The sequence below is a fragment of the Phyllobates terribilis genome, unplaced genomic scaffold, assembly GCF_046119375.1.
Source record: "Phyllobates terribilis strain yellow unplaced genomic scaffold, ASM4611937v1 Scaffold_46__1_contigs__length_10046794, whole genome shotgun sequence".
Lineage (NCBI taxonomy): Eukaryota > Metazoa > Chordata > Amphibia > Anura > Dendrobatidae > Phyllobates > Phyllobates terribilis.
Window position 1 is genome coordinate 9,303,427 of NW_027362806.1, and position 72,089 is coordinate 9,375,515.

At 46.3% G+C, this 72,089-nt stretch overlaps 1 protein-coding gene across 1 annotated transcript; it reads right to left on the bottom strand.

The window, feature by feature from the left end:
* Positions 1 to 3,121: 3,121 nt before the first annotated feature.
* Positions 3,122 to 49,161, bottom strand: LOC141191510 (microtubule-associated serine/threonine-protein kinase 3-like). The gene is made up of 14 exons (XM_073661403.1): positions 48,583 to 49,161; positions 10,651 to 10,752; positions 10,430 to 10,499; positions 9,788 to 9,855; positions 9,510 to 9,595; positions 8,473 to 8,681; positions 6,401 to 6,539; positions 6,179 to 6,311; positions 4,713 to 4,878; positions 4,508 to 4,606; positions 4,143 to 4,265; positions 3,889 to 3,998; positions 3,696 to 3,787; positions 3,122 to 3,299 (listed from the first exon to the last, which is right to left on the bottom strand). The coding sequence occupies exons 6-14, from the start codon at positions 8,624 to 8,626 to the stop codon at positions 3,122 to 3,124; spliced, it is 1,194 nt and encodes a 397-aa protein (XP_073517504.1). The 5' UTR covers positions 8,627 to 8,681; positions 9,510 to 9,595; positions 9,788 to 9,855; positions 10,430 to 10,499; positions 10,651 to 10,752; positions 48,583 to 49,161.
* Positions 49,162 to 72,089: the final 22,928 nt, after the last annotated feature.

A 72,089-nucleotide genomic window follows, 5' to 3' on the forward strand; every position in this document is an offset into this window, starting at 1 on the left:
GCACAGTACCACTTCTCCTGCCCTGTATACTGGGTGTAATTCTCAGTATCTGTATTATTCTGTATATATACACTGCACAGTACCACTTCTCCTGCCCTGTATACTGGGTGTCATTCTCAGTATCTGTATTATTCTGTATATATACACTGCACAGTACCACTTCTCCTGTCCTGTATACTGGGTGTCATCCTCAGTATCTGTATTATTCTGTATATATACACTGCACAGTACCACTTCTCTTGTCCTGTATACTGGGTGTAATTCTCACTATCTGTATTATTCTGTATATATACACTGCACAGTACCACTTCTCCTGTTCTGCTGAAGAAGAGGTGGCATTGGCTTTGGGGAGGGTCAGTACTGATGGGTTTATTATTTTCTATGTCTACAATCCTATGGTTAAATAAAAATTAATCCTGAACAACTTGTTTAAAGGGGTTATCTGAAGTTTGGAAATTGTCCTCTATCATTGGGATATGGAATAATTTTCTGATTGCTGGGGGTCCAACAGCCGGGACCCCCACTGTTTCCGAGAACCAGGGATCTGAAGAGCTCTGGGTGAATGGAGCGGTAGTCGATCATTCGCATTGCAGCTCCATTCACACGTGGCTTAATAAACATTCTCTCTCTCTCTCTTTCTCTCTCTCTCTTTCTTTCTTTCTTTCTTTCTCTTTCTCTTTCTCTTTCTCTTTCTCTCTCGTTTGATAGATATAAGAAAATCTCAATAAATATAGAAGTTGTTTTTTTTTTTTTTATTAGGGATAGGGTAGAAGGATAAGGGATGAACAAAATCAGGGACAGAATCAGTAGACAAAATCATAGTCAGGAAGAAATCCGGATCAGATACCAGGTGATCAGTAAAAAAGCCAAGTCAGGCGAGCAGTATGGATAGAGCGGAGCCTGGTGACAGAGGCATTACCGAAACAAGTCCGGGTAGAGGTGTTACAGTTAGAAGGCCACAGGTAGATGGTGAGGGTCCTTCTTTACAGGTCCAGCAGTGATGGTGGATCAGCTGTACTCCGCTAGATGCGGAGCTTTTCCGTCTTTTAGATGACACTTGGGCAACAGCGACAGCATGCAAATGCACGAGCTGCCCTAGATAATCCACGCCGGCAGGATGATAAGATCCGGCGGAAGATGGAACCTAAGAGAAGAGAAATACATACAATGTAAGTGATGGGACTCCATATTACATGATGCTACTGTGCGGTCAGTGTGGCCGGCCGGACAGCAGAGGAATCTTATTCACACAGATGTCCGGGGTCATTGTCAGCCATCATACATGTGACAATCCCATCACTGACAGATGACATCTGCTCCCCATGACTTATTCTCATCACTAACATCACACAACATGGAGATGATTCTCACACTTACCTCGTCTCTTTTTCCCCTTTTTCCCATTTTCTGAGTTTTGTTGGTCTATACTCAGATTCATTTCAGATTTTCTTTCCTCTTCAGTTGTAAATTCTGATGAGAAAGTAAAAAAACTCATTAAAGAAATATTCTTATAGGATCTGCTTTGTGTACTGTATATAGAAGAATTGTTCTAGTCCTGTCCCCTATAGTCCTGATAATCTGGCATTGCATTATTATAGGGCAGAATAAGTCCTATATACCGTTCATGACCTAATCTGAGGGGCATTAGATGTATCACTGATATGGAGCAGTAAGCGCCCTGTGTGCCGCCACGTGGTGCATCACTAATGAGCGATATTCTACTATAGGAGACGATGTCTTCTTATATTGAAGTGAGTTCCTGGATGCTAAAACGTATTTTACAGAATCCATGAAAACAATTCCTGGATAAAATTAAGGAACTAGAAATACAGTATGGGCCCATGGAAAATATAATTGGGATCCATGTAACCTGGACAACATAGGAGACCTAATACAGAAAAAACAAATATTTGAGCCTTGAAGTCAACATTCACCTTTTGATGCTGTACATATGTAGCACCCTGAGGATTCGGCTGCTACAGGGGTATTGCACCTCAACCCAGAGGTGTGATATTCCACTCCCGGGTAAGGATGGAGTGTGGAACTGAGCTCAGATAGACTGCATGCACTACATACATCCCATTCCAGAGGAGCAGGCCGACGGTACTCCCACTTAGAAATGTGCAGGTACAACCGAGCCTGTTCCTGGCTGGAGTGGGAGGGGGGTGGTACATCCCATGTAGTGTAGGGGCAGATAGGGGGAGCAGTCTGGGTAGTGATAGGAGCTCATTGGGTGCTGGTCACCTGAGCTCACACATAGAGGGATATATAAGGAGGGCACCAACTTAGATCAGGGTCAGACGCTGAGAACAAGTCAGTTGGAGAGGAGAGAGAAGGAAACAGCAGCCCTGGAGAGAGAGAGAGGAGAAAGAAAGAGAAAGACCCAGAGGGGGAAGACTGAAGGGACCCAAGAACCCAAATTAGAGCACCGGGTGAGGAGTCAGCACAAGGGTACCGGAACCCAAGCTGGTGGGGGCAAAAACATCCCTAGCCAGAGACCGGAGGCTGTGGGCAGCATCTGCCACGGCCACCCACTACATCCACCCTGAAGGCATACCACATGGAGGGTCAGGGAACCTAAGGCCAAGGGTTGCCCAACAGAAGGCCCGAGGGAGCTGGACCTAGGTGGATCACTGGTGGGGACGGCTGAAGAAAGGACAGAGGGAGAGCTCAGGGCCACGCTCCGGACTTGTTTGGGGGTTGGCCGGATCCAGGACCTGGTGGACGCAGCACGGCTCGGGTGGTCACTAACAGCTGGAGTGACCGAAACATCAGCAGTAAGTAAACTCCCTTAACTGCACAACCCGAGTCTGTCTTCATTGCCGGCTGCACCGCACCACCACAACCCCCATCCTCTGCGCCTGTCCCCTCTGAGGCTATACCCCTCCCGTTGGGGGTTATCCCACCAAGCTGCACATCCACCATCAGCCTCAGCGGACCCTGCTGCAGCGGCGGCCACAGTGACCGCATTACAACGGGTGGCGTAGTCGACACAAAAGAACTCTTATAACATCAGTAAGGACTGCCACATAACACATAGCTTGACGCCCTGGGCACGGGACCGGGTCTCAGCCGCTCGGAGACTACAACCCCCCATCTGATCCGGTGCCGGGTATTCCCCTCAAAAAGGAATATGTCCCAGGGGGCGCGTCACATACATACCTGATGATGGGGACGAGGAGGGCAAGCTGTTTATAGCATTGTCGCTATCAGATTCAGAAAGCGATTCTTTCTGCCTGTCAGGAAGAATCAGGGGGTCGGACCAGAAGACCCAGGAGGTAACTTCCAACTCTCCCATTCTATGATTTAAGAAAAACATGTAAATCACAAGTCAATGCAGAATAAAAGGGGTGGTCTCACTAGAAGAACACCGACTAGAGGGCCTAATAGGACATATGACTGTCATAGTGAGGAAGGTTTTATGCTCCAATCTACCTTCTATGGATCAGAGCGAAAAACAACTAGCAATAATGGCTGGCATGTAATACTACATCTCTCCTACAGTATGGGCAGCTCTAATACGCATGAATGGCTGCAATTATGGGCTATTATCACCAACGGTTTCTGAAGCCAAAAGCACAATGACCGCTAATCATTGAGGCTGAATTTGATATTATGGTATTTATGTCCTATATTATGTGTTGTGCATATATATCAGCCTGGAACTCCCATTAATGACCCCATAATCTACTCACATTTCTGAGATATTTGTATTGGTTGCTGGCGTACACTCTGGAGGAGACTTCTGGTCCTCATCATTCATCGTTCTGGTAGTGATGGTACAGAGCTAAACATGGACAAAAACAAGATATGAAATACTTTTTTTTACTTTTAGAGGTCTTTTTTGTTTCACATATTTTGGATTTATTGATCACATACGGTACTTACTTTAGAAAGCCTTTCAGAAGATGATGTAAAATTTTGGAAGTCAAGGTTCTCATTGTTCTCACTTGTACCCTCCTCATCCTCTGAGACCGAATGGTCTATTTCAGAGTGATCTACAAAAGTAATGAAGTATTATTAGAGGTTGTTAGTATAAAACAGGCGTCATTTATCACAATATTAGTGGGTACTGATTATTACATTTTATGGAAGACAAGACAAACAGCCGCTTAGTCTAGATGATGTCTTCTTCTACTTACCGATAAATAAGCTGTTGTCCACATCTGAGGCAAGCTGAGGAATGTACTCTGGCTTCTGACTTAGAAGGTTGTTAAAATCTAAGTCACTCAGGAATGGATGACTCTTGATCTCAAGTGATCCTCCTGGAAAAAGAACAAAACAAAAGTGATGTGGACATTGTCAGAGATTGCTTCACATCTGAACAGTTTAACTTAATCTGAATTAATGACATAACTGAGTCAACATGAAGGAAGAAGACTGAAAGTCATAGTGTGGAGAACTAGAAATGGACAATCTGATAGAGAAGTGTTGATCCTCAAGGACATGAGTGATAAGTGTGATAGGTGAATATTAATACTAATATGAATAGTATTATATCTCTTACCTGTCCCAAGTCTATCTGCAGGATTTGTTCTGAGCAGCTCAGTAATCAGGTTCTGTGCATTGGGAGTAGGAGCGGAATTACAATCCCAAATTATGTCACCTGTTATACAGAAAATAAAATCTCTTTACTGGACTGTAAGCTAAAGCAAAGTAAACACCTAAACCAATGTAACTGATCAAAGCAATGGTCGGATCATTCCACTTACCAATGACAATCCTGTCATAAAGCTCAGCTACAGAATCTCCATCAAATGGTACAGATCCCGTGAGAAATTTATGTAGGATTATCCCCATTGACCACCAGTCAACAGGTCTTCCATAGCCTTCTTTGAGGATGACCTCTGGGGCGATGTAATATGGGGTGCCACATAACTGGAAAACAACAGAAGATAAAGATGAAAATGATAAAATGGTTATTATAACACGTTCTCGCCATAAAAACACAATGACAAAAGATAAAATATCAATGGAAACGTTCTCTAGAAATGAAGAATGTAGAGAAGACACAATAGTGTGAAGAGATTTGTAAAGAAAAAAAAACATATGCCAAAGGCAAGGTGAACAGATGGGGTATATTAGTTAACCAAATACCAAAGCAAAACAAAGAAAACCCCTTAAAATAGAATCTTTAATAGCTACATTTAAAAGCACCCATATCAATATATGAAGACAAAATGCATAAAATGTACAATATATGGGTAGTGGGATAAACGTAGGATAATTGACATGCAGGCTTGCCCTAGAGATCCCAAATGGGCTGATATCCCGCCTGCCAGTGGAGGTTGACACCCTAGCTAATCGGTTTGGCGCCCCCCCTCCACATCGGCACTCCCTCCGTGACGCTATCCACCCCTAGACAGACATACACATATACAGATAATGATGAAAGGCAGACAGTCATGTCGCTGCTAACATGCTGAATGAAAAAAAGGCAATATTCAATGTATCAATTATATGGAAACAGGGAAGCTGATATAATGTAGTTCCACTAGTACAGATAGGATATCAAATGCACCAATCTATACACAATTCAGTATGATATATAAACCATCATTCAGAAGCCTATTATAGATACATAAAGTACATTAGTGCTGGCAATTACGGGCAACAAGAACAATATTATAAAAGCACGTGTGCTCAATTAACGGTAAACATAGGAACATAAATATGTCCAAAGTAGTAACAAGTCACCTATATAATGACATTGAGCATGAAGATAATAGTCTAGGACAGACGGTACATATAGACAACCTCAAAACCACCCTGGCTAATCTATAATCAGGACTGATCTACACAGGACACGTCCAAATGTTGGGACAGAGCATTATCCAGTGTGCGAATTACAAAAAAAGTTGCCAAAAAAGCATTTTAGTCAGCAGTAACCAGAGGACTTATCTGTAAATTGTCCCAACACGTTTCTCCCCCTCCTAATTTGGGGTTCATCAGGGGATCATATTAGGAGATAGCCACAATGAGTCAGTGGACAGACGCGGGAGATAAATACACCCCGATCGGAGAATACTGCTGCCGCCACATTTTATGGATTTTGTCTTTATATATTGATATGGGTGCTTTTAAATGTATCTATTAAAAGTTATATTTAAGATCTTTCTTTGCTTTGGTCCTTGGAGATTTGTAAAGAACAAGCTAAATTCCTGTAAGTGTTACCCACCTCACGGTCCAGGAACTCCCTGGTGATGTCCTCCGCTAATTCCTTGTAGGTGTTGGTTTTTGGTATCATGACACCAACTTTTGAAATCCCAAAATCGGTAACTTTTATGTGTCCAGCAGATGTAATCAGGAGGCTGTGGAAGAGAAGATGGTTTTAGCCTCACAGACCGTATGATAATAAATGATAACTTCCCCCCTTTATTATACTACGAGGGGCACTTACTTATCCGGCTTCAGGTCTCTGTGCACCACACCGTAGCTATGGAGGTATTCCACAGCAAGAACCGCTTCTCCAAAGTATAAGCGGGCCAAGGGGACAGATAGAGGACCCCTGGTGCTTAGGAGGGTCTCACAGTCACCACCTATAGAAGAAAGGAAATATGACCGGTGTGTGGTTTATACAGCAGATCACCATGATGTATAATGGGAAGTGAGCAGAGACATTGGGATAGGAGAGAATATAAACAGATATAATGTATAGTGCGCATAATATTAGTCTGAATCGATGGAGAAATGTCGTCCATGTAACTAATAACATAAAGTGATGTCACATCTCGTCTACAGCTGGAGATACTGACATGCTCAGTGCGGACTTACAGGGAGATCACACAGTGGCGGACAGAGAAATCTCAGGGCCCCATAGCAAAAGTTCTAACTGCACGCCCCTTCAAAAAAAACCCTTACTGAAGCCAATCGATGTTCTCAACAGCAATACACCTTTTATAGCCATTTTAGCATATGATGCTCCCAAAAATGCCCCCACCCACAGACTGAGTTAGATATCCCCACAGTGAAATCTTAATCCAGTTTCACCTTACAGATATAATGTAGCACCTGTCTATAATGTCCCCACTCAGTATGAGGCCAGTCACAGCCCCCTACTCAGTATAATGGCGCCCACAGCCCCCCCTACTTAATATAATGGCCCCCATAGCCCCTCAGACAATATAATGGTCTCCACCACTGCCCACTCAGTATGATGGCCCCCAAAGCCAATCAAACAGAATTAGGATCCCCACACAGAATAAGGACCCCCACTGCACACCATTCAATATGAGGACCCCCAGGGGGTGTAGGGGCATGTACAGTCACCAACTCAATATAGCGGCATTCACAGTCCCCTATAGCCCCTCACACGGCACACCATTCAGTATTATGGTACCCACAACCCTCAATTCTCAGTATTATGGCTTCCACCAATCTCGCAACTCAGTATTATGCCCCCACCAGCCCAACAACTAAGTATAATTGCTCTCACCAGCCCCACCACTCAGTATTATGGCCCTCAGCAGCCCCACCACTCAGTGTTATTGCCCCCAACAGTCCCTCCACTTAGTAGTAAGGCACACAATAGCCCCACTACTCAGTATTATGGCCCCCACCAGCCTCAACACTCAGTATTATGGCCCTCACCAGCCCCACCACTCATTGTTACGGCCCCTACCAGCCCCACCACTTAGTAGTAAGGCACCCACCACTCAGTACTACCACCTCCACCAGCCCCACCTTTCAGTATTATGGCCCCCACCAGTATCAACACTCAGTATTATCGCTCTCACCAACCCCACTACTCAGAATTATGGCCCTTATTAGCCCCACCACTCAGTGTTATGGCCCCCACCAGCCCCACCACTTAGTAGTAAGGCACCCACCAGCCCCACCATTCAGTACTATAGCCCCCACCAGCCCTACCTCTCAGTATTATGGCCCCCACCACTACTTAGTGTTATGGCCCCCACCAGCCTCACCATTTAGAATTATCGCCCTCACCAGCCTCACCACTCAGTATTATGGCCCCAACCAGCCCTACTACTCAGCATATGGTCTCCACCTGCCCCATCACTCAGTGTTATGGCCCCCACCAGCCCCACCTGTGCAGTGTAAGTACTGAGACTCCACACTACAGATGCAATATTGTGGCGTCATCGAAGAACCTGCAGTACACGGAGTCTCAGACCCATCTGCGGAGGCTGAATGGTGGATTTAGGAACCTTTGGCTCCCTGATCCACCATTGTTTTCATCGGTATTCATATTCTGACAATGTGAATACCACTGAAATTGTGATGACAGGTGGTGGAATGGGGCCCAGTGCCGAGTGGTGCCAGGCCCGATCTGACTCACTGGCACCATAGCACTGCTGTACACAGATCAATGAATTTCCAGGCATCTTGGTAATAGAAAACCTACAGTAAACGCACTGTGAGGATGTAACTGTCCTAATTATCCTAATTATAAGAGCAGTGATAAGATGTAAGCAGACATGGGCTGAATATACTACAATATACATGTCCTACCTCCTACATACTCCATGACCACACACAGGTGAGATTTTGTTGGAAAGGAGCAGAGCATGGAGACCACGAAGGGACAATCTGCGAATGTTAGGATGTCCCTCTCCAGAAAGGCCAATGCCACTCTTTTTGGAGTGTTCAGGTTTCGCTTGAACATTTTCTTCAAAGCAAAGATCTGGTGTGAGTCTTTATGGTGCGCTAAGTAGACGGCACTGGAGAGAAAGAGAATCAATGGTTAGAATGAATCTTTACTACAAGAACATCTATAGAAGTCATTATATAATGTTTTGTACTAATGTTTAATGCTAGAAGTCTGTCCGTCACTGGAAATCCATGTCTAGAATTTGATAAAAGATCACTACATAGATCACCTATGGGAGGTGTCCACAATGCCACGTCCGCCGGAGCCCTCACCCAGGTCACATTACAGATGAGAGAATCTACTGAAATTATTCTTGGGCAGATTCACTACATTAGACCAGTAGATACGATTCAGTGCAAATAAAAGTTGGTCCAAATTAAAAGTGCTCCAATTGCCATAACATGACGTTAATTATGCTCCCGCATACCCCAAGACATAACAACATAATAAATGGAGGGGAGCGAAGGAGTTACAAAAAATGAAACCCATTATAGCCACTTGTCCTCTGTGCCAGTCTTTATTGCTGAGACCAGGGAGTAGACTCACATGGTCATGGTGGAGGTTGGGGGGTGCAGATGTCATTGATGAAATTTCGTGTCACCCCCTCACTTGACCATGTGTTGCCAATTACTCTTATCAGTTCGCTAATGGATTCCGAAAAGAACAGACCGGTGCGGAGGAGGGGGAAGCTCTGATGGGGGTGGCAGTGTAAGAACAGATGAGGGTCTAGGACAGGCAGGTGTAATATATTATTCTATTTTAATCCCTTTCCTTAATAGTTTGTTTTCCTACAGATCATATAATTTCCCTATGATAACACTGAAGGGAAGAGCACAGAGTCTGGAGCATTGTCATTGGGAACCTTGAGAAATGTGGATTATGCCAACAGAAAACTCACCCAAAACTTCCACTGCTGATCAGTTTGGATGTCCCATAGTCGCTCTTATGCGGCTGTCTTGACGGGGTCAATGATTTGATCACGCTCTATAAAAGAATAAGAAATTATATAAAGATATAGAAGCTGCTGGAAAAAAGCTCCAGATGCAAAAACGTCTCCCTTCTGTCATCTCCTCTTAGAATAGAGACATCCCATGGTTATATGGGGGACAATACTGGAGGTGTCATTCCCACCCCATAATCTGGTGATACACCGACATCTCTCTCCATGATACTTACACCGTCAGATTCTTGGATCTCCGGGATCTCACAGATTCTACTGTCAGCATCCGCCAACACAGTTGTTTCTAAAAGAGTGAAAAAATGATGAAGAAATAAAATGTATTAGACGATATTAATCCTACATATATATTACAACAATATAACTCAGACATGACAAGATGTCTGTAAATGGGAATAATACTTATTATATAGGGATTCTAAATATGAGAACGTACGGAGCATCCATGAATAAACGTAATGGAAATGATGAAGGACTCCCCCAATCATCACATGAATGAGGACCCCCCCACCCTCGCTGTACATGTGAGTGATGGTAAGAGAGCTGAAGCGTAGGAGCCATATGCAGATTATCCTGGAAGTGCACTGGGGGCGTGTCACAGTATGGATTTCTTCTTCCACGCCCCCAGTGCACTTCCATGCTGATTTGTATACGGCTTCTACATTAGATTTCCCTTGACTGAGACATTGGATTTCTGCAAAAAATTATTACAGAGAAATGGCCAGTACAGTCATTCCACAATATGCAAAAATGTGCTGACAGGTTCCCATTACACAGAATATACAGAGTAAATGTAAGATTATTCCCTGTTCTCTATAATATCTGGATATTTCTTGTAGGAGGTCGGGTGATCGGCTTACCTGTAGTCAGATCGCTGTTCAGTCCCGGGATTAGATTTTGCTCGTCTTTGGTGTCGCCTTCTGCTGTTTCCTGGTAGATATAATATATATAATTAACATGTGGAACCTTACACTAAATCATCACATAGATAAATCAGGAAGGACTAAACCTGCATTTACAGATGCAGCCAATTGTAACTGTACAAATCAGACGTGTGCTAGAGAAGATGACGGCTCCTTACCAGGCGTTCCGAGGAGCGAGCCGGACGCTCCAGTACACACAGGACTTTTTCGGCCAGGTCTTTAATAAAAGCCAAATCTCCATATTGAGATCTTTCTTCAGCCTAAAAAGGGGAAAAGAAACAAAAAGGAAAATTTTGAGATGAGAAAGGTCACAATGGAGGAGGCCGCCATTGTATGTGACATTTGCTCCTCTCTGCAGATACAATAACTCTGCGGACTCATCGTGTTTTATATTGGAGGAAAGAAACTTCTATCCCACCATTATCTATAATATAACCAGGGATGGGTCCTTCTTTCCGAAGCCTCTATAGACTGCGCAAGCGCACTGTACCTGCACAATGTGGCCGCAGACAGAAGAACACATCCAGACCGGGAGGCGGACGGGGATGGAGGAGGAGTGTGGTGCCAGAAATAGAGGTATGCATCATTTCATCATGGCTATGGGGGGTCTCCTGCTAAAAGTGGGGAGGCTATGGAGGCAGTGGCGTACCGCAGGCCACGCCACTGCTATGGGGCCCGTGAGCCGGGGAGGGGGGCCCATAGCAGTCGCCTGCACCATGTATGCCCCACATCGGGGCCCTTGCAACAGGCTCCGCTCCCAGGCCCGGCGTTAGCACCCGGGCAAGTGCCAGGTCCCTGAGCAGGCAGGGGGCCCCACTCCGCTCAGGGCCCCGGCACAATACTTACCTCTCCCCGTGCCTCCGCAGCTCCGGTGTCTTCCGCGTCCTGTGCTGTGACGTCTCAGGTTAGAGGGTGGGATGACGTCTTTCCACCACACCCTCTGCTGAGCAGTCACAGTGCAGAGCGGGAAGACAGCGACGCTGAGGAGTCCGGAGCAGAGCAGCGGCAGCAGGTGAGGTGAGTATGTCATTTTTTTTTTTTTTTAATGTATGGAGGCCTGGGGCCCATACACTATATAAGGGCTCGTACACTGTATGGAGGACTATATGGGGGCCAGTATTCTGTATGGAGGACTATATGGGGGCCCATACACTGTGTGGAGGACTATATGAGGGGCAGTATTCTGTAGGGAGGACTATATGGGGGCCCATACACTGCGTGGAGGACTATATGAGGGCCAGTATACTGTATTGAGGACTATATGGGACTATATGGGGGCCAGTACACTGTATGGAGGACTATATGGGGGCCAGTATTCTCTATGGGGGCCAGTATTCTGTATGGAGGACTATATGGGGGCCAGTATACTGTATGGAGGACTATATGGGGGCCAATACACTGTATGGAGGGCTATATTGGGACCCATACACTGTGTGGAGGACTATATGAGGCCAGTATTCTCTATAGAGGACTATAAGGAGGCCGGTATACTGTATGGAGGACTATATGGGGGCCAGTACACTGTATGGAGGACTATATGCAGGCCAGTATACTGTATGGAGAGGACTATATGGGGGCCAGTATTCTGTATGAAGAATGTCTTATACTGTGTGGAGGACCATAGGGAGTGCATTATACTGTGTGGAGGACCATGGCGAGTGCATTATACTGTGTGGAGAGGTGTGGGGCCATTATACTACATGGAGGGCTGTGTGGGGGTCACAGTTGAGGGATCATACTGTGTTGGAGTCACCATACTTTGCCTTGAGAGTTGAGGTGGGGTACGGTAGAGTCATTATACTGTGCATGTGGAGGAATTCACCATGGGGGTAACATACTGTGTTTAGGGGGGGCACTGTTGTTGGCATCATACCTTATGGGGAAATAAAAGAGGAATCTAGGACTTCAGCAGGAGAAAAATTACTGTGTAAAGGCTGGAAAGTTATGAGATGTGCTCTTCCTTGACCCCCGACAATTTTCACTTTTTTGGAGGGGCTCCATTTAGCGCTTCTGCTATGGGGCCCCATGATTCCTATGTACGCCCCTGTATGGAGGTCTCCTGCTGGACATGGGGAGGCAATGGGGGTCTCCTGCTGGATGTGGGGAGGCTATGGGGTCTCCTGCTGGATATACGGAGGCTATGGGGGTCTCCTGCTGGACATGCAGAGGCTATGGGGGTCTCCTGCTGGACATGCAGAGGCTATAGGGGTCTCCTGCTGGACGTGAGGAGGCTATGGCGGTCTCATGCTGGACATGCGGAGGCTATGAGGGTCTCCTGCTGGACATGCGGAGGCTATGGGGGTCTCCTGCTGGACATGCGGAGGCTATGGGGGTCTCCTGCTGGACATGCGGAGGCTATGGGGGTCTCCTGCAGGACGTGCGGAGGCTATGGGGGTCTCCTGCAGGACATAGGGAGGCCATGGGGGATCTCCTGCTCGATGCGTTGAGGCTATGAGGGTCCCCTGCTGGATGTGGGGTGGTTATGGGGGTCTCTTGCTGGACATGGGGAGTCTATGGGAGTCTCCTGCTGGACGTGCAGAGGCTATGGGGGTTTCCTGCTGGACGTGGGGAGGCTATGGGGGTCTCCTGCTGGACGTGGGGAGGCTTTGAGGGTCTCCTGCTGGACCGGGGAAGGCTATGGGGGTCTCCTGCTAGACGTGCAAATGCTATGGGGGTCTTCTGCTGGACGTGGGGAGGCTATCGGGGTCTCTTGCTGGATGTGCGGAGGCTATGGGAGTCTCCTGCTGGACATGCGGATGCTAAGGGGGTCTCCTGCTGGAGGGGTGGAGGCTATGGAGGTCTCCTGCTGGACGGGTGGAGGCTATGGGGGTCTGCTGCTCGACGTGCAGAGGCTATGGGGTCTCCTGCTGGACGTGGGGAGGCTATAGGAGTCTCCTACTGGATGTGGGGAGGCTATGGGGGTCTCCTGCTGGACATGAGGAGTTTATGGGGTTCTACTGCTGTACATGGGGAGGTTATGCGGTATCTTGCTCAATGCATTGAGGCTATGGGGGTCTCCTGCTGGACGTGTGGAGGCTATGAGGGTCTCCTGCTGGACGTGAGAAGTCTATGGGAGTCTCCTGCTGGACGTGCAGAGGCTATGGGAGTCTCCTGCTGGACATGCAGAGGCTATGGGGGTCTCCTGCTGGATGTGAGGAGGCTATGGGGGTCTCCTGCTGGATGTGCGGAGGCTATGGGGGTCTCCTGCTGGACGTGTGGAGGCTATGGGGTCTCCTGCTGGATGTATGGAGGCTATGGGGTCTCCTGCTGGATGTATGGAGGCTATGGGGGTCTCCTGCTGGACATGCGGAGGCTATGGGGGTCTCCTGCTGGACATGCGGAGGCTATGGGGGTGTCCTGCTGGATGTATGGAGGCTATGGGGGTCTCCTGCTGGATGTATGGAGGCTATGGGGGTCTCCTGCTGGATGTGCGGAGGTTATGGGGGTCTCCTGCTGGATGTGTGGAGGCTATGGGGGTCTCCTGCTGGACGTGGGAAGGCTATGGGGGTCTCCTTCTGGATGTGGGGAGGCTATGAGGGTCTCCTGCTGGACCAGGGGAGGCTATGGGGGTCTCCTGCTGGATGTGCGGAGGCTATGAGGTTCTCCTGCTGGACATGGGGAGGCTATGGGGTCTCCTGCTGGATGTGTGGAGGCTAAAGGGGTCTCCTGCTGGATGTGGGGAGGCTATGGGGTTCTCCTGCTGGACATGGGGAGGCTATGGGGGTCTCCTGCTCTATGCATTGAGGCTATGAGGGTCTCCTGCTGGATGTGGGGAGGTTATGAGGGTCTCCTGCTGGACCACGGGAGGCTATGGGGTCTCCTGCTAGACCTGCGGAGGCTATGGGGGTTTCCTGCTGGACGTGGGGAGGCTATAGGGGTCTCCTGCTCGATGCATTGAGGCTATGGGGGTCTCCTGCTGGATGTATGGAGGCTATGGGGGTCTCCTGCTGGATGTGCGGAGGTTATGGGGGTCTCCTGCTGGATGTGTGGAGGCTATGGGGGTCTCCTTCTGGACGTGGGAAGGCTATGGGGGTCTCCTTCTGGATGTGGGGAGGCTATGAGGGTCTCCTGCTGGACCAGGGGAGGCTATGGGGGTCTCCTGCTGGATGTGCGGAGGCTATGAGGTTCTCCTGCTGGACATGGGGAGGCTATGGGGTCTCCTGCTGGATGTGTGGAGGCTAAAGGGGTCTCCTTCTGGATGTGGGGAGGCTATGGGGTTCTCCTGCTGGACATGGGGAGGCTATGGGGGTCTCCTGCTCTATGCATTGAGGCTATGAGGGTCTCCTGCTGGATGTGGGGAGGTTATGAGGGTCTCCTGCTGGACCACGGGAGGCTATGGGGTCTCCTGCTAGACCTGCGGAGGCTATGGGGGTTTCCTGCTGGACGTGGGGAGGCTATAGGGGTCTCCTGCTCGATGCATTGAGGCTATGGGGGTCTCCTGCTGGATGTGTGGAGGCTCTGGGGGTCTCCTGATGGACGTGGGGAGGCTATGGGGGTCTCCTGCTGGATGTGGGGAGGCTATGAGGGTCTCCTGCTGGACCGGGGGAGACTATGGGGGTCTCCTGCTAGACGTGTGGAGGCTATAGGGGTCTCCTGCTGGACGTGGGTAGGTTATAGGGGTCTCCTGCTTTATGCATTGAGGCTATGGGGGTCTCCTGCTGGATGCAGGGAGGCTATGGGGGTCTTCTGCTGGAGGTGGGGAGGCTATGGGGGTCTCCTGTTGGAGGTGGGGGGCTATGGGGGTCTCCTGCTGGAGGTGGGGAGGTTATGGGGTTCTCCTGCTGGACATGGGGAGGGTATGGGGGTCTTCTGCTGGACGTGGGGAGGCTATGGGGGTCTCCTGTTGGAGGTGGGGAGGCTATGGGGGTCTCCTGCTGGACGTGTTTAGGCTATGGGGGTCTCCTGATGGACATGGGGAGGCTATGGGGGTCTCCTGCTGGACGTGGGGAGGCTATGAGGGTCTCCTGCTGGACCGGGGGAGACTATGGGGGTCTCCTGTTAGACGTGCGGAGGCTATAGGGGTCTCCTGCTGGACGTGGGGAGGTTATAGGGGTCTCCTGCTTGATGCATTGAGGCTATGGGGGTCTCCTGCTGGACGTAGGGAGGCTATGAGGGTCTCCTGCTGGATGTGGGGTGGCTATGGGGGTCTCTTGCTGGACGTGGGGAGTTTATGAGAGTCTCCTGCTGGACGTGGGGAGGCTATGGGGGTCTCCTGTTGGAGGTGGGGGGGTTATGGGGTTCTCCTGCTGGACGTGGGGAGGTTATGGGGGTCTCCTGCTGGACGTGAGGAGGCTATGGGGGTTTACGTGTGCGCATACTACGCTATCCGGCTGCATTTTATTGAAGAAACTCTATGTGTGAATTCGCAGACACAGTCTTTAAAAAAATGGTGCCGAAATTGTACCAATAAAAATGCTTGTCACCAGGGTGTAGAACGGGTTCAATAGCTAGTTATCTATATGGAGAAGTTTTGTGCGGAGCGTCCGCTATTTACCTGCTGCAGTAATGTCCTGATGTTATGAAGTAAATCCGTCACATACTCTGAGGTGAGATGACCTTGTTGGTGTTTGGTCAGGCAGTTCCTTACTAGCTGCACCACCAGCCGGTGAGTGAAGCTGAGAACGCCATCGGGTGGTAGAAGCACAATGTTAGGGCGATTGTTGATAAGAATACCCCATAGTGCTTGTACCTGAAAATTATCCAGAAAAAATCCGGCCATAGTGAGAAACTGTAAGTGCGCTCAGTAACTAGCTATGGAGCCAAAATGGCACCCGCTACCCTGTGTACATTGTAGAAGTAGTGACTGTGAGCTGTGATGTCATAATGGGCGAGCATCACCAGTGATGTCATGATAGAATCTTGTGATAGAATCTTCAAGAGGCGACTCTGCACAAACAGATGCTGCCGAGCAATGTGTACAGTGGAAACTCCATAGAATAAAATCCATCTCCATGTTATCATGACCGTTCTCTTTTATTTCCAGTTAGAACACAACCAGTATAAGGGTATGTTCACACGCTGCATTTTTGCAGCATTTTTTGTTCAACAAAAACCAAACTGGTGGCAGGAAAAACACTGAGTAAAATACGCACGTTTTTGCTGTGTTTTTAATTGTTTTTTTTCTCATTCATTTGAATTGGTGAAAAACGCTGCAACGGCCCTAAAAGGATTGACAAGCTGCAGAATACAAAAAACACTAGAAAAGAAACGCAGCATGTGAATGAGACTTCAGAAATCTCATTCACTAAGCTCGTACTTTAAAGTGCAGTGTTATTGCCGCAGAAAAACAGCCAATTGTGAACACACCCAAAAGATATACTCAGTCATATGGGAAATAATGTGTAGGTTTATTCCTCATTTGTCTTTTTTTTCTCCATAGAACATTTTAGTTTACTATTAACAACTGTGACAAATATTGAAGGTATTGAAGAATTAATAAAAAGTGATAAATCATTTACATCATTGTCATTGATCGTTGTGTCTTTATAAAGTTCAATCCTTTACCTTGTTGTGTTTAGGTCGCGAGATCGTGCAGCTGCAGGAGCGGTGAGCCGCTGTCAGAGTCGGCCAGACTCCCTATAAAGCCGGTTTCACACGTCCATTTATTTCCAGTACCGGAAAGGAAAAAACGGTACCAGAGATATGTCACACGTGTGGCAACAGTGTGCCGCATCAGGATGACACGTACCGGCACCTGGGAATTAATAATAATAATAATAATAATAATAATAATAATAATAATAGTTTATTTTTATAGCGCCAACATATTCCGCAGCACTTTACAAATTTTAGGGGGGACTTATACAGACAATACAGAATAAGCATATCTCATATCGAACGGAGTGAGGGCCCTGCTCGCGAGCTTACAGTCTATGAGGAAGTGGGGGAGACACAAAAGGTAAAAAGTACATATATTGTATAATGCAGCCTTGATATACTGAATAGGATAAATAATAATACATGGACTGGTCGCCAGCCAGTATGTGTGCAGTCCTGACAGAGGCTTTTATGTGCATGGTTGGTTTGAACCCGAAGTTGAAGAAGATTTTAATATGGGGGAAAGCTGGGATGGACAGAGTGTGTTTAGGTGATACGCCAGTCTAAAGAAATGTGTTTTTAGGGTTCGCTTGAAACTGTGGGTATTGGGAATTAATCGAACTGTCCTGGGTAGTGCATTCCAGAGAATTGGCGCAGCACGCGAGAAATCTTGGAGACGGGAGTGGGAAGTTCGGATTATGGAGGATTTTAGTTTCAAGTCATTTGCAGAACGGAGGGCACGTGTAGGGTGGTAGACTGAGACAAGGGAGGAGATGTAGGGGGGTACTGAAGCATGGAGCGCTTTGTGGGTAAGCGTGATAAGTTTAAAACGAACTCTATATTGGATGGGCAACCAATGCAATGACTGGCACAGGGAAGAGGCATCTGAGTAGCAGTTGGCGAGGAATATGATCCTGGCTGCTGCGTTCAGGACGGATTGGAGAGGGGAGAGTTTAGTAAGAGGGAGACCGATTAGTAGAGCGTTGCAATAGTCAAGACGAGAATGAATAAGAGCGACAGTAAGAGTTTTTGCCGAGTCAAAGGTGAGAAAAGTCCTGATTCTTGAGATGTTTTTGAGGTGTAGATGACATGAACGAGCGAGTGATTTGATGTGAGGAGTGAAAGAAAGATCTGAATCAAAAATGACCCCAAGACAGCGGGCTTGTAGCTGGGGAGTAATGGTTGAGCCACAAACGGAGATGGCAATATCGGGCACAGGTAGATTAATGGAGGGAGGAAAGACGAGTAGTTCAGTTTTTGACAGATTCAGTTTTAGGTAGAGGGAGGACATAATGTTAGACACAGCAGAAAGACAATCACTGGTCTTTTGTAGTAATGCAGGGGTGATGTCCAGAGCAGAGGTGTATAATTGGGTGTCATCAGCATAGAGATGGTACTGAAAACCGAATCTACTGATTGTTTGTCCAATAGGAGCGGTGTATAAGGAGAAAAGAAGGGGGCCAAGGACTGATCCTTGAGGAACCCCGACAGTAAGAGGAAGTAGGGAGGAGGAGGAGCCGGCGAAAGACACAGAGAAGGAGCGGTCAGAGAGATAGGAGGAGAACCAGGAGAGAGCAGTGTCCTTGAGGCCAATAGTGCGGAGCATAGTGAGGAGGAGCTGGTGATCCACAGTGTCAAATGCTGCAGAGAGATCCAGGAGAATCAGCAGGGAGCAGTGACCATTAGATTTAGCTGTTAGTAGATCATTAGAGACTTTAGTGAGGGCAGTTTCAGTAGAATGTAAAGAGCGGAAACCAGATTGTAAAGGGTCAAGAAGAGAGTTGTCTGAGAGATAGCGGATTAGACAGGAGTGGACCAGGCGTTCCAGGAGTTTAGAGATAAAGGGAAGATTGGAAACAGGTCTGTAGTTGGCCGTGCAGTTCTGGTCGAGGGATGGTTTTTTAAGTAATGGTTGTATGCTGGCGTGTTTAAAAGAAGAGGGAAAGATACCAGATGAGAGGGAAAGGTTGAAAATTTTAGTTAGGTGAGAGGTGACAGCTGGAGCAAGGGACTGAAGGAGATGTGAGGGAATAGGGTCACTGGTGCAGGTGGTAGGGCGAGAAGATGCAAGGAGCCTGATCACTTCATCTTCCGTGACTGGTTCGAAGTCAGAAAATGAGCAAGATACAATGTGGCGGGGGGGAGCATGCATAACATTTGGGGATTGGGAGAAAATTTCCTGTCGGATATGGTCAATTTTTTCTTTGAAATAGTTAGCCAGATCGTCAGCGCTGAGGTCGGTGGTCGGGGCCTGTGCTGTTTGATTGAGGAGAGAATGAAACGTGTCAAAGAGTCGTTTAGGATTATTGGAAAGTGAGATGATGAGGTTGTTAAAGTAGGTTTGCTTGGAGAGGTGAAGGGCAGAGTTATATGTTTTCAGCATAAATTTATAGTGGAGGAAATCTTCGGGCAGATTGGATTTTCTCCACAGCCGTTCAGCGCACCTGGAGTACCTCTGGAGAAGACGTGTTTGAGGCGTGTGCCAGGGTTGTCGCCGTCTATGCCGAATTGTTCTTTGTGTAGGAGGTGCGGCTTCATCCAGGGCGCATAGCATTATTTTGTTATAATGCTTCAATGCAGATTCGGGACATGAGAGGGAGGAGATTGGGGCCAATGATGATTGCAACCTTTTTATAAATTTCTGGGTGTTAATGGCGCGTAAATTTCTATAAGTGTGGACGGTGGGAGTGTCTTGAGTAGAGTCACAGTTCTTGACAGAGAATGAAAGAAGATTATGGTCAGAGAGTGGAAGGGGAGAGTTAGTAAAGTCATGTACTGAGCAAAGCCGGGAGAAAATCAGGTCCAATGTGTTCCCGTCCTCATGTGTAGGAGAATTAGCAAGCTGTGAAAGGCCGAAGGAGGAGGTTAATGATAAAAGATGCGTGGCAGATGGGGAAAGAGGATCGCCAATTGGGATGTTAAAGTCTCCCATGATTATCGTGGGGATGTCGCAGGATAGAAAATTTGTAAGCCAGGCAGCAAAGTGATCCAGGAATTGACGGGGGGGACCTGGGGGGCGATAGACAACCGCCACTCGCAGGGAGAAGGGCCGGTAGAGTCTGACTGTGTGGGCCTCAAAGGACGGGAAGATAAGGGAGGGTACAGGGGGGATAACCTGAAAAGTACATTTTGTTGAAAGAAGCAGACCAACACCCCCATCTGATCTGTTGTCAGGTCGCGGGGTATGAGAGAAATGTAGGCCACCATAGGAGAGAGCTGCAGCGGCGGTGGTGTCCGACTGCTGGATCCAGGTTTCAGTGAGAGCCAGAAGGTTGAGGGAATTAGAGAGGAAAAAGTCATGGATGTAAGAGAGTTTATTACAAGCTGAGCGTGCATTCCAAAGGGCACAGTTGAATGAGACAGAAGATATGCAGGGAATATTAATGAGATTAGCAGGGTTTCTGAATGTAACAGGGAAAGAGTTAGTGTTATTATTATTACTGGAGGGTCCTGGGTTGGGAGAAATATCACCTGCGACTAATAGAAGGAAGATACAGAGAGTGAGCAGATGATTGAGTGATTTGTGAGAGCGTTTCCTGCGTTGTATGGTGGGAATGAATGGATCTGCGTGGTATAACATTGTGAAGAGAGCATGACAACTGTACATAGGAGAAGAGAGGAGTGAGGGATTAATATGGATGAAGTGTGCCGCATTTGTGGGTGAACGGTGAATGTGGATGATTGTAGCAACCAGAGTATAAATGGCACAGATACAAATGGTGAATACTGTTTGCCAAAAAGATGACCTGGAAGCAAGTTTGTTTAATTGTCTTGCATGTCTTACCTGTCTCCTGCCCTGTCCAACTGCCATTTTCTAACTGCCAGGGCACTTTGCTAAATTATGGCACTTCGATAAAGTATGCATAAATGCTATATGCATAAATGCCTCCCCTTAACTAAGTCTCAATATATAGGGACGTATCTGCTTAGATCTGCACAGATTTAACTCATTAACAATCAATCACTAGCTTAAAAGACAACAGGAGACCATAAAGTGCAGGGAAAAAAAAAAGACTAGTAAACTCGGCATGGATCATAAACTCTTAAAGTAAGTGTGATGACCTTTAAGTATCATGGAATAAAAAAGCTAGAGGAGTGAAAAAATATATACCAGAAATTGATAGGCTGCAGAGCATTGCATGGAGATATAATGCAGTTTTCAGGACAGATCACACAAGCAGTGAAAAATATATACCAGAAATTGATAGGCTGCAGAGCATTGCATGGAGATATAATGCAGTTTTCAGGACAGATCACACAAGCAGTGAAAAATATATACCAGAAATTGATAGGCTGCAGAGCATTGCATGGAGATATAATGCAGTTTTCAGGACAGATCACACAAGCAGTGAAAAATATATACCAGAAATTGATAGGCTGCAGAGCATTGCATGGAGATATAATGCAGTTTTCAGGACAGATCACACAAGCAGTGAAAAATATATACCAGAAATTGATAGGCTGCAGAGCATTGCATGGAGATATAATGCAGTTTTCAGGACAGATCACACAAGCAGTGAAAAATATATACCAGAAATTGATAGGCTGCAGAGCATTGCATGGAGATATAATGCAGTTTTCAGGACAGATCACACAAGCAGTGAAAAATATATACCAGAAATTGATAGGCTGCAGAGCATTGCATGGAGATATAATGCAGTTTTCAGGACAGATCACACAAGCAGTGAAAAATATATACCAGAAATTGATAGGCTGCAGAGCATTGCATGGAGATATAATGCAGTTTTCAGGACAGATCACACAAGCAGTGAAAAATATATACCAGAAATTGATAGGCTGCAGAGCATTGCATGGAGATATAATGCAGTTTTCAGGACAGATCACACAAGCAGTGAAAAATATATACCAGAAATTGATAGGCTGCAGAGCATTGCATGGAGATATAATGCAGTTTTCAGGACAGATCACACAAGCAGTGAAAAATATATACCAGAAATTGATAGGCTGCAGAGCATTGCATGGAGATATAATGCAGTTTTCAGGACAGATCACACAAGCAGTGAAAAATATATACCTGTAAGAAGAGAAGAAAGATGAATATTAGCAATGCCATTTTCTAACTGCCAGGGCACTTTGCTAAATTATGGCACTTCGATAAAGTATGCATAAATGCTATATGCATAAATGCCCCCCGCATGTAATTAGCGTTACATTTTAGTGGGTTTGATATGGTTATTTCTGCTAACATCCATCCACAGTTTTAGTAAAGTGCCGTGAGCAGCAGAAAGTGCACACAGTGTAAGATCCTCACCATGGTCCTCCACACAGTGTAAGACTCTCGCCATGGTCCTCCACACAGTATAAGACACTCGCCATGGTCCTCCACGCAGATTAATGCACTCCCTAAGGTCCTCCACACAGTATAATGCACTCCCTAAGGTCCTCCACACAGTATAATGAACTCCCTATGGTTCTCCACACAGTATAATGAACTCCCTATGGTTCTCCACACAGTACATTGCACTCCCTATGGTCTTCCACTAAGTATAATGCACTCCCTATGGTCCTCCACGCAGTATAATGAACTCCCTATGGTCTTCCACACAGTATAATGCACTCCCTATGGTCATCCACACAGTATAACGTACTCCCTATGGTCCTCCACACAGTATAATGCACACCCCATGGTCCTCCACACAGTATAATGCACACCCCATGGTCCTCCACACAGTATAATGAACTCCCTATGGTCCTCCACGCAGTATAATGAACTCCCTATGGTCTTCCACACAGTATAACATACTCCCTATGGTCCTCCACACAGTATAATGCACACCCTATGGTCCTCCACACAGTATAATGCACACCCCATGGTCCTCCACACAGTATAATGCACTCGCCATGGTCCTGCACACAGTATAATGCACTCCCCATGGTCCTGTACGCAGTATAGTGCAGCCCCCCAAAGGGTAAAATGCAGCCCCCCAAAGGGTAAAATGCGGTCCCCCACCATAGGGTAAAATGCAGCCCCAGTCCTCCAGTATTATCAGGACATACTGATTTAAAAATAAATAAATAAATAAATACATACTTACCGCTCCTCGTTCCCTGCTGCTTCAGTCTCTGCAGCTGATCCCCTCAGCAGCTGCCAGCTCCACTGTCTGACACAGCGTGGCGCGTCATCATGCCGCTGCGTCAGACGCAGAGGAGGAATGATGGGAGAGGGAGTGTCACATGAAGCTCCCTCCTCCATCACTGCTTTCAACCAGGGCCGGCTCCAGGTTTTCGTGGGCCCTGGGCGAAAGGGTCTCAGTGGGCCCCTGTAACACTGTAAAATAATACTCTTTTCTGTATTATTTTTTTCTACTGAGGACTTCGCAAAGTATCAATATCACGATATTCTTATAAAAAAAATGTATCTATTTATTCTTGGATTGTCCATTAAATAGAATCAGATTGCAGCAGGTACATACAATAATTAGTTATAAAGTAATTGTCCATTTGTCCATAATTAGCTTAATTGTTGAGATTCACCCATCTTTCCTTGGATCCTGGCTGGTAAATCATGTCTTTGTCCAGCACGTGTCCAGGCCTACATGTCATCTGTTTCTCAGCATGAAGATTCTTCTTCTGTGTCTTGTGGGGTGGGAAGAGCAAGAGAGTCCCCCCTTTCTGTACCATGGGCTTTTATAGCCAGTCGTATGGACACCTGTTCTACATATGGTAGTGAACCAAAAATACACACACAAATAGCGCATGTCAACTAGACACGATGGCTGATGCAATCCTTGTATAGAACTCAAATTTAAGAAAAATGATTATCGATTATTAATTATTTAACATTCCCCCCTTTTTGAGGATAAAAAGGACTGAAAAATCCTCAAAAGAAGACAGGTTTATCATTAGGATAACAATCATTTTTTTCCTTTTCTTCTTCCTTGGCAATATTATTAAATTTCCATAATAATAATAATAATAATATCAATATCTGATTATTGTTATATAATGATGTGAATTCATGTTATGGTAAGCCGTGACTAATATTCATTTAATATGTATAATTATACTTCCCTATATCTAAATTGAAGCAATCGCGGGTCCAATCGTCATCGTCTGATGTCATCGGGTCGTCGTCTCGTCTTCTTCTTGGTTCTTTTATAACACAGTCTTTAGATGAAAACTCCTTTGAAATAAATGACAGCGTGTAGATATTGTACAGTCCATAATTGTATTCATCATTGTGCAGTCTATAAACTGTGCTCTTTATTAGAAAGATCATGTGTCAATTGATAAGAAAACAAAGTCCATGGATGAAATGTAGCTTTAATATCTGTGCGATGTCACCTGGACTTACGTTGGATAGTTCTGGAATCCTCCGTGTGTCCGCACTGGTCTCGTGTCACTTTTGGAACAGATGTGACGTCTTTGGTCAGTAAAGCAAGGGTTAACTTGACACTTCCCTGCTTTATATAGCCCCATAACCAGTACTCAGTCCTTTATATACAGGACACATATGCCAGGTATTACCTGTTCACCAGCTTTCATTGAAGCGTTGCAGGTGATAAGAAACCACTGGAACGTGATGAAACTTGAACACAACCCAGTACATATAGGATCATCGTCCTCTGCCGTCCTGGTGATCAGTGGTGTGAATTGTATCTGACACAGTCTATTATCACTCAGCATTCACACCTGTTACCTTCTGAGACTTCCGGATATCAGTTGCTTCTTCTTGTAACCTTTGAGAGTCTCTTTGATTTATAAATATGAAAAGTCTTTATTAAGATAGAATTCATAATTGCGATGTCTTGATTGAAGTCTTCATTCCCTAATCTGATACCAAATCTGGCAGTTTTTCCTAACCTATAATATCACAGCGTACCATAGCAATCAATAATATCCATCTAATTATTATCAAAATATTAAATAAATTATGTTTGGAATAATAAACAATAATAGATAATAATTCATTATTAATCAAGTTCTCCATATGATAGAACATTTTTATGTCATAGGGGTAATTACCTTTTCCAACCCATAGGTGTCAGTGTGTTTTGAAACAAGTGTTTATATCTTTATTAAACCAATAATACCAAAGAATGTATACTGCTGAACTAAAATGAATAAATATATGAATGTAAGAATGAATGAATGAATTGTTGTGTTTACTCAGAAAATGTAAACATTTTTCTTATATTAATTCATATCATTATGTTTGATGAAGCAATATTCTTGTACTTGACATTACCCCATTAAATATTAATGTGTTTTCTCAATTGAAATCTTGAACTGAATTAAAATCAAAAATTGAGAATTAAAAATGAAAAATGGAAAAATAAGAAAATAAGTAAGAATACAATTTTAAAAATGAAAAATAAAATTAAGAATAAAAATAAAAATAAGGCCTTTAAATTGTAATGACAAATGCAGAGTAATTATATTCTCCATAAAAAATACCCTTATATCTCCATTATCTGGATGATTTCATATTTGTCATAACCTTGTATCACCAAAAATTATTAAATTATGCAACTTTGCATGTAATACCCTTCTTAATTATATCATTGTACCTTATTATTGTTTTACCTTTATTAAAATGTGTGGAAAATAAGTATTGATCAAAAGTGATTATGTAATCAGGATCAAAAACACATTTTCCCCCTTAATACCAAAAAATATTATTTTATAAAATTTATGTATATATCAGAACCAAATTAAAATAATTATTCTTCTAGAAATATTTTGCATAAATTTCATATCGATGAGTAGCATAGATTTGTCTAAAGAGAGGTGTGTACCTATTTAGGTAACCATTAAAAATAATATTATAGTTATTCAAGAATATTATCATGTGGAAAAATTATTCTAAATGTAAATTTGCTTTGTAAACCATTTGATGTGTGGTTGCCCTTATCCACTATTAGTTAAATCAAGAAATAATAATTATTAAAGAAATATAGAAATCTATATATGTAGATAATACCTAATTATGTATTATAATTTCCTCAGAATTAAATATATTTTTGTACCTTCACATAAAGAAACATTTTTTTTTTTTCCAAACATACAAACATACGAGGCCTCTGTCACATCAATCACACTTAGCAGCTGCTGATTTACTCATCTGTCACCTTCACTCTGACATTCACAGATCTGTTCAACTCAAACATTCCACATATGAAGTTTTATATATATATATATATTTAACCCAAAATTGTATCCCAATTTATTAATGCGCATTGCAAACTATCAGTTAAATTGAATATCTTTATATTTCTTTGAATATTCCCCAAGTACATATTATATAATATGAGAGTAAGTCACTGGAATTTCAGACACTTGAAAAAACTCTTGACTTAGATTCTTTTTTCACTGGCTGCCAGGTTTTAAGTTACATCAGCTGAAAATAGAATGAATGGGATCTATACTATTAGCTCAAAGTTCAAAGGCCGCAGCTGTCACACGTCATGCTGTAAAGCTACTTGTTATAACGAACACTTCATGCACAGAAAATATTAATTCATAAGTGCTACACATAATAATTAGAGATGAGCGTTGTTCTACTCGAACTGTTCGCCAATCTCAAATTCGAGCTGTTTTGGGCGGTCTTCGAGCCGTTCGGCGAACACGAACAATTTGAGAAAAATTTGGCTGTTCGAGGTTATGTTCGATAACTGTTCGTGCACCAAAATCATAACTGGATTTTTTCTCAGTAATGATGAAAATTAATGTTAATGCGCAGTTTGAGTGTACAGCGGGGTGGGGGGAGGGGCAGGGGATGGATCTCTGCAGGAATAATGAAGATCTCCATTTTTTTTTTCTCTTTCCCGCATTTACAGTGGATAGGTGCAATCTGTCAGCCTATCAGCAGCGCACACACGGAGCGAAGTGCTTTTTTTCACACAAGCAAGGGAATGTGTCATTGGCAGTGTATGTCACATGTCCTTGCCCTATAAGACCAAGCCATTTTCCCCGTCGCCACCATTTTCTCACTGCTGCAGCTGCGTGTTAGACGGCACCGCTGTTGCTGTGTGCGCTATGCCTTGTTAATTTCAAGCCAATTTTCGCACAAATCTACAGCTAGCTTGGGAGTAGGGAATAGTTGTGATTGCAGTCCTTTTAAGGACTAGGTTACAGCATTTCCTACGACTTTTATCAGGCAGGTCTGTGCTCTTAAATAGATAGATTGTGGGAGTAAAGACTAATTGTAATTGGAGTCCTTTTCAGGACTAAGTTACATCAGTTCCTATCAGTTTTTGCCAGGCAGGTCTGTGCCAGTGCTGTGCAAGTTTTTTTCACAGCATTTGGCTGAATCTAGCAAAGCTAATCCTTTTTGGCCTATTGCAGAGTGTGTTAGTCAGTGGAGTAGCCTATCTGTGTTGCAAGATATACCACCTGTGTATAGAATACCAATTTTTTTACTGCACCTAGTGAAGTAAAATCTTTTGGGCATAGCATCATTCTATTAGTCCATCTATACTGACCTCCATCAGGTTGCAAATTGAATATATTTTTTTCTGCATCTAGCTCTGAAAAAATATTGGGCTTCTAGCTGTGTGTGGGACTTGTTCTATTAATCCATCTATACTGACCTCCATCAGGTTGCAAATTGAATATATTTTTTTCTGCATCTAGCTCTGAAAAAATATTGGGCTTATAGCTGTGTGTGGGACTTGTTGTATTAGTCCATCTATACTGACCTCCATCAGGTTGCAAACTGAATATATTTTTTTCTGCATCTACCTCTGAAAAAATATTGGGCTTCTAGCTGTGTGTGGGACTTGTTCTATTAATCCATCTATACAGACCTCCATCAGGTTGCAAACTGAATATATTTTTTTCTGCATCTACCTCTGAAAAAATATTGGGCTTCTAGCTGTGTGTGGGACTTGTTCTATTAATCCATCTATACAGACCTCCATCAGGTTGCAAACTGAATATATTTTTTTCTGCATCTACCTCTGAAAAAATATTGGGCTTCTAGCTGTGTGTGGGACTTGTTGTATTAGTCCATCTATACTGACCTCCATCAGGTTGCAAACTGAATATATTTTTTTCTGCATCTACCTCTGAAAAAATATTGGGCTTCTAGCTGTGTGTGGGACTTGTTCTATTAATCCATCTATACAGACCTCCATCAGGTTGCAAACTGAATATATTTTTTTCTGCATCTACCTCTGAAAAAATATTGGGCTTCTAGCTGTGTGTGGGACTTGTTGTATTAGTCCATCTATACTGACCTCCATCAGGTTGCAAACTGAATATATTTTTTTCTGCATCTACCTCTGAAAAAATATTGGGCTTCTAGCTGTGTGTGGGACTTGTTCTATTAATCCATCTATACAGACCTCCATCAGGTTGCAAACTGAATATATTTTTTTCTGCATCTACCTCTGAAAAAATATTGGGCTTCTAGCTGTGTGTGGGACTTGTTCTATTAATCCATCTATACAGACCTCCATCAGGTTGCAAACTGAATATATTTTTTTCTGCATCTACCTCTGAAAAAATATGTGGCCTTCTAGCAGTGTGTGGGACTTTCTCTATTAGTCCATCTATACTGACCTCCATCAGGTTGCAAACTGAATATAATTTTTTTCTGCATCTAGCTCTGAAAAAATATTTGGCCTTCTAGCAGTGTGTGGGACTTTCTCTATTAGTCCATCTATACTGACCTCCACCAGGTTGCAAATTAAAAATAATTTTTATCTGCATCTAGCTCTGAAAAAATATTTGGGCTTCTAGCTGTGTGTGGGACATGTTCTATTAATCCATCTATACAGACCTCCATCAGGTTGCAAACTGAATATAATTTTTTTCTGCATCTAGCTCTGAAAAAATATTTGGCCTTCTAGCAGTGTGTGGGACTTGTTCTATTAGTCCACCTATACTGACCTCCATCAGGTTGCAAATTCAAAATAATTTTTTGTCTGCATCTAGCTCTGAAAAAATATTTGGCCTTCTAGCAGTGTGTGGGACTTTCTTTATTAGTCCATCTATACTGACCTCCATCAGGTTGCAAACTGAATATATTTTTTTCTGCATCTACCTCTGAAAAAATATTGGGCTTGTAGCTGTGTGTGGGACTTGTTCTATTAATCCATCTATACAGACCTCCATCAGGTTGCAAACTGAATATAATTTTTTTCTGCATCTAACCCAGCCAATAGTTTTGGCCTAATACCACAGTTTGGCCACTCAGCTCTGCTCGGTTCCCATCCATTGTTTTTTTGTGCAAACAACTCCAGAGTTGTGAATTAGTTAACCACCAAAATGAGTGGAAAAAGGCCTGCTGCTGGTGGAAAGGGGAATAGGCGTGTTGGGAAGGGGAAAAAAGGTTGTGTCCGTGGGGTAGGTGTTAAAGCAACAGTAACATCTGCAGAAGAAAGACCATCTTCCAGCCAAACTAAAATGTCTACTTCTTTTAGCGGACAATGTGATAAGATCCCTTTCTTACGGCCACGCCAATCGCTACAAATTCCAGATGAGGCACAAAAACAGCAGGTGCTTCAACGGATATCAAGTGCTCCTTTAAGTGGGCTCTCCTCCACATCAACTTCAACATCACAAATACTCCAGTCCTCAAAGGTGTCGCCCCAATCGCACTTGCTTCCTCACAGCTCCCAAATCTCCAGCTGCCCGTCTGAGTATGAGGTAGAACAGATGGTTGAGTCTGCAGAGCTGTTTACTCATACTATAGCCTGGGAATCAGAGGTCGACTCCAGCGCTTCTGTGAATCCAGACGAGGAAATCATCTGCACTGATGCCCAGAATCTTTATGAGTCGGATCCAGGACCAGACGCAGAAGGTTCTGACCATAATGTAGACCCTCATTCCCAAACTGTAACTCCTGTTGGTGGAGACAATGAGGAAGACGATGATAAGACTCAAATACCTGATTGGAGCGACAACTTTAGTTTTTTGTCAGGGCAGGAACAGGTTGGCTCTGAGGACGACGGGTGTGATAACGCACAGGGTGATGATGATGAGGTTGGAGATCCCACTTACTGTCAACCCACAGTCAGCCAAGAGATGAGGTCAGCAGAGGAGGAAGATGCTAGTGACGACGAGGTCAGGTTGCGCCTTCCTGGACAGAGACGTAGTACTGGAAGCACGTCAAGAACTGCATCCTCAAACACAACTCTGCCTCTCACCACAAGTCGTGGTGGCTCTTCAGGTCGCATGGGTGCTAAGCCTTGCATAGCCTGGGCATTTTTTCAGATCGATAAAGATGACCCAACTCGTGTTATCTGTAACATCTGTCAGCAAAAGCTAAGTAGAGGCCAAAAAATACATAGTTTGAGTACTTCATGCATGAACCGGCACATGGACATGAAGCATAAGTTGCAGTGGGAAGCTCAGTGTGCTACAATGCGGCCTAGCCGGCCGGGCCAACCACCGTCTGCCATATCTTGTGCATCTGCGGCCTCTTCATCCTCTGTGACTGGGGGGACAGCAGTCACACCTGTTTTGGGGCGCAGACCTGCCACCTCTTTACCCGCAACAGCCAGCGTGATTGGCAGGTCATCATTTTCTTTGGAGGTGGTAACACCAGCTGGTGTTGAGCGCTGTCCGACATCGATAGCACCACCTTTGGATCAAGGCAACCTAACATGTCCGCCTGCATCTTCCTCACAGACCGGCAGTTTGCCAGGGACACCCTTATCAACCCCGTCTAAGCACAATAGCCAGCCCTCGGTCCCTCAGATGTGGACAAGTAAAAGACCATTTCCTCCTAGCCATGAGAAAGCTAAGAGGTTGAATTTCACCATCTGCAAGCTCTTGGCTACAGAAATGCTGCCTTTCCGCCTGGTGGACACAGAGGATTTTCGAGACCTTATGTCCGTCGCAGTGCCCCAGTACCAGATGCCCAGTCGGCACTACTTCTCAAAGAAAGGTGTGCCTGCGCTCCACCAGCATGTCGCACACAACATCACCGCTTCTTTGAGAAACTCTGTGTGTGACAGGGTGCATTTCACCACAGACACTTGGACGAGTAGGCATGGACAGGGGCGTTACATGTCGCTGACTGGGCACTGGGTAACTATGGTGACAGCAGGACAAGGGGCTGCTGTCCAAGTCTTGCCGTCCCCACGAGTTGTGCGTCAATCCTCTTTATGTCAAAGTTCCTCCACTGCTTCTGCCTCCTCAACCTCCTCTCGGTCTTCCACCTGCACCCAAAGCCTGTCTGGTCATGCCACAAGCTTTCTAACTGCGCAGAAGGGATCCTGCACACCTCCTTACTATGCTGGCAGTAGGGCTCAACGTCATCAGGCGGTTTTTACATTGAAATGTCTGGGAAATGTGAGTCACACAGCTGAGGAGTTGTGGTCAGCTCTGGAGAACCAATTTCATGAATGGTTGTCTCCACTGGACCTGAAACCAGGGAAGGCCGTGTGCGACAATGCTGCAAACCTGGGTGCGGCCCTTCGCCGGGGCAATGTCACACACATGCCTTGTATGGCTCACGTGTTGAACCTGGTTGTCCAGCAATTTTTAGCCCACTATCCCAGACTAGATGGCCTTCTGCAGAGGGCACGGTCGCTGTGTGCTCACTTCCGCCGTTCGCATCCCGCAGTTCAGCGACTTACATCTCTACAGAAGTCGTTGGGCCTGCCACTTCACCGGCTAAAATGTGATGTGCCTACCCGGTGGAATTCAACTCTGCACATGTTGCAGCGACTGTGGCAGCACCGACAAGCCCTGGTGCAATACGTTCCGACGTATAGCCTGGGCCAACGAGATTCAGAGGTGGGGCAAATCACGCTGGAGGAGTGGTCTCAGATCAGGGACCTATGCACCCTTCTGCACAGTTTTGAAATGGCGACGAAGATGTTTAGTGCTGACGATGCCATTATCAGCATGACTATTCCGGTGATTTACATGCTGGAGCACATGTTAAACAGAATTCGGAGTCAGGTGGTGGCACAAGAGGAGGTGGAGGAAGTAGAGGAGGAGGAGTTGTATGCGGAAGGGCTAACATCTGCAAGGTCCAGACGGTCGGCAGCACCAAGGCGGCAGGCATGTGAGGGTGGGGGAGATGGTTTTACCAGGGCGCATGGTAGCAGCCAAACTAGTGAGGAAGGTGCAGGAGCCCAGGAAGAAGTGGAGGACGAACTGATGGAAGACTCATCAGATGAGGGAGACCTTGATCACATTTCTGTTGTGCGAGGTTGGGGGGAGAGGACAGAGGAAGGAAGCATGATTGTTACCTCGCCACCAACACAACAGGGACTTGGTGCTCCTGGATGCGCAACACACATGAGTGCCTTCTTGCTGCACTACCTGCAACATGACCCTCGAATTGTGAGAATTAGAAATAATCCTGACTACTGGGTTGCCACACTGTTAGATCCCCGGTACAAAAGTAAATTTGCAGAAATTATTCCTGCCATAGAAAGGGATGCACGCATGCAGGAGTATCAGCAGAGACTGTTGCAGAATCTTACATGTGCTTTTCCACAAAATACCAGTGGTGCACGTAGTGAATCTCACAGTTCCAACTTGCCAACCGTGGGACCGTCAAGTGTTCAGCACTCAAACCGTAACAGAACCACAGTATCTGCTGGTAACATCAATTTTGCGGAATCATTTCACCACTTTTTTAGCCCATCCTTTGCAAGGCCACAGGAGACAAGAAGTCTGACACATAGTCAACGCCTAGAGACGATGGTACAGGAGTATCTCCAAGTAAACATTGAAGCCATGACTGTGTCACTGGACCCTTGCTCTTTTTGGGCTTCCAATCTGGATAAATGGCCGGAGCTAGCCACTTACGCCTTGGAGATCTTGTCATGCCCCGCAGCCAGCGTTCTGTCTGAACGTGTGTTCAGCGCTGCTGGTGGTGTGCTGACAGATAAGCGCACGCGGCTCTCCACTGATAATGTAGACAGACTCACGTTCATAAAGATGAACAAATCATGGATCCGAAACGACTTTTCTACCCCTGTGTCATCCTGGGGAGAGTAAAAGCTTGATGATTGGTTAAAATCACCCTACCAACCGTTTTAAGCTTTCAAATTACTAATCATGTTTATCTGTATCTTGACTGGAAAATAATTTGGGCTTTGTAGCAGTGTGCAGCACTGATTCTATTAGGCCATCTATAATAAGCTCCACCAGATTTAAAATTACTAATCATGTTTATCTGTATCTTGACTGGAAAATAATTTGGGCTTTGTAGCAGTGTGCAGCACTGATCCTATTAGGCCATCTATACTAAAGCTTCACCAGATTTAAAATTAATAATAATTTTTAGCTGCATCTAGCCCGGAAAATAATTTTGGGGCTCCGAGATGTGCAAGACACATAAGTGCCTTCTTGCTGCACTACCTGCAGCATGACCCTCATATTGTCAGAATTCGAAGTAATCATGTCTACTGGGTTGCCACACTCTTAGATCCCCCAAACTTTTCGATCAACCTTTTCATTTTAATAAAGACCAAAAAAATGGTCATTTTTGAAATTATAAGCATTAGCAGGTTGTTAGAAACTGAAATCAAACAGTTTTCAACTCAAAACTTTATTCTAGGTGATGTTACATTTTCACATAGGACCCCTTGTTCGAAAGGAGCTTCTGAACTATCTCGTCCATTGAATTTGTCAGGTTTTGGATGGTTTCTGCTTCAATTGTTTTGCATGAGGACAGAATACCCTCCCAGAGCTGTTGCTTAGATGTGAACTGCCTCCCGCCATCATAGACACTCCTTTTAATGATGCTCCAAAGGTTCTGAATGGGGTAGAGGTCAGGGGAGCATGGGGGTCACACCATAAGTTTGTCCCCTTTTATGCCCATATCAGCCAGAGATGCAGATGTTTTATGTGTAGCATGAGATGGTGCATTATCATGCAAAAAAATGATCTTGCTGTGAAATACACGGTTCTTCTTCTTGAACCATGGCAGGAAGTGCTGTTTGAGAAAATCCACATACATTATGGAGTTCATCTTTAGCGCCTTCAGGGATCCTAAAGTGGCCGACAATCTCTCTCCCCATGATTCCAGCCCAAAACATTACTCCACCTCCTCCTTGTTGACGCTGTAGCCGTGTTTGCATGGGGTGTCCATCAACCAGCCATCCTCCACTCCATCCATCTGGACCATCGAGCGCTGCACGGCACTCATCCATGAACAAAACAGTTTTGAAATCAGTCTTCATGTAATGTTTGGCCCACTGGAGCCGTTTCTGCTTGTGTGAAGTGGATAGAGGAGGTCGACAGGATGGCGTATGCACAGCTGCAAACCTCTGAAGGACCCTGCATCTTGTTGTTCGGGGGACGTTGGAGGCACCAGCAGCTTCAAAAACTTGTCTGCTGCTATGACAAGGCTTTTTTGCCGCTGCTCTTTCAACCTGACGTAATTGCCTGTAGGAAAGAGTCCTCAATTTGCCCTTATCAGCACGCACACGTGTGTACTGTGAATCAGCTACATACTTCTTGATTGCCAAGACACTTCATCCTGATCATCGCACAATGTTGATTGTAGTCATGCCTTGACCTAAACACTCCACAATTTGTTGCTTCTCAGCAGCCGACACATCCTTTTTCTTTCCCATTTTGGCAGAAAATGTAGGCTGCTTAATAATGTGAGAGAGCCTTCTTAAGTAGTCTTGCCTTTCATTGGACACACCTGCCAAACTAATTAGCACAGGTGTCTGCAATTGCTTACAGTGATATAAAGAGCCCTGACACACATCACCATCAATGAGTTTAACTGACAAACAAACAAATTCTTCCCTTATCACTCCTAAACACTTTTTGCATAATAATTTGGAACACAGTGTACATGTGCTTTTCCACAAAACACCAGAGGTTTACGTAGTGAATCTTACAGTTCTAACTTGCCAACCGTGGTCTGTATGGAGTTGTTCAATAAAGGGCCCAAAATTAAGATAACATAGATGGGAGAGGTCTCTATGAATAGGAATTCCTAAGTATTTGATACCCTGTGAGGGCCAGGCAAAGGGAAAGTTGGACTGGATGGAATCCTATATGGATTTGGGGAGGGAGACATCGAGGGCCTCAGACTTCGCTGCATTGATTTTAAAATTTGACCATGTAACAAAGTGATCTATTTCAGCCATAACAGCAGGGATGGATATATGTGATTGAGTGATATATACTAGGACATCATCAGCAAATAGAGAGCACTTGTACTCGGTGCCTCCCACCTCAATCCACCTAATATTGGGGTTATGGCGAATTGATGAGAGCAGGTGCTCCGTCACTAGGATGTATAAGAGAGGGGACAGAGGACATCCCTGCCTTGTCCCATTGGTGATTGTGAAAGGTGATGAAAATGTTCTGACGCGCCCACTGGGCCTTGGGACACCCGGAGCCGGACCCTTTTTGGTGGATGCTGGTGGTTGTAGTCTCCGTGGCGGCGACCCGGTTCCGTGGCTCAGGGCAGTCAAACCAGTGGCGGAACTATTTATGTGGTTTTGATGTTTAAATGTCCGACTACGCCACCCGTGGATTGCGGTCAGAGTGAACCGCCGCTCCAGGGCAGACCGCTGAGGCTGGTGTTGTGGGTGCAGCAGAGCGTAGCATAACTCCCCACGGGAGGAGTATAGCCTCAGGGCAGTGTATGCGGAGGATGGGGGTGATGGTGCAGGGCAGCAGCAGTAACGACACGGAGTCAGTGATGCAGTCTAGGGCCTTTACTCACAGTTCTTATTATCCAGACCACGTCTGCAGGTAACGGCTGCCCACGTCGTACTGTGCTCACCAGGTGAGGGGCTCAGACAACTCCCAGATAACTTTGGAGCGCTTCACAGGACCCCCTTTGTGTGTCCTTTGTCTGGCCTTTCTTACCAACCCTTCTGTCCGGCTGCCTCGGGCCTCCTCTTGGTAAACTTGGCGCCAGTTTCCCTGACCCTATGTGGTGCCTTCCTAGCGGGTGTAGCGAGGGGCTGCGCCACATAAAATGTCACAGCCTCCTGTTTCTAGCTGAGGGTCGTTTCCTGCCTCCACTAGTTTCGGGGACCGGTCTCCCCCTTTGGCCTGACCCCTCCACGCAGGTGGATTCGGGCGTGCGGTGGCGACTCGCCCGTCCGCACCCTTGGGATCCCTTCGTTCCTCGTTCCTGGAGCCTTCTCCGCTCCTCTTCCTTCCTTCTCCCTCTTCCAGGCCTGGGCCTCTGTTACTAGGCCCGCCTCCGGAGCAGAGCTCATGCAGAGCCCCTGCTCCCTGCCACTTCTGCTCAGACTTCTCTGCACTGAACTAAGATGGTGCCCACCTTTTATACTCCTTTCTCAATGCACCCAGGAACTGCTTCCTCCCTGCTCCTGCACTACAGGGTTCCCCTTCCTCAGTGTTCCCTCCCCCCACTCCAGCCAGGGACAGGGACTGTCGTGCCCATCTCAGGGGCATATTGGTCGCCCTGCCCCACGGCAATGTGGTGTAATGCATGCAGGTGTCGGGTCCTGATCCACACTACATCCTTACCTGAGAGTGAGATATCACACTGACGCGCCCCCTGGGCCAGTGTTGTTTGGGGGATACCCGGAGCCGGATCAGATGGGGGTCGTAGTCTCCGAGTGGCGGTGACCCGGTCCGTGCCCAGGGTGTCAAGCTCAGTGTGTGGCAGTCCTACAGATGTTGCTGGATGTTCTTTCGTGTCGACTACGCCACCCGTTGATTTGCGGTTAATACGGCCGCCGCTGCAGCAGGGTCCGCTGAGGCTGGTGGTGTGTGTGCAGCTTCTGGTGGTATAACCCCCAACAGGAGGGGTATAGCCTCAGGGGGTCAGTTGTAGAGGGTGGTGGTTGTGGTGGTGCAGTGAGGATGGTATTAAGACTCAGAGTCGGGCTGTGCAGTTCAGGGTGTTTACTTACTGCTGTTGTTCTGGTCACTCCGGCCTTGAGTGACCGCCCGAGCCGTGCTGCGTCCACCAGGTCCTGGACTCGGCCAACCCCCAGGTAATTCTGGAGCGTGATCCTGAGCTCCCTTTCTGACGTTCCTTTTCTCTGGCCTTCCCCACCAGGTATCCACCTATGTCCGGCTCCCTCGGGTCTCTTGGTGGGTACACCTCCTCTGGGTTCCCTGACCCTATACTTGGTCTGCCTTCCTGGTGGATTTAGTGGGGGGTCGTGGCAGATCCTGCCCACAACCTCCGGTCTCTGGCTGAGGATTAGTGCCCTCCACCAGCTTGGGATCCGGTACCCTTGTGCCAACCCTTCACCCTGTTGCTTGTATTTGGGCTCTTGGGGTTCCCTCTTCTTCCCCTCTGGGTCCTTCTAACTCCTCTCTCTCTTCTTTCAGGACTGACCCTCTACAACAGACTGACTAGTAGCTGTCTGCCTGTCTGACCCTGATCTAAGATGGTTCCCACCTTATATACTCCCTCTATGTGTGAGCTCAGGTGACCAGCACCCAATGAGCTCCTAGCTTTACCCAGACTGCTCCCCCTATCTGCCCCTACACTACTGGGATGTTCCACCCCCTTCCCACTCCAGCCAGGGACAGACACTATCGTACCTGCACATAAACTGGTGGGAGTACCGTCGATCTGTCCCCCGGAAATGGGATGTATGTAGTGCATGCAGCCTACTGAGCTCAGTTCCACACTCCATCCTTACCCGGGAGTGGAATACCACACCTCTGGCTTGAGGTGTAATACCCCTGTAGCAGCCGAGTCCTCAGGGTGCTACAACACCTCTGGGTGAGGTGCAATACCTCTGTAGCAACCGAGCCCTCAGGGTGCTATAGTTCCATTTATCTTCAGCCTAGGTGACGTATTGCGATACAGGGCCGTGATTTTGGCTATAAAAGGGTCCCCTAGACCCCTACCCCAAGCTTTTTAAGAGAATCATATATGGCGTGCCAGGAGACTCTATGGAATGCTTTCTCAGCATCCAACGAGAGTATCTAATTACAAATTTTTAACTGCATCTCGCCCAGGAAATACTTTGTGCCTAGTAGCAGTGTCTGCTAGTCAGCGGATTATCCCGGCTGTTAAGCAAGCTACACCACCTGTAGTTTGGACACTTAATTTTTTCAAAGGAAATGCTTCGGGACCACGGGATACTCAGTGAAGAGCATCAGGAGGCACCCCAAGGCATAGGGGCTGGGACTGGCAGTAGGATGCCTTGCGGTGGACAGCCGAGCTCGATCCTTATAAAAGCTTTTTAACTGCAGCAGCTTTAGTGGACGCTACTGGAGCTGGAATTACGCGGCTGCTGGCATGAGACTTGCCCTCCAATAGATCCTTGTAAATGGATTTAAAGTGTATTCATTCAAATTAGAGAGACAATTTAAATTAAAAAGCTTAGAGCTGCCTCCACCACAGTGGGGCTCGCTCGACCCACCAGCGGACAGGCACCAGTATTGGGAGAGGGGGGCTGGCCGTCAGGGTTCACCGCGGCTCTGGCACAAACCCGGCGACACGGAGGTGGCACGGGCAGGAGCGGACTGAACGTGTCGGCTTCTCACTTTTTGGATTTTAGAAGGGCATGACATGCCTATATCTGTGTCTCCCCCTCCTTTTACTCCTCCACCTCTTTTCTTTTCGCATGACTATATGTACTTGTCACTTTTCCATGTGTTAGTTGTGTCTTCTGAGCAGTTTGTCAGCTTTTGGACACCTTTGAAGGTGTTTTCTGTGTTTCTATGTGTTTTTGTTTGCCTGCCATTGGTTTTAACGGTGTTCGAAGGAGTTCGACGAACAGTTCGGCGAACACACGGGTGTTCGACGAACCGAACCGAACTCGAACACTACGGGGGTGGCTCAACACTAATAATAATCCAACTAGTTATATTGTTATTATTTTAAAATGTTATACACATAAAATCATGCAATTTTTCAACTTCCTGTGTGAATAAAGAAATAAATCCATTTTAGAGTTGTTTGAGCAAATCCTGCTTTGGAATGAAACCTCTAAGGAAATATAAGAAAATAAAATTAAATATCAAATTCATACAGAAACAGAATTATTTAAATATCTTATACATATATTGGTTGGTTCTAATGTAATTCAAAATATTGCTACTTAAATTTATATATGAAGTTCTAATTTATTAATTAATATATATATATTTTTTATAAATATATATATAAATACAATTATACACAATCTCTACTTAGACAAGTGTATGTATATATATATATATATATATATATATATATATATATGTGTATGTATATATATATATATATGTGGCACCCCAGGGGTCTGGTTTCCCACAGTAATGTAATGTTATGTCTGAGAGCAGGTGGGAGGTCCTTTGGTCAGGGATCCTGTGCATGCCACACCTCCTGCCCAGTCTTGGGAGGGGAAGACCTTTCCCTATATAAACCCGGGGCTGAAGCAGGGTTAGTCAGTCAAGGAGAGTAGAGACAAGAAACAGTCACAGGAAGAAACAGCAGAAGCTCAGTGGGAGCAATACTACTACAAGTCAGGGGCTGGCAGCTGCAGAGCTCGCCCTGACTGAGAAGCTTTCTTACCGGACCCGGCGTCCGAGGCTGTGGGGACTAACTCTTACCCAGCAGCAGAAGCCGACCGGCAGGGGATTTCAGGTCCTCAGGCCCAGAAACCCGAAGGCACGGTCACACGCGTGGGACCAGCGCCGCCATCGTGGAGCGGAAGCCATTAGAAGGCCCCGAGTCACCGGCCATACGGGTGAGCACCACACGGTACACTCAGGGACGTGGGCTACTTATATCCGCTTCTAGCAAGGTAGCCAGAAGAGTACAGTCAGTTTGGGAGGCCTACAACTCCGCCTGGCCAGGGAAGATCCCATCTGCTCAAGGACTGACCAGGCCCCGTTCGCTAGCAAGTACTCCGGGAGGGTCTATCGTTGTTACCAGTAAAGACCCTGAATTACACCGCACCGTCTCTGAGTGGTTCCTGCTACCCTCATCTTCCACGTTGGCTGCCCTGAGGCCATACCCCTCCCGTTGGGGGTTATACTATCACGCTGCACAATTCTACACCGGCCTCAGCGGTCTGCCCTGCAGCGGCAGCTCCATAGCTGCAAATCAACGGGTGGCGTAGTCGACACTCAAATAACATCTATCAAGACTGCCACACACTGAGTTGACTCCCTGGGCACGGATCGGGTCCCCGCCACTCGGAGACTACAACCCTCATCTGATCCGGTTCCGGGTAAGCCCCCGTGCGCGAGACGCTGCGCGACACAGCAGGCCCAGGGGCGCGTCAACTTTGGCGTAGTCAGCAGGAATTCGTGCCCGCAACCACCGGGTACTGCGTGCCTGAAAAAGAGACTTTTAAAACTTACCATCCGTGAAGTTTTCCCGCCATCGGTGAAGATTCCCGCCATCCGGCGCCATTTTCAGCCTTCTTCCCGCCATCTGTGAAGATTCCCGCCATCCGGCGCCATCTTCAGCCTTCTTCCCGCCATCCGTGGAGTTTTCCCGCCGTTGGACGCCATCTTGAGGACGCCGCGCGGGAAGAAGAGGGGCGTGGACTCCGAAAGCGCGCGAGAACTGAAGCCCCGCCTCACGTCCGGACGTTGCGTAAGGTCCTGGAAGGAGCCCAGCAGACGCCGACGTCACCGGAGCGCGACGGAAGGTCCTCAACCCTGACGATCTACTGCGGAGCCGCGGCCTACGGAACAGGATCATCGCAAGGTAGGCCACGGTCCACTAGGGGGGAGGAAGATGTCGGATGCGGAGGAGAGCTTCATTGCCTCAACCCCCGCCAGCGCCACCGCTGCTGCAGTTATGCCCTTCACCATGCCCTATATCCCGGGAGCAGCTTGGCTACCCCAGTACTCAGGGGAGTCACATACCCTGCATGACTTTAGAGAAAAGCTGGATAGCCTCTTCCAGGTGTACCCCCTCACAGAAGAGCAAAAAGTGAGCATCCTGGTGGCCCAACTAACCGGGGCAGCCAAAAGGGAAGTAAAATCCTGGCCACCTGGGAGGAAGACTGTCGCAGGGATACTAACTCGGCTGAAGGATACCTTTGATACCCGCACCTCAGCCGAGATTAAGCTTAGATTCTACGGGTGCAAGCAGCGAGCGCATGAGAGTATAAGGGACTATGCACTAAACCTACAAGAGGCCCTGAGGGCCATTAAGCAGACCGACCCTGATGGAGTGGGAAACGAGGACAGGCTGTTGACCGAACAATTTATAGAGGGACTATATTGTAATGCCCACCGAACCCAGTTGCGGGCGATGGCCTTACAGGATCCCCATCTGGGCTTTGCACAGTTCAAGGACAGAGCCATCCGGGTGCTCCGAGAACCGGCACCGGGTGGCGTTGTGACCCACAGGCGCCCAGCTATCACTTACGACCAGGAGGCGGCGCCCTTGTCGGCAGGGCCTGTGGGAGCTGATGCGCAGGCTTTGGACAATGACCCGGCTCCAGACCTACACCATCAGGTCCAAGAGCTAGCTAAGAGCGTTGCTGCGCTAACCCGAACTGTGCAGTCTTTACAGGTTTCCACCCCAGGGAAGATCCAGCTGGCATCCGGACCGGAGGACATCCCGTGGCGTCGACCAAGGAGGACCCCACCGGCCAGAGGAAGACCCAGTGACCGATACAGCGAAGACGGACGACCCATCTGCCGCCGCTGCAATCAACCCGGACATATGGCAAGGTACTGTTCTTTAAACGGGCACAACCTGGGGTAGAGGGCCAACCCCCAGGAAAAAGATCACCAGGCCCATCGAACTGGCGCGACAGATATGTGGGAGGACGTCCAGTCTTGCCTGTGGTACTGGATGGCATCCCTATGAGTGCCCTACTGGACACCGGGTCACAGGTCACCACCATCCCGTACGTGCTCTTTAAGCAGTACTGGAATGACTCGGATATTACCCGCTACCCTGACGACGACTTGAGTATCATCGCCAGCAATGGCCAGCCCGTGCCACAGATCGGATTTAAAGAGGTGACCATCAAAATCGGTAGAGTCGAACTGGCAGCACAGGGACTGATCATTGTAGATATTGACAAACATGAGAGTCACCCAAAAATAACTCTAGGAACTAATGTAATTGAAAATTGTCTTGCAGAGGTGATTTTCCTTTTACAGCAGGTTGCCAAGAACGCCAGCTCTGGTGAGCAGCGGGTGCTCCAGAAAGAGATCCGGGCACTGATGCGACGGCAACAGGTGGAACTCTCCGGCGGTGAGATTGGTAGCGTAAGAATGTGTGACCCTTTTCCTATTGCCATGCCCCCAAAAAGTGAAATGATGATTTGGTGCCGGGCAGCTATTGGTCTGAGAGGTAGAGATTACCAGGCAATGGTAGAACCAGTTTACTCAGACAGTAGGCCCACCATCTTGACAGCACGGGGGGTGGTTAATGTACGCCATGGGAGGGTGCCCGTTCGCATAATCAATATCGGGAAGAGGGAAGTGTACCTGCCCCGGTATGCCACGCTAGCCAAATTATATACCATTAACCAAAATGCTATACAATCTGTGGAACCCTTGCCTCCATCTCACCCGGAGGAAGGTAACGGCTCTAAGAAAACAAAGGAGGACTGGTGTCAGCAACTACATTTGGGTACTGACTCCACTCCCTCACATCAGAAACAGGGAGTCTATCGGGTGGTTCAAGAGTACGAGAGAGTGTTTAGTAAACACCCGTTAGACTTCGGGCGAGTCAAGGGGGTAGAACACCACATCCCCACGGGAGACCATCCTCCCATAAAAGAGAGGTATCGACCCGTACCCCCTGCACACTACCAACACGCCAAGGGGATGCTTAGAGACATGAAGGAGGCTGGGGTGATCAGGGATAGCTGTAGCCCCTGGGCAGCTCCACTAGTCTTAGTCAGAAAAAAAGACAACACCATGAGGATGTGTGTAGATTACCGGAAAATCAACCGTATCACACACAAGGATGCGTACCCCTTACCAAGGATAGAGGAGTCATTGGCTGCTTTAAGATCTGCTAACTTCTTCTCTACCTTGGATCTCACTAGCGGGTACTGGCAGGTTCCTGTAGCAGAGGCGGACCGGGAGAAGACCGCATTCACCACCCCGATGGGACTTAGCGAGTTCACCTGCATGCCGTTCGGACTCTGCAACGCACCAGGAACCTTCCAACGACTAATGGAGTGTTGTCTGGGCCACAGAAACTTCGAGATGGTCCTGTTGTACCTGGACGATGTCATTGTATATTCCAAGACGTATGAGGACCACCTGAAACACCTGGCGGAAGTGTTCGAAGCTCTGGCGAGTTACGGCCTAAAGGTGAAACCCTCCAAGTGTCACCTCCTGAAACCAAAGGTGCAGTACCTGGGACACGTGGTGAGCGCTGACGGAGTGGCTCCCGACCCTGATAAGATCACCGCAATTAAGGAATGGCCAAGCCCCTCCAGCGTAAAAGAAGTGCGGCAGTTCCTCGGGTTGGTAGGCTACTATCGAAGGTTTATTCCCGGTTTCACCAAAAAGGCAGCACCTATGCAGGACCTCCTGATAGGCCAGTCCCGGAAGGCCAAGAACCAGAAGCCGCCCTTCAAATGGGAGGAGCTGGAAGAAGAGTCCTTCCGCCAGCTGAAGATGGCCCTCACGGGGGACGAAATCCTGGCGTACCCGGATTATAGCCAGCCCTTTATCCTCTACACCGACGCCAGTAACATCGGGCTAGGAGCCGTACTGTCCCAGATCCAGCAGGGGAAGGAACGAGTAATCGCCTACGCCAGCCGAAAGCTGCGACCCACCGAAAGGAATCCCGAGAATTACAGCTCATTTAAGCTAGAGTTCCTGGCCGTAGTATGGGCAGTCACCGAGCGCTTTAAGCATTACCTCGCTTCTTCCCGGTTCACCGTGTACACGGATAACAACCCGTTGACACACCTGGACATGGCAAGACTCGGTGCCCTGGAGCAGAGGTGGATGGCCCGTCTGTCCAACTACGAGTTCACAATCAAATACCGGGCCGGACGCTCCAATACCAACGCGGACGCCCTGTCCAGGATGCCCAACCTGCCGGATGAAGGAGAAGATCCGGAGGGACTGGAAGAAGTTGAACTCCCTGCGTTCCACCGTCATGGGACTATCCAGTACTCCCACCGGGTAAGGAGTAAGCAGGCTGCTACGTTGAACCCCTTACCTCACTACAACTGGGCGGAAACGCAAGACAGCGACCCTGCCGTCCGACTGGTGAAGGAGATGCTGACTCGCCCGGAGGCTTGCCTTGAACCAGACGCTCCGGAGGAAGCCAAACAACTATGGGCAGAGAGGAGTCGACTGTTCCTTTACAAGGGGAAGTTGTGCCGCAGAATGGTTAACTCCCGGACGCATGAACTACTCTGGCAAGTAGTGGTGCCACGAAGAGACGCAGCCATGGTGATGGAGGCATACCACGACGGAGCTGGACACTTCGGGTGGAAGAAGCTGGAGTTCCTGCTGCGCGAGCGATTCCACTGGGTAGGCATGAGGGGAACATTGAGAAGTGGTGCAGAGACTGTGGCCCGTGCAACCTAAGAAGGAAGGATCGTGCCAGCCAGAAGACTCCCCTGCAGTCCATCGTCACCGGGCAGCCATTGGAACTGGTAGCCTTGGATCATGTAAAACTGACCCCAAGCAGAAGTGGCTACGTCTACGCACTAACCATCGTGGATCACTACTCCCGGTTCTTGGTTGTCGTCCCCGTCAAGGACTTAACAGCTCGAACAGCAGCGAGAGCCTTCCAGCAGCATTTCTGCCGTCCACACGGGTACCCGGACCAAGTGTTGACAGACCAGGGACCTGCCTTTGAAGCGGAGGTCTTCCAAGAATTCTGCACTCTGTATGGCTGCCGGAAGATAAGGACGACACCCTATCATCCGCAAACTAATGGACTTTGTGAGAAAATGAACCAGGTGGTAATGGATCTTCTGAAAACGTTGCCCCTGGAAGAACGCAGTCTGTGGCCTGAGAAGCTGCCCGATCTCGTGGACCTATACAACCACATCCCGGTAGGTTCCACCAACTGTACCCCGGCTTACCTAATGAGGGCAAGACCTGGTAAGTTACCTGTTGACCTGGAAATGGGAGTCCTGACACCCGAGGACACTTCACCAGAAGCAGACTGGGACACAGAGAGGCAGCAGCAGTACCGGAGAGTACAGGAGAGCGTGGAGCGAAGTCTCTGTCAGGCTAGGGAAAGACAAGAGAAAACTTACAACCAGTATGCTCCCGCTGTTCCCCTGGTACCCGGAGAGCAGGTCTTGAAGAGGAAGAGACGGCTCCACAAGTTGGACGACCAGTGGGAGAAGGACCCGTACACCGTACTGCCCTCAAGCCACGAGAACCCGAAGGTTTGTACCATCAGTAAAGACGGAGGGGAAACTACAGCCATTGTATCCCGGGACCACCTGAAGAAGTGTCCCGGACAACTGAGGAACCCTGAAGAGGAACAAGAAGACCATCGACCCGTAGAGGAAAGGGAAGATATGGTTAGTACTGTGCTCGGGGACTTCCCTCGGTCTTGGACTCAAGTCAATGGTGCAGTTGTGGTACCCGTACTCACCTTCCTCCAACCAGCATCCCAAGCACCTACGGAGCAACAGGTAGAGCTGGAAGAACAGCCGGTCCAGGAGGCAGAAGACCCCACACCCGCAGACCAGGAGGATCAACCCTCTGCTTGCAGTGAGCCTGCCATATCCCTAGTGAGCCAAAGAGCCGGTAGACAGCTGCCCAGTTTACCCTTGACAGCTCCTACACCCTGTAGTTCAGGGCTAGACAGTCAGCTCCGTAGGTCCACTAGGGCCACTAGAGGCCAGTTAGCCGCACGTTGGAGGATTTGAAGTGTATAAATTGTTTTATTTATGTTTACCTGTGTATTGTTGCTTGTGTATAATTTTGTGTTTCTAGTTATTTGTAGGAGTCCTTGGTGGATTTACCGGGAATCCTTTGTACATAGTTGGAGCGTAACCCAGGACGGACTAAAGACTGTTAAGGACTCGGGGCAGGACAAACCCCTACCTGGTTACGTCTCCCTGTTTTGGTGAAATGGACACCTTGCTTTTCATCAAATACTACACCCGGTTACGGACATGCCGTGACCACCTTTATGTGTTTCTTCTTATTGTACTATTATTGTTGTTATATCTTGTTATGTTTTTCTAAAATATGTTTAGTCCCGGAGTACTAAATTTCACTAGGGGGGAATGTGGCACCCCAGGGGTCTGGTTTCCCACAGTAATGTAATGTTATGTCTGAGAGCAGGTGGGAGGTCCTTTGGTCAGGGATCCTGTGCATGCCACACCTCCTGCCCAGTCTTGGGAGGGGAAGACCTTCCCCTATATAAACCCGGGGCTGAAGCAGGGTTAGTCAGTCAAGGAGAGTAGAGACAAGAAACAGTCACAGGAAGAAACAGCAGAAGCTCAGTGGGAGCAATACTACTACAAGTCAGGGGCTGGCAGCTGCAGAGCTCGCCCTGACTGAGAAGCTTTCTTACCGGACCCGGCGTCCGAGGCTGTGGGGACTAACTCTTACCCAGCAGCAGAAGCCGACCGGCAGGGGATTTCAGGTCCTCAGGCCCAGAAACCCGAAGGCACGGTCACACGCGTGGGACCAGCGCCGCCATCGTGGAGCGGAAGCCATTAGAAGGCCCCGAGTCACCGGCCATACGGGTGAGCACCACACGGTACACTCAGGGACGTGGGCTACTTATATCCGCTTCTAGCAAGGTAGCCAGAAGAGTACAGTCAGTTTGGGAGGCCTACAACTCCGCCTGGCCAGGGGAGATCCCATCTGCTCAAGGACTGACCAGGCCCCGTTCGCTAGCAAGTACTCCGGGAGGGTCTATCGTTGTTACCAGTAAAGACCCTGAATTACACCGCACCGTCTCTGAGTGGTTCCTGCTACCCTCATCTTCCACGTTGGCTGCCCTGAGGCCATACCCCTCCCGTTGGGGGTTATACTATCACGCTGCACAATTCTACACCGGCCTCAGCGGTCTGCCCTGCAGCGGCAGCTCCATAGCTGCAAATCAACGGGTGGCGTAGTCGACACTCAAATAACATCTATCAAGACTGCCACACACTGAGTTGACTCCCTGGGCACGGATCGGGTCCCCGCCACTCGGAGACTACAACCCTCATCTGATCCGGTTCCGGGTAAGCCCCCGTGCGCGAGACGCTGCGCGACACAGCAGGCCCAGGGGCGCGTCATATATATATATGAACTATTAGAAACTATGTAACTACAATTTTACTGTATAAGATTATAAATAAATATTGAGACATTGTATAACATTTTGATACAACATCATAATTACAGTTTTTTCTTAGCCACTCCCTAAACCAAATCTTCTGTCTCTCTCAAATATCTCCAGGAACGTCCTATTTAGGAAAGACATTTTTCTATCCTTCAAAACCTCAGAGAACTGCCTGTCCTTCTGTCCACATTCCCTGACGTCACTCTCACCTGGTCGTCTCACCTGTCTCTGTCCATCTATTTCGGCCATTTTCCTTTCCAGGGAGAAGTCACAGCTTTGGATTTTTAACTCTTTCTGTGAAGAGATGGACCTTTGCCCTGGCTGATATGGCTTATAACAGATATGAAATCTCCTGCGTATTTGATAGAGTTCACTATGGGGATGACTCAGTCTAGAAGAGTTTGATATTGGCTTTTGGTAAGATTTTACCTTTCCTGGTTTTATAAATTTAACTTGATTTCTTTTCTTTGCACGATTCTCATGTTTTCTAACAGAATCCAGCAACTGCACACATTTGAATAGGGATTCTTTTTGTGACGCTATAACTCTAGATACTGGATCTAGGAATTTGAATTTTTGTACAAAAGTTGTTATCATTTGTTGTACTTTTCCATTTTTGATAAGAGCTTTGTACAACCGTTCAAATATGGACATGAATGTATATGTACATTCCTTCCTACCAATCCTTAGTTTCTGCAGATCTTCTATGTTGGGAAAATCCTTTGTGACACAATAAATCAAATATCTTAACCAGTCCGAATCATTTTTCCCATCCATTAGGAGAGTAACATCTGGACAATGTCACAGGAATCCATATTTTAAATAATTGATTCCTCTCCTCATGGGATAAATCAAACTTATCAGAGAAGCTCTCAAATGTCTCTGAATTTCTACAGGCATGGATTTTGACATCATATTTTGGCATGATTTTGTATAATTTCAGCAAATTTTTCCTCATTTTAATTTGCAGTTGAGCCTGGGTAATTCCTGAATTCTCTGATATTTTTAGTGGCTCTTGTACGTCCGCTCCTCCTACGTCACTCACGTCTCCTCCCACATCACCTAGTATGTCGTTTTCTCGTATGTCAGTCATGTCTCCTCCCATGTCAGGTTTCTGTATGTCCGTCTCTTGGTCAGACCCAAGGTCACCTTCAGTTACAGACATGTGTCTTACTTCTTGTTCATTTTCCACATTACAGTCAGAATCATTGTCACCATCTGACACTTCTGCACTATTTTTCTGCTTAAAAATCTGACACAAGACTATGAAAAAAATCTACCAAATGTAGAATATTTCTCAACTTCTGTTTGTCTCTATTTACCAATTTAGAAGTTAACTGTAAATTCTGCAATTCACATTCTTTGTATAAACTGAGCCACAAAACGTCTAAGTCATTTCCTACATTAATTTGAAAATTAATATTACTTTGTTTAGCAAAAGAAGAAATTATACCCATATTTTGCTTACCTTAAGATTCCTTAGCTTTTCTTTATCAGCACGTCCTGTCTTCAGTTCGTCTGATTCTGTTCCTTGTTAGTACCTCTGCTTCCCGTTAGTCCTCAGTCTGTAGGCTCCTTTCTGCTTCTCGTGACAAATTAGTGAATTTACTGACACGTGAACAACAGCTGTTCAGCTCGTCAGGACTTCCCCCCTTGTTCACGGGAAGAAATTCACTTACTTAATTTAAAAAAACGAAAAAACAGGGCTGGCTGGCTCACCATTGTAAAATAATACTCTTCTCTGTATTATTTTTTCTACTGAGGACTTCTCAAAGTATCAATATCACGATATTCTTATAAAAAAATGTATCTATTTATTCTTGGATTGTCCATTAAAAAGAATCAGATTGCAGCAGGTACATATAATAATTAGTTATAAAGTAATTGTCCATAATTAGCTTAATTGTTGAGATTCACCCATCTTTCCTTGGATCCTGGCTGGTAAATCATGTCTTTGTCCAGCACGTGTCCAGGCCTACATGTCATCTGTTTCTCAGCATGAAGATTCTTCTTCTGTGTCTTGTGGGGTGGGAAGAGCAAGAGAGTCCCCCCTTTCTGTACCATGGGCTTTTATAGCCAGTCGTATGGCACACCTGTTCTACATATGGTAGTGAACCAAAAATACACACACAAATAGCGCATGTCAACTAGACACGATGGCTGATGCAATCCTTGTATAGAACTCAAATTTAAGAAAAATGATTATCGATTATTAATTAACATTCCAAATGAATTTCCATAATTAACCATTTAACAGAGTTATTGTACAGAGGACGTCCTTATACACAGTACAGTGCACAGAGATCATGAACCTTACTGCAGCAACTCTGATCTAGTCACCTCTGTACTGAGATATCTAGACTGAAGTTACTGTACAGAGGACGTCCTTATACACAGTACGGTGCACACAAGCTATGAATCTCAATACAGCAACTCTGATCTAGTCACCTCTGTACTGAGACATCTAGACTGAAGTTACTGTATAGAGGACGTCCTTATACATAGTACAGTGCACAGAAATCATGGACCTCAGTACAGCAACTCTGATCTAGTTACCTCTGTACTGAAACAACTAGACTGAAGTTACTGTACAGAGGACGTCCTTATACACAGTACAGTGCACACAAACTATGAATCTCACTACAGCAACTCTGATCTAGTCACCTCTGTACTGAGACATCTAGACTGAAGTTACTGTATAGAGGACGTCCTTATACACAGTACGGTGCACACAAACTATGAATCTCAATACAGCAACTCTGATCTAGTCACCTCTGTACTGAGACATCTAGACTGAAGTTACTGTATAGAGGACGTCCTTATACATAGTACAGTGCACAGAAATCATGGACCTCAGTACAGCAACTCTGATCTAGTTACCTCTGTACTGAAACAACTAGACTGAAGTTACTGTACAGAGGACGTCCTTATACACAGTACAGTGCACACAAACTATGAATCTCACTACAGCAACTCTGATCTAGTCACCTCTGTACTGAGACATCTAGATTGAAGTTACCGTACAGAGGACGTCCTTATACACAGTACAGTGCACACAAACTATGAATCTCAGTACAGCAACTCCCATCTAGTCACCTCTGTACTGAGACATCTAGACTGAAGTTACTGTACAGAGGACGTCCTTATACACAGTACGGTGCACACAAACTATGAATCTCACTACAGCAACTCTGATCTAGTCACCTCTGTACTGAGACATCTAGACTGAAGTTACTGTATAGAGGACGTCCTTATACATAGTACAGTGCACAGAAATCATGGACCTCAGTACAGCAACTCTGATCTAGTTACCTCTGTACTGAAACAACTAGACTGAAGTTACTGTACAGAGGACGTCCTTATACACAGTACAGTGCACAGAAACTATGAATCTCACTACAGCAACTCTGATCTAGTCACCTCTGTACTGAGACATCTAGACTGAAGTTACTGTATAGAGGACGTCCTTATACATAGTACAGTGCACAGAAATCATGGACCTCAGTACAGCAACTCTGATCTAGTTACCTCTGTACTGAGACAACTAGACTGAGGTTACTGTACAGAGGACGTCCTTATACACAGTACAGTGCACAGAGATCATGAACCTTACTGCAGCAACTCTGATCTAGTCACTTCTGTACTGAGACATCTAGATTGAGGTTACTGTACAGAGGACGTCCTTATTAGAGAGGAGCGTTGTTCTACTCGAACTGTTCGCCAATCTCAAATTCGAGCTGTTTTGGGCGGTGTTCGAGCCGTTCGGCGAACACGAACAATTTGAGAAAAATTCGGCTGTTCGAGGTTATGTTCGATAACTGTTCGTGCACCAAAATCATAACTGGATTTTTTCTCAGTAATGATGAAAATTAATGTTAATACGCAGTTTGAGTGTACAGCGGGGCGGGGGGAGGGGCAGGGGATGGATCTCTGCAGGAACAATGAAGATCTCCATTTTTTTTTCTCTTTCCCGCATTTGCAGTGGGGAGGTGCAATCTGTCAGCCTATCAGCAGCGCACACACGGAGCGAAGTGCTTTTTTTCACACAAGCAAGGGCATGTGTGATTGGCAGTGTATGTCACATGTCCTTGCCCTATAAGACCAAGCCATTTTCCCCGTCGCCACCATTTTCTCACTGCTGCAGCTGCGTGTTAGACGGCACCGCTGTTGCTGTGTGCGCTATACCTTGTTAATTTCAAGCCAATTTTCGCACAAATATACAGATAGCTTGGGAGTAGGGAATAGTTGTGATTGCAGTCCTTTTAAGGACTAGGTTACAGCATTTCCTACGACTTTTATCAGGGAGGTCTGTGCTCTTAAATAGATAGGTTGTGGGAGTAAAGACTAATTGTAATTGGAGTCCTTTTCAGGACTAGGTTACATGAGTTCCTATCAGTTTTTGCCAGGCAGGTCTGTGCCAGAGCTGTGCAAGTTTTTTTCACAGCATTTGGCTGAATCTAGCAAAGCTAATCCTTTTTGGCCTATTGCAGAGTGTGTTAGTCAGTGGAGTAGCCTATCTGTGTTGCAAGATATACCACCTGTGTATAGAATACCAATTTTTTTACTGCACCTAGTGAAGTAAAATCTTTTGGGCATAGCATCATTCTATTAGTCCATCTATACTGACCTCCATCAGGTTGCAAATTAAAACTAATTTTTATCTGCATCTACAGTACCTCTGAAAAAATATTTGGGCTTCTAGCAGTGTGTGGGACTTGTTCTATTAGTCCATCTATACTGACCTCCATCAGGTTGCAAACTGAATATATTTTTTTCTGCATCTACCTCTGAAAAAATATTTGGCCTTCTAGTAGTGTGTCGGACTTTCTCTATTAGTCCATCTATACTGACCTCCATCAGGTTGCAAACTGAATATATTTTTTTCTGCATCTAGCTCTGAAAAAATATTTGGCCTTCTAGCAGTGTGTCGGACTTTCTCTATTAGTCCATCTATACTGACCTCCATCAGGTTGCAAATTAAAACTAATTTTTATCTGCATCTACAGTACCTCTGAAAAAATATTTGGGCTTCTAGCTGTGTGTGGGACTTGTTGTATTAGTCCATCTATACTGACCTCCATCAGGTTGCAAACTGAATATATTTTTTTCTGCATCTACCTCTGAAAAAATATTTGGCCTTCTAGTAGTGTGTCGGACTTTCTCTATTAGTCCATCTATACTGACCTCCATCAGGTTGCAAATTAAAACTAATTTTTATCTGCATCTACAGTACCTCTGAATAAATATTTGGGCTTCTAGCTGTGTGCGGGACTTGTTGTATTAGTCCATCTATACTGACCTCCATCAGGTTGCAAACTGAATATATTTTTTTCTGCATCTACCTCTGAAAAAATATTGGGCTTCTAGCTGTGTGTGGGTCTTGTTCTATTAATCCATCTATACTGACCTCCATCAGGTTGCAAACTGAATATATTTTTTTCTGCATCTACCTCTGAAAAAATATTTGGCCTTCTAGTAGTGTGTCGGACTTTCTCTATTAGTCCATCTATACTGACCTCCATCAGGTTGCAAATTCAAAATAATTTTTTTCTGCATCTAACCCAGCCAATAGTTTTGGCCTAATACCACAGTTTGGCCACTCAGCTCTGCTCGGTTACCATCCATTGTTTTTTTGTGCAAACAACTCCAGAGTTGTGAATTAGTTAACCACCAAAATGAGTGGAAAAAGGCCTGCTGCTGGTGGAAAGGGGAATAGGCGTGTTGGGAAGGGGAAAAAAGGTTGTGTCCGTGGGGTAGGTGTTAAAGCAACAGTAACATCTGCAGAAGAAAGACCATCTTCCAGCCAAACTAAAATGTCTACTTCTTTTAGCGGACAATGTGATAAGATCCCTTTCTTACGGCCACGCCAATCGCTACAAATTCCAGATGAGGCACAAAAACAGCAGGTGCTTCAACGGATATCAAGTACTCCTTTAAGTGGGCTCTCCTCCACATCAACTTCAACATCACAAATACTCCAGTCCTCAAAGGTGTCACCCAAATCGCACTTGCTTCCTCACAGCTCCCAAATCTCCAGCTGCCCGTCTGAGTATGAGGTAGAACAGATGGTTGAGTCTGCAGAGCTGTTTACTCATACTATAGCCTGGGAATCAGAGGTCGACTCCAGCGCTTCTGTGAATCCAGACGAGGAAATGATCTGCACTGATGCCCAGAATCTTTATGAGTCGGATCCAGGACCAGACGCAGAAGGTTCTGACCATAATGTAGACCCTCATTCCCAAACTGTAACTCCTGTTGGTGGAGACAATGAGGAAGACGATGATAAGACTCAAATACCTGATTGGAGCGACAACTTTAGTTTTTTGTCAGGGCAGGAACAGGTTGGCTCTGAGGACGACGGGTGTGATAACGCACAGGGTGATGATGATGAGGTCGGAGATCCCACTTACTGTCAACCCACAGTCAGCCAAGAGATGAGGTCATCAGAGGAGGTGGAGGAAGATGCTAGTGACGACGAGGTCAGGTTGCGCCTTCCTGGACAGAGACGTAGTACTGGAAGCACGTCAACAACTGCATCCTCAAACACAACTCTGCCTCTCACCACAAGTCGTGGTGGCTCTTCAGGTCGCATGGGTGCTAAGCCTTGCATAGCCTGGGCATTTTTTCAGATCGATAAAGATGACCCAACTCGTGTTATCTGTAACATTTGTCAGCAAAAGCTAAGTAGAGGCCAAAAAATACATAGTTTGAGTACTTCATGCATGAACCGGCACATGGACATGAAGCATAAGTTGCAGTGGGAAGCTCAGTGTGCTACAATGCGGCCTAGCCGGCCGGGCCAACCACCGTCTGCCATATCTTGTGCATCCGCGGCCTCTTCATCCTCTGTGACTGGGGGGACAGCAGTCACACCTGTTTTGGGGCGCAGACCTGCCACCTCTTTACCCGCAACAGCCAGCGTGATTGGCAGGTCATCATTTTCTTTGGAGGTGGTAACACCAGCTGGTGTTGAGCGCTGTCCGACATCGATAGCACCACCTTTGGATCAAGGCAACCTAACATGTCCGCCTGCATCTTCCTCACAGACCGGCAGTTTGCCGGGGACACCCTTATCAACCCTGTCTAAGCACAATAGCCAGCCCTCGGTCCCTCAGATGTGGACAAGTAAAAGACCATTTCCTCCTAGCCATGAGAAAGCTAAGAGGTTGAATTTCACCATCTGCAAGCTCTTGGCTACAGAAATGCTGCCTTTCCGCCTGGTGGACACAGAGGATTTTCGAGACCTTATGTCCGTCGCAGTGCCCCAGTACCAGATGCCCAGTCGGCACTACTTCTCAAAGAAAGGTGTGCCTGCGCTCCACCAGCATGTCGCACACAACATCACCGCTTCTTTGAGAAACTCTGTGTGTGACAGGGTGCATTTCACCACAGACACTTGGACGAGTAGGCATGGACAGGGGTGTTACATGTCGCTGACTGGGCACTGGGTAACTATGGTGACAGCAGGACAAGGGGCTGCTGTCCAAGTCTTGCCGTCCCCACGAATTGTGCGTCAATCCTCTTTATGTCAAAGTTCCTCCACTGCTTCTGCCTCCTCAACCTCCTCTCGGTCTTCCACCTGCACCCAAAGCCTGTCTGGTCATGCCACAAGCTTTCTAACTGCGCAGAAGGGATCCTGCACACCTCCTTACTATGCTGGCAGTAGGGCTCAACGTCATCAGGCGGTTTTTACATTGAAATGTCTGGGAAATGTGAGTCACACAGCTGAGGAGTTGTGGTCAGCTCTGGAGAACCAATTTCATGAATGGTTGTCTCCACTGGACCTGAAACCACGGAAGGCCGTGTGCGACAATGCTGCAAACCTGGGTGCGGCCCTTCGCCGGGGCAATGTCACACACGTGCCTTGTATGGCTCACGTGTTGAACCTGGTTGTCCAGCAATTTTGAGCCCACTATCCCAGACTAGATGGCCTTCTGCAGAGGGCACGGTCGCTGTGTGCTCACTTCCGCCGTTCGCATCCCGCAGCTCAGCGACTTACATCTCTACAGAAGTCGTTGGGCCTGCCACTTCACCGGCTAAAATACGATGTGCCTACCCGGTGGAATTCAACTCTGCACATGTTGCAGCGACTGTGGCAGCACCGACAAGCCCTGGTGCAATATGTTCTGACGTATAGCCTGGGCCAACGAGATTCAGAGGTGGGGCAAATCACGCTGGAGGAGTGGTCTCAGATCAGGGACCTATGCACCCTTCTGCACAGTTTTGAAATGGCGACGAAGATGTTTAGTGCTGACGATGCCATTATCAGCATGACTATTCCGTTGATTTACATGCTGGAGCACATGTTAAACAGAATTCAGAGTCAGGTGGTGGCACAAGAGGAGGTGGAGGAAGTAGAGGAGGAGGAGTTGTATGCGGAAGGGCTAACATCTGCAAGGTCCAGACGGTCGGCAGCACCAAGGCGGCAGGCATGTGAGGGTGGGGGAGATGGTTTTACCAGGGCGCATGGTAGCAGCCAAACTAGTGAGGAAGGTGCAGGAGCCCAGGAAGAAGTGGAGGACGAACTGATGGAAGACTCATCAGATGAGGGAGACCTTGATCACATTTCTGTTGTGCGAGGTTGGGGGGAGAGGACAGAGGAAGGAAGCATGATTGTTACCTCGCCACCAACACAACAGGGACTTGGTGCTCCTGGATGCGCAACACACATGAGTGCCTTCTTGCTGCACTACCTGCAACATGACCCTCGAATTTTGAGAATTAGAAATAATCCTGACTACTGGGTTGCCACACTGTTAGATCCCCGGTACAAAAGTAAATTTGCAGAAATTATTCCTGCCATAGAAAGGGATGCACGCATGCAGGAGTATCAGCAGAGACTGTTGCAGAATCTTACATGTGCTTTTCCACAAAATACCAGTGGTGCACGTAGTGAATCTCACAGTTCCAACTTGCCAACCGTGGGACCGTCAAGTGTTCAGCACTCAAACCGTAACAGAACCACAGTATCTCCTGGTAACATCAATTTTGCGGAATCATTTCACCACTTTTTTAGCCCATCCTTTGCAAGGCCACAGGAGACAAGAAGTCTGACACATAGTCAACGCCTAGAGACGATGGTACAGGAGTATCTCCAAGTAAACATTGAAGCCACGACTGTGTCACTGGACCCTTGCTCTTTTTGGGCTTCCAATCTGGATAAATGGCCGGAGCTAGCCACTTGTGCCTTGGAGATCTTGTCATGCCCCGCAGCCAGCGTTCTGTCTGAACGTGTGTTCAGCGCTGCTGGTGGTGTGCTGACAGATAAGCGCACGCGGCTCTCCACTGATAATGTAGACAGACTCACGTTCATAAAGATGAACAAATCATGGATCCGAAACGACTTTTCTACCCCTGTGTCATCCTGGGGAGAGTAAAAGCTTGATGATTGGTTAAAATCACCCTACCAAACGTTTTAAGCTTTCAAATTACTAATCATGTTTATCTGTATCTTGACTGGAAAATAATTTGGGCTTTGTAGCAGTGTGCAGCACTGATCCTATTAGGCCATCTATAATAAGCTTCACCAGATTTAAAATTAAAAATAATTTTTAGCTGCATCTAGCCCGGAAAATAATTTTGGGGCTCCGAGATGCGCAAGACACATAAGTGCCTTCTTGCTGCACTACCTGCAGCATGACCCTCATATTGTCAGAATTCGAAGTAATCATGACTACTGGGTTGCCACACTCTTAGATCCCCCAAACTTTTCGATCAACCTTTTCATTTTAATAAAGACCAAAAAAATGGTCATTTTTGAAATTATAAGCATTAGCAGGTTATTAGAAACTGAAATCAAACAGTTTTCAACTCAAAACTTTATTCTAGGTGATGTTACATTTTCACATAGGACCCCTTGTTCGAAAGGAGCTTCTGAACTCTCTCGTCCATTGAATTTGTCAGGTTTTGGATGGTTTCTGCTTCAATTGTTTTGCATGAGGACAGAATACCCTCCCAGAGCTGTTGCTTAGATGTGAACTGCCTCCCGCCATCATAGACACTCCTTTTAATGATGCTCCAAAGGTTCTGAATGGGGTAGAGGTCAGGGGAGCATGGGGGTCACACCATAAGTTTGTCCCCTTTTATGCCCATATCAGCCAGAGATGCAGATGTTTTATGTGCAGCATGAGATGGTGCATTATCATGCAGAAAAATGATCTTGCTGTGAAATACACGGTTCTTCTTCTTGAACCATGGCAGGAAGTGCTGTTTGAGAAAATCCACATACATTATGGAGTTCATCTTTAGCACCTTCTGGGATCCTAAAGGGGCCGACAATCTCTCTCCCCATGATTCCAGCCCAAAACATTACTCCACCTCCTCCTTGTTGGCGCTGTAGCCGTGTTTGCGTGGGGTGTCCATCAACCAGCCATCCTCCACTCCATCCATCTGGACCATCGAGCGCTGCACGGCACTCATCCGTGAACAAAACAGTTTTGAAATCAGTCTTCATGTAATGTTTGGCCCACTGGAGCCGTTTCTGTTTGTGTGAAGTGGATAGAGGAGGTCGACAGGATGGCGTATGCACAGCTGCAAACCTCTGAAGGACCCTGCATCTTGTTGTTCGGGGGACGTTGGAGGCACAAGCAGCTTCAAAAACTTGTCTGCTGCTATGACAAGGCTTTTTTGCCGCTGCTCTTTCAACCTGACGTAATTGCCTGTAGGAAAGAGTCCTCAATTTGCCCTTATCAGCACGCACACGTGTGTACTGTGAATCAGCTACATACTTCTTGATTGCCAAGACACTTCATCCTGATCATCGCACAATGTTGATTGTAGTCATGCCTTGACCTAAACACTCCACAATTTGTTGCTTCTCAGCAGCCGACACATCCTTTTTCTTTCCCATTTTGGCAGAAAATGTAGGCTGCTTAATAATGTGAGAGAGCCTTCTTAAGTAGTCTTGCCTTTCATTGGACACACCTGCCAAACTAATTAGCACAGGTGTCTGCAATTGCTTACAGTGATATAAAGAGCCCTGACACACATCACCATCAATGAGTTTAACTGACAAACAAATTCTTCCCTTATCACTCCTAAACACTTTTTGCATAATAATTTGGAACGCGGTGTACATGTGCTTTTCCACAAAACACCAGTGGTTCACGTAGTGAATCTTACAGCTCTAACTTGCCAACCGTGGTCTGTATGGAATTGTTCAATAAAGGGCCCAAAATTAAGATAACATAGATGGGAGAGGTCTCTATGAATAGGAATTCCTAAGTATTTGATACCCTGTGAGGGCCAGGCAAAGGGAAAGTTGGACTGGATGGAATCCTATATGGATTTGGGGAGGGAGACATCGAGGGCCTCAGACTTCGCTGCATTGATTTTAAAATTTTACCATGTAACAAAGTGATCTATTTCAGCCATAACAGCATGGATGGATATATGTGATTGAGTGATATATACTAGGACATCATCAGCAAATAGAGAGCACTTGTACTCGGTGCCTCCCACCTCAATCCACCTAATATTGGGGTTATGGCGAATTGATGAGAGCAGGTGCTCCGTCACTAGGATGTATAAGAGAGGGGACAGAGGACATCCCTGCCTTGTCCCATTGGTGATTGTGAAAGGTGATGAAAATGTTCTGACGCACCCCCTGCGCCTTGGGACACCCGGAGCCGGACCGTTTTTGGTGGATGCTGGTGGTTGTAGTCTTCGTGGCGGCGACCCGGTTCCGTGGCTCAGGGCAGTCAAACCAGTGGCGGAACTATTTATGTGGTTTTGATGTTTAAATGTCCGACTACGCCACCCGTGGATTGCGGTCAGAGTGAACCGCCGCTGCAGGGCAGACCGCTGAGGCTGGTGTTGTGGGTGCAGCAGAGCGTAGCATAACTCCCCACGGGAGGAGTATAGCCTCAGGGCAGTGTATGCGGAGGATGGGGGTGATGGTGCAGGGCAGCAGCAGTAACGACACGGAGTCAGTGATGCAGTCCAGGGCCTTTACTCACAGTTCTTATTATCCAGACCACGTCTGCAGGTAACGGCTGCCCACGTCGTACTGTGCTCACCAGGTGAGGGGCTCAGACAACTCCCAGATAACTTTGGAGCACTTCACAGGACCCCCTTTGTGTGTCCTTTGTCTGGCCTTTCTTACCAACACTTCTGTCCGGCTGCCTCGGGCCTCCTCTTGGTAAACTTGGCGCCAGTTTCCCTGACCCTATGTGGTGCCTTCCTAGCGGGTGTAGCGAGGGGCTGCGCCACATAAAATGTCAGAGCCTCCGGTTTCTAGCTGAGGGTCGATTCCTGCCTCCACTAGTTCGGGGACCGGTCTCCCCCTTTGGCCTGACCCCTCCACGCAGGTGGATTCGGGCGTGCGGTGGCGACTCGCCCGTCCGCACCCCTGGGATCCCTCCATTCCTCGTTCCTGGAGCCTTCTCCGCTCCTCTTCCTTCCTTCTCCCTCTTCCAGGCCTGGGCCTCTGTTACTAGGCCCGCCTCCGGAGCAGAGCTCATGCAGAGCCCCTGCTCCCTGCCACTTCTGCTCAGACTTCTCTGCACTGAACTAAGATGGTGCCCACCTTTTATACTCCCTTCTCAATGCACCCAGGAACTGCTTCCTCCCTGCTCCTGCACTACAGGGTTCCCCTTCCTCAGTGTTCCCTCCCCCCACTCCAGCCAGGGACAGGGACTGTCGTGCCCATCTCAGGGGCATATTGGTCGCCCTGCCCCACGGCGATGTGGTGTAATGCATGCAGGTGTAGGGTCCTGATCCACACTCCATCCTTACCTGAGAGTGCGATATCACACCTCTGGGTGAGGTGCAATACGTCTGTAGCAACCGAGCCCTCAGGGTGCTACAGTTCCATTTATCTTCAGCCTAGGTGACGTATTGCGATACAGGGCCGTGATTTTGGCTATAAAAGGGTCCCCTAGACCCTTACCCCAAGCTTTTAAGAGAATCATATATGGCGTGCCAGGAGACTCTATGGAATGCTTTCTCAGCATCCAACGAGAGTATCTAATTACAAATTTTTAACTGCATCTAGCCCAGGAAATACTTTGTGCCTAGTAGCAGTGTCTGCTAGTCAGCGGATTATCCCGGCTGTTAAGCAAGCTACACCACCTGTAGTTTAGACACTTAATTTTTTCAAAGGAAATGCTTCGGGACCATGGGATAATCAGTGAAGAGCATCAGGAGGCACCCCAAGGCATAGGGGCTGGGACTGGCAGTAGGATGCCTTGCAGTGGACAGCCGAGCTCGATCCTTATAAAAGCTTTTTAACTGCAGCAGCTTTAGTGGACGCTACTGGAGCTGGAATTACGCGGCTGCTGGCATGAGACTTGCCCTCCAATAGATCCTTGTAAATGGATTTAAAGTGTATTCATTCAAATTAGAGGGACAATTTAAATTAAAAAGCTTAGAGCTGCCTCCACCACAGGGGGGCTCTCTCGACCCACCAGCGGACAGGCACCAGTATTGGGAGAGGGGGGCTGGCCGTCAGGGTTCACCGCGGCTCTGGCACAAACCCGGCGACACGGAGGTGGCACGGGCAGGAGCGGACTGGCCGTCTCGGCTTCTCACTTTTTGGATTTTAGAAGGGCATGACATGCCTATATCTGTGTCTCCCCCTCCTTTTACTCCTCCACCTCTTTTATTTTCGCATGACTATATGTACTTGTCACTTTTCCATGTGTTAGTTGTGTCTTCTGAGCAGTTTGTCAGCTTTTGGACACCTTTGAAGGTGTTTTCTATGTGTTTCTATGTGTTTTTGTTTGCCTGCCATTGGTTTTAACGGTGTTCGAAGGTGTTCGACGAACAGTTCGACGAACAGTTCGGCGAACACACGGGTGTTCGACGAACCGAACCGAACTCGAACACTACGGGGGTGGCTCAACACTAGTCCTTATACACAGTACGGTGCACACAAACTATGAATCTCAGTACAGCAACTCCCAACTAGTCACCTCTGTACTGAGACATCTAGACTGAAGTTACTGTACAGAGGACGTCCTTATACACAGTACGGTGCACACAAACTATGAATCTCAGTACAGCAACTCTGATCTAGTTACCTCTGTACTGAGACATCTAAATTGAAGTTACCGTACAGAGGACGTCCTTATACACAGTAAAGTGCACAGAGATCATGGACCTCAGTGCTGCAACTCTGATCTAGTCACCTCTGTACTGAGACATCTAAATTGAAGTTACTGTACAGAGGACGTCCTTATACACAGTACAGTGCACAGAGATCATGGACCTTAGTGCTGAAACTCCCATCCAGTCACCTCTGTACTGAGACATCTAAATTGAAGTTACTGTACAGAGGACGTCCTTATACACACTACGGTGCACACAAACTATGAATCTCACTACAGCAACTCTGATCTAGTCACCTCTGTACTGAGACATCTATACTGAAGTTACTGTATAGAGGACGTCCTTATACACAGTACGGTGCACACAAACTATGAATCTCAGTACAGCAACTCTGATCTTGTTACCTCTGTACTGAGACATCTATACTGAAGTTACTGTATAGAGGACGTCCTTATACACAGTAGGGTGCACACAAACTTTGAATCTCCGTACTGCAACTATCATCTAGCCACCTCAGTAATGAGACAACTAGACTGAAGCTACTGTACAGAGGACGTCCTTATACACAGTACGGTGCACACAAACTATGAATCTCAATACAGCAACTCTGATCTAGTCACCTCTGTACTGAGACATCTAGACTGAAGTTACTGCACAGAGGACGTCCTTATACACAGTACAGTGCACAGAGATCATGAACCTTACTGCAGCAACTCTGATCTAGTCACCTCTGTACTGAGACATCTAGATTGAGGTTACTGTACAGAGGACGTCCTTATACACAGTACGGTGCACACAAACTATGAATCTCAATACAGCAACTCTGATCTAGTCACCTCTGTACTGAGACATCTAGACTGAAGTTACTGCACAGAGGACGTCCTTATACACAGTACGGTGCACACAAACTATGAATCTCAGTACAGCAACTCTGATCTAGTTACCTCTGTACTGAGACATCTAGACTGAAGTTACTGCACAGAGGACGTCCTTATACACAGTACAGTGCACAGAAATCATGAAATTTACTGCAGCAACTCTGATCTAGTCACCTCTGTACTGAGACATCTAGATTGAGGTTACTGTACAGAGGACGTCCTTATACACAGTACAGTGCACACAAACTATGAATCTCAGTACAGCAACTCTGATCTAGTCACCTCTTTACTAAGACAACTAGACTGAAGTTACTGTACAGAGGACGTCCTTATACACAGTACAGTGCACACAAACTATGAATCTCAGTACAGCAACTCTGATCTAGTCACCTCTGTACTGAGACATCTAGAATGGAGTTTCTGTACAGAGGACGTCCTTATACACAGTACATTGTAGAGAGATCATGGACCTTAGTGCAGCAACTCTGATCTAGTCACCTCTGTACTGAGACATCTAGATTGAGGTTATTGTACAGAGGACGTCCTTATACACAGTACGGTGCAAACAAATTATGAATCTTAGTACAGCAACTCCGATCTTGTCACCTCTGTACTGAGACATCTAAATTGAAGTTACCGTACAGAGGACGTCCTTATACACAGTACAGTGCACAGAGATCATGGACCTCAATGCTCCAACTCTGATCTAGTCACCTCTGTACTGAGACAACTAGACTGAAGTTACTGTATAGAGGACGTCCTTATACACAGTACAGTGCACAGAGATCATGAACCTCAGTACAGCAACTCTCATCTAGTTACCTCTGTACTGAGACAACTAGACTGAAGTTACTGTACAGAGGACGTCCTTATACACAGTACGATGCACACAAACTATGAATCTCAGTACAGCAACTCCCATCTAGTCACCTCTGTACTGAGACATCTAGATTGAGGTTACTGTACAGAGGACGTCCTTATACACAGTACGGTGCACACAAACTATGAGTCTCAGTACACCACTCTGATCTAGTCACCTCTGTACTGAGACATCTAAATTGAAGTTACTGTACAGAGGACGTCCTTATACACAGTGCGGTGCACACAAACTTGGAATCTCAGTACAGCAACTCTGATCTAGTCACCTCTGTACTGAGACATCTAAATTGAAGTTACTGTATAGAGGACGTCCTTATACACAGTACAGTGCACACAAACTATGAATCTCAGTACAGCAACTCCCAACTAGTCACCTCTGTACTGAGACAACTAGACTGAGGTTACCATACAGAGGACGTTCTTATACACAGTACGGTGCACAGAGATCATGAACCTTACTGCAGCAACTCTGATCTAGTCACCTCTGTACTGAGACATCTAGACTGAAGTTACTGTACAGAGGACGTCCTTATACACAGTAGGGTGCACAGAAATCATGAACCTTACTGTAGCAACTCTGTTCTAGTCACCTCTGTACTGAGACATCTAGATTGAGGTTACTGTACAGAGGACGTCCTTATACACAGTACAGTGCACAGAGATCATGGACCTCAGTGCTGCAACTCCGATCTAGTCACCTCTGTACTGAGACATCTATACTGAAGTTACTGTACAGAGGACGTCCTTATACACAGTACAGTGCACAGAAATCATGAAACTTAATGCAGCAACTCTGATCTAGTCACCTCTGTACTGAGACATCTAGATTGAGGTTACTGTACAGAGGACGTCCTTATACACAGTACGGTGCAGACAAACTATGAGTCTCAGTACAGCAACTCTGATCTAGTTACCTCTGTACTGAGACAACTAGACTGAAGTTACTGTACAGAGGACGTCCTTATACACAGTCGGTGCACACAAACTATGAATCTCAGTACAGCAACTCTGATCTAGTCACCTCTGTACTGAGACATCTAAATTGAAGTTACCGTACAGTGGACGTCCTTATACACAGTACAGTGCACAGAGATCATAGACCTCAGTGCTGCAACTCTGATCTAGTCACCTCTGTACTGAGACATCTAAATTGAAGTTACTGTACAGAGGACGTCCTTATACACAGTAGGGTGCACACAAACTATGAATCTCCGTACTGCAACTATCATCTAGCCACCTCAGTAATGAGACAACTAGACTGAAGCTACTGTACAGAGGACGTCCTTATACACAGTACAGTGCACAGAGATCATGAACCTTACTGCAGCAACTCTGATCTAGTCACCTCTGTACTGAGACATCTAGATTGAGGTTACTGTACAGAGGACGTCCTTATACACAGTACAGTGCACAGAGATCATGAAACTTACTGCAGCAACTCTGATCTAGTCACCTCTGTACTGAGACATCTAGACTGAAGTTACTGCCCAGAGGACGTCCTTATACACAGTACAGTGCACACAAACTATGAATCTCAGTACAGCAACTCTGATCTAGTCACCTCTTTACTAAGACAACTAGACTGAAGTTACTGTACAGAGGACATCCTTATACACAGTACAGTGCACACAAACTATGAATCTCAGTACAGCAACTCTGATCTAGTCACCTCTTTACTAAGACAACTAGACTGAAGTTACTGTACAGAGGACGTCCTTATACACAGTACAGTGCACACAAACTATGAATCTCAGTACAGCAACTCTGATCTAGTCACCTCTGTACTGAGACATCTAGAATGGAGTTTCTGTACAGAGGACGTCCTTATACACAGTACATTGTAGAGAGATCATGGACCTTAGTGCAGCAACTCTGATCTAGTCACCTCTGTACTGAGACATCTAGATTGAGGTTATTGTACAGAGGACGTCCTTATACACAGTACGGTGCAAACAAACTATGAATCTTAGTACAGCAACTCCGATCTTGTCACCTCTGTACTGAGACATCTAAATTGAAGTTACCGTACAGAGGACGTCCTTATACACAGTACAGTGCACAGAGATCATGGACCTCAATGCTCCAACTCTGATCTAGCCACCTCAGTAATGAGACAACTAGACTGAAGTTACTGTACAGAGGACGTCCTTATACACAGTACGGTGCACACAAACTATGAATCTCAGCACAGCAACTCTGATCTAGTTACCTCTGTACTGAGACAACTAGACTGAAGTTACTGTATAGAGGACGTCCTTATACACAGTACAGTGCACAGAGATCATGAACCTCAGTACAGCAACTCTGATCTAGTTACCTCTGTACTGAGACAACTAGACTGAAGTTACTGTACAGAGGACGTCCTTATGCACAGTACGATGCACACAAACTATGAATCTCAGTACAGCAACTCCCATCTAGTCACCTCTGTACTGAGACATCTAGATTGAGGTTACTGTACAGAGGACGTCCTTATACACAGTACGGTGCACACAAACTATGAGTCTCAGTACACCACTCTGATCTAGTCACCTCTGTACTGAGACATCTAAATTGAAGTTACTGTACAGAGGACGTCCTTATACACAGTGCGGTGCACACAAACTTGGAATCTCAGTACAGCAACTCTGATCTAGTCACCTCTGTACTGAGACATCTAGACTAAGGTTACTGTACAGAGGACGTCCTTATACACAGTACAGTGCACACAAACTATGAATGTCACTACAGCAACTCTGATCTAGTCACCTCTGTACTGAGACATCTACAATGGAGTTTCTGTACAGAGGACGTCCTTATACACAATACAGTGTACAGAGATCATGGACCTTAGTGCTGCAACTCCGATCTAGTCACCTCTGTACTGAGACATCTAGATTGAGGTTATTGTACAGAGGACGTCCTTATACACAGTACGGTGCAATCAAACTATGAATCTTAGTACAGCAACTCCGATCTTGTCACCTCTGTACTGAGACATCTAAATTGAAGTTACCGTACAGAGGACGTCCTTATACACAGTACAGTGCACACAAACTATGAATCTCAGTACAGCAACTCCCATCTAGTCACCTCTGTACTGAGACATCTAGACTGAAGTTACTGTACAGAGGACGTCCTTATACACAGTACAGTGCACACAAACTATGAATCTCATTACAGCAACTCTGATCTAGTTACCTCTGTACTGAGACAACTAGACTGAAGTTACTGTACAGAGGACGTCCTTATACACAGTACAGTGCACACAAACTATGAATCTCAGTACAGCAACTCTGATCTAGTCACCTCTGTACTGAGACATCTAGACTGAAGTTACTGTACAGAGGACGTCCTTATACACAGTACAGTGCACACAAACTATGAATCTCATGACAGCAACTCTGATCTAGTTACCTCTGTACTGACACAACTAGACTGAAGTTACTGTACAGAGGACGTCCTTATACACAGTACGGTGCACACAAACTATGAATCTCAGTACAGCAACTCTGATCTAGATACCTCTTTACTGAGACATCTAGACTGAAGTTACTGTACAGAGGACGTCCTTATACACAGTACAGTGCACAGAGATCATGGACCTCAGTGCTGCAACTCTGATCTAGTCACCTCTGTACTGAGACAACTAGACTGAAGTTACTGTACAGAGGACGTCCTTATACACAGTACAGTGCACAGAGATCATGGACCTCAGTGCTGCAACTCTGATCTTGTCACCTCTGTACTGAGACAACTAGACTGAAGTTACTGTACAGAGGACGTCCTTATACACAGTACAGTGCACAGAAATCATGAAACTTACTGCAGCAACTCTGATCTAGTTACCTCTGTACTGAGACATCTAGATTGAGGTTACTGTACAGAGGACGTCCTTATACACAGTACGGTGCACACAAACTATGAATCTCAGTACAGTAACTCTAATCTAGTTACCTCTGTACTGAGACAACTAGACTTAAGTTACTGTTCAGAGGACGTCCTTATACACAGTATGGTGCACACAAACTATGAATCTCAGTACAGCAACTCTGATCTAGTCACCTCTGTACTGAGACATCTAGACTGAAGTTACTGTACAGAGGACGTCCTTATACACAGTACGGTGCACAGAAACTATGAATCTCAATACAGCAACTCTGATCTAGTCACCTCTGTACTGAGACATCTAGACTGAAGTTACTGTACAGAGGACGTCCTTATACACAGTACAGTGCACACAAACTATGAATCTCAGTACAGCAACTCCCATCTAGTCACCTCTGTACTGAGACATCTAGACTGAAGTTACTGTACAGAGGACGTCCTTATACACAGTACAGTGCACAGAAATCATGGACCTCAGTGCTGCAACTCTGATCTAGTCACCTCTGTACTGAGACATCTAGACTGAAGTTACTGTACAGAGGACGTCCTTATACACAGTACAGTGCACAGAAATCATGGACCTCAGTGCTGCAACTCTGATCTAGTCACCTCTGTACTGAGACATCTAGACTAAAGTTACTGTACAGAGGACGTCCTTATACACAGTACAGTGCACAGAGATCATGAACCTTACTGCAGCAACTCTGATCTAGTCACCTCTGTACTGAGACATCTAGACTGAGGTTACTGTACAGAGGACGTCCTTATAAACAGTACGGTGCACAGAAATCATGAACCTTACTGCAACAACTCTGATCTAGTCACCTCTGTACTGAGACATCTAGATTGAAGTTACTGTACAAAGGACGTCCTTATACACAGTACAGTGCACACAAACTATGAATCTCACTACAGCAACTCCCATCTAGTCACCTCTGTACTGAGACATCTAGACTGATGTTACTGTACAGAGGACGTCCTTATACACAGTACAGTGCACAGAAATCATGGACCTCAGTGCTGCAACTCTGATCTAGTCACCTCTGTACTGAGACATCTAGACTGAAGTTACTGTACAGAGGACGTCCTTATACACAGTACAGTGCACAGAGATCATGAACCTTACTGCAGCAACTCTGATCTAGTCACCTCTGTACTGAGACATCTAGACTAAGGTTACTGTACAGAGGACGTCCTTATACACAGTACAGTGCACAAAAATTATGAATCTCAGTACAGCAACTCTGATCTAGTCACCTCTGTACTGAGACATCTATACTGAAGTTACTGTATAGAGGACGTCCTTATACACAGTACGGTGCACACAAACTATGAATCTCACTACAGCAACTCTGATCTAGTCACCTCTGTACTGAGACATCTAGACTGAAGTTACTGTATAGAGGACGTCCTTATACACAGTACAGTGCACACAAACTATGAATCTCAGTACAGCAACTCCCATCTAGTCACCTCTGTACTGAGACATCTAGATTGAGGTTACTGTACAGAGGACGTCCTTATACACAGTACGGTGCACACAAACTATGAGTCTCAGTACAGCCACTCTGATCTAGTCACCTCTGTACTGAGACATCTAAATTGAAGTTACTGTACAGAGGACGTCCTTATACACAGTACAGTGCACACAAACTTGGAATCTCAGTACAGCAACTCTGATCTAGTCACCTCTGTACTGAGACATCTATACTGAAGTTACTGTACAGAGGACGTCCTTATACACAGTACAGTGCACAGAGATCATGAACCTTACTGCAGCAACTCTGTTCTTGTCACCTCTGTACTGAGACATCTAGATTGAGGTTACTGTACAGAGGACGTCCTTATACACAGTACAGTGCACACAAACTATGAATCTCAGTACAGCAACTCTGATCTAGTCACCTCTGTACTGAGACATCTAGACTGAAGTTACTGTACAGAGGACGTCCTTATACACAGTACAGTGCACAGAAATCATGAACCTTACTACAGCAACTCTGATCTAGTCACCTCTGTACTGAGACATCTAGACTGAAGTTACTGCCCAGAGGACGTCCTTATACACAGTACGGTGCACACAAACTATGAATCTCAGTACAGCAACTCTGATCTAGTTACCTCTGTACTGAGACATCTAGACTGAAGTTACTGCACAGAGGACGTCCTTATACACAGTACAGTGCACAGAAATCATGAAACTTACTGCAGCAACTCTGATCTAGTCACCTCTGTACTAAGACATCTAGAATGGAGTTTCTGTACAGAGGACGTCCTTATACACAGTACAGTGCAGAGAGATCATGGACCTCAGTGCTGCAACTCTTATCTAGTCACCTCTGTACTGAGACATCTAGATTGAGGTTACTGTACAGAGGACGTCCTTATACACAGTACGGTGCACACAAACTATGAATCTCAGTACAGCAACTCTGATCTAGTCACCTCTGTACTGAGACATCTAGAATGGAGTTACTGTACAGAGGACGTCCTTATACACAGTACAGTGCACAGAAATCATGAACCTTACTACAGCAACTCTGATCTAGTCACCTCTGTACTGAGACATCTAAATTGAAGTTACTGTACAGAGGACGTCCTTATACACAGTACAGTGCACACAAACTATGAATCTCAGTACAGCAACTCCCAACTAGTCACCTCTGTACTGAGACAACTAGACTGAGGTTACCATACAGAGGACGTTCTTATACACAGTACGGTGCACAGAGATCATGAACCTTACTGCAGCAACTCTGATCTAGTCACCTCTGTACTGAGACATCTAGACTGAAGTTACTGTACAGAGGACGTCCTTATACACAGTAGGGTGCACAGAAATCATGAACCTTACTGCAGCAACTCTGTTCTAGTCACCTCTGTACTGAGACATCTAGATTGACGTTACTGTACAGAGGACGTCCTTATACATAGTAAGGTGCACACAAACTATGAATCTCAGTACAGGAACTCTTATCTAGTCACCTCTGTACTGAGACATCTAGATTGAGGTTACTGTACAGAGGATGTCCTTATACACAGTACAGTGCACACAAACTATGAATCTCAGTACAGAAACTCTGATCTAGTCACCTCTGTACTGAGACATCTAGATTGAGGTTACTGTACAGAGGACGTCCTTATACACAGTACGGTGCACACAAACTATGAATCTCAGTACAGCAACTCTGATCTAGTCACCTCTGTACTGAGACATCTAGACTGAAGTTACTGTACAGAGGACGTCCTTATACACAGTACAGTGCACAGAAATCATGAACCTTACTACAGCAACTCTGATCTAGTCACCTCTGTACTGAGACATCTAGACTGAAGTTACTGCCCAGAGGACATCCTTATACACAGTACGGTGCACACAAACTATGAATCTCAGTACAGCAACTCTGATCTAGTTACCTCTGTACTGAGACATCTAGACTGAAGTTACTGCACAGAGGACGTCCTTATACACAGTACAGTGCACAGAAATCATGAAACTTACTGCAGCAACTCTGGTCTAGTCACCTCTGTACTAAGACATCTAGAATGGAGTTTCTGTACAGAGGACGTCCTTATACACAGTACAGTGCACAGAGATCATGGACCGTAGTGCTGCAACTCTGATCCAGTCACCTCTGTACTGAGACATCTAGACTAAGGTTACTGTACAGAGGACGTCCTTATACACAGTACGGTGCACACAAACTATGAATCTCACTACAGCAACTCTGATCTAGTCACCTCTGTACTGAGACATCTACAATGGAGTTTCTGTACAGAGGACGTCCTTATACACAGTACAGTGCACAGAGATCATGAACCTTACTGCAGCAACTCTGATCTAGTCACCTCTGTACTGAGACATCTAGACTGAAGTTACTGCACAGAGGACGTCCTTATACACAGTACAGTGCACACAAACTATGAATCTCAGTACAGCAACTCTGATCTAGTTACCTCTGTACTGAGACATCTAAATTGAAGTTACTGTACAGAGGACGTCCTTATACACAGTACAGTGCACACAAATTATGAATCTCAGTACAGCAACTCTGATCTAGTCACCTCTGTACTGAGACATCTATACTGAAGTTACTGTATAGAGGACGTCCTTATACACAGTACGGTGCACACAAACTATGAATCTCACTACAGCAACTCTGATCTAGTCACCTCTGTACTGAGACATCTATACTGAAGTTACTGTATAGAGGACGTCCTTATACACAGTACAGTGCACACAAACTATGAATCTCAGTACAGCAACTCTGATCTAGCCACCTCTGTACTGAGACAACTTGACTGAAGTTGCTGTACAGAGGACGTCCTTATACACAGTACAGTGCACACAAACTATGAATCTCAGTACAGCAACTCTGATCTAGTTACCTCTGTACTGAGACAACTAGACTGAAGTTGCTGTATAGAGGACGTCCTTATACACAGTACAGTGCACAGAAATCATGGACCTCAGTACAGCAACTCTGATCTAGTTACCTCTGTACTGAGACAACTAGACTGAAGTTACTGTACAGAGGACGTCCGTATACACAGTACGGTGCACACAAACTATGAATCTCAGTACAGCAACTCCCATCTAGTCACCTCTGTACTGAGACATCTAGATTGAGGTTTCTGTACAGAGGACGTCCTTATACACAGTACGGTGCACACAAACTATGAGTCTCAGTGCAGCCACTCTGATCTAGTCACCTCTGTACTGAGACATCTAAATTGAAGTTACTGTACACAGGACGTCCTTATACACAGTACGGTGCACACAAACTTGGAATCTCAGTACAGCCACTCTGATCTAGTCACCTCTGTACTGAGACATCTAAATTGAAGTTACTGTACACAGGACGTCCTTATACACAGTACGGTGCACACAAACTTGGAATCTCAGTACAGCCACTCTGATCTAGTCACCTCTGTACTGAGACATCTAGACTGAAGTTACTGTACAGAGGACGTCCTTATACACAGTACGGTGCACACAAACTATGAATCTCAGTACAGCAACTCTGATCTTGTTACCTCTGTACTGAGACAACTTGACTGAAGTTACTGTACAGAGGATGTCCTTATACACAGTACGGTGCACACAAACTTGGAATCTCAGTACAGCAACTCTGATCTAGTCACCTCTGTACTGAGACATCTAAATTGAAGTTACTGTACAGAGGACGTCCTTATACACAGTACAGTGCACACAAACTATGAATCTCAGTACAGCAACTCCCAACTAGTCACCTCTGTACTGAGACAACTAGACTGAGGTTACCATACAGAGGACGTTCTT

Excerpts from the sequence above, each read along its gene's own strand:
- LOC141191510 (XM_073661403.1), bottom strand. The coding sequence starts at position 8,626 with ATGTTCAAGCGAAACCTGAACACTCCAAAAAGAGTGGCATTGGCCTTT. Across the intron at positions 4,266-4,507 it reads TGCAGATAGACTTGGGACAG|GAGGATCACTTGAGATCAAG; the intron begins GTAAGAGATATA and ends TTCTTTTTCCAG. Across the intron at positions 3,788-3,888 it reads CTTCTGAAAGGCTTTCTAAA|CTCTGTACCATCACTACCAG; the intron begins GTAAGTACCGTA and ends GTCCATGTTTAG.